Here is a 72,089-nt window from a genome sequence, read left to right on the forward strand (position 1 = left end):
TGGCCCGTCAACTGGACACTATGCTTTTGGGCCCACTTGCTAAAGGCCCATTTAGTAATTCGGCCTCATATTAGTTTTGGCCTGTTAAGGGCCCGTTTAACATTTCGGCCCTATATTAATTTCAGCATATTAAAAGCCCGTCATATAGTTGGGCCTAACTACGACCCGGTTTGCATACGGCTTGCTCGCAGCCGATATCTAATTGGGCCAAACAAGAACCGAGACAATTTTGGCCTGTTAAAAGCCCGTTAGCTGTTCGGCACGTTTCAGGCCCAACCTACATCGTGATTGCATGACGGCCCGATAATGTACCGTAATTTTACGGTTTGCCCGGTTTACTGCGAAGATAGGATATATATATATATATACAGTAAAATAACTGCAGCATCGTGAATAAGAAAAAACCTAGACTATACAATAAAGAAATTACAGCATATTACATCCACTGAGCATCAAAGTTCACCACTATGATAATAAAGCACAAGCAGACAGCAGATTACATACACTGGGCATCAAAGATCGCCACCAGTGCAAATAAACACGCCGACAAAATAATATACAAAACTGACAGCACTTTAATAGAGTTCAAGAAAGGTTAGCCCTGCTAGGGAGCTGCAGCGTAAGCAGCTGGGCAAGATGATGAGATTGCGCTTGTTCAACACTTATATCTTCCTCACTCTGAAAGATAAACAAGCAGACAGATGACAGGTTTTGCACATAAAAGCATCAGTGCTGACAATTCATCACATTTGTTACTGACGTATAAAGTGACACAGTTTAAAATTGCATTAACACAATATGGTATTGTTCATGTCAAGACATGGTAGGAAATGACATTGTGAAGGAGTTGGCAGCTTCACGACACCACTGGATTACAGATCAAGAACTCATAAGTATCAATGGTTAGTGTGCTGTCAATTTATCCCATTTCAGATTGGCAAATAAAGAGACGGTTTAAATAATAGTAGAATGATATGACATTATTCATAGTTAAGACATTGCAGAATATGACATTGTGCTGTAGTGGGTAGGTTCACCACACCACTGGATTACGGATGAAGAACAGAAGCATACATGCAGTGCAAAAGAAGATCACTTGCTCTGTATAGTTTAATTTACATGGTATGAAGAAGGAACTTGGTTGTACAACTGAAAACTTAAATTGAGAAAGGACAAACATTTGTTTATGAACTACATAATAAACTTTAAACATGCAATTTGATGCAAACACCAAAAATAAATAGCTGTTGCAGTCATGCCTAACCAAATATATACAACAAAGTTTGAAGGCTTGAGATGGACAAACTTACAATATTGGTGAAGACAGGCTCTATAAAGGCCTTGTCCATGCTGATGGGGGGGCAATTCAAGAAGTTTACCACAGAATCTTCTTCATAAGCATTGCCTTTTATTCTACATTTTGTTAAGAGTAAATATAGATGTGATAATATACGAAAAAATGGAGAATATTTAAGATAAGATGAAGAGTGATGCTACATAACCAAGTAGCTGTAAGTGTAAGTGCAGCGATACAGGCAAAAGGCACAACCAAGAGCAATGCACAGCTAAACTTCTTCAGTACCAACCTTATGGTAAGAGTAAATATAGATCTGATGTGTAGAAAATGGAGGGCAAAGGAAAATAAGCTGCAGAGTGATGGTACATGAACAACTACCTGTCATTATAAGTACACTGATAAAGGACAGCATGTACTTACAAGAACAATGCAGAGCTAAAAAAACATTGGCATTGGATATATTCTACACTAACGTAACCATTCATACAGATCAGATAATTTGGAGCGAACAATTGATAAGCAAGCTATCATGCATACTGCTGTCACATAATGAACCAGGTATGTATGCAAGTACAGTGATACAGGACAACAAGTACTAACAAGAGCAAAGAAGCGAGCAGCATATTTGCGATATCTGTGGTTCTTTTGAAATCGGAATTCTTCTTCGAGAAGATTTCCTACAAAAAAGATCCGTAAGGCACATGCGGAAAAGTAGAAGTTCAAATTGTCATGTGATTTCATAGACGGTACCTCATCCTAGGAACGAGACTAGTGCATAACAAGGTTTTTCCATTCAATGTCTTCTAAATTTAGCACAGGAGACTTCACCGGAAATTCGTTTATAGACTTGCCATCAAAGTGTGATTTCCTTAGGTAACACCGATACTGTTGCAATGCTTGCTTGAAAAGCATAAGCAAGCTTTGCTCGTAATGACTATCCAGATTGACCCTCGCCTAGTTACAACAATGTAATGTAAATCATTGATGTGTTCAATCAGCAGAAAACAGGAAAATAATAACCATGAATAATAGCACTTACACGTAAGTTGGACAGGAAGATGTGAAAATGGTGTTTGTCTTCACAATAATCTTCCCATGATGGGAATATATGCATGTAGTCCCTAACAACATTGAAAGCATTGTCTTTTAAACTGGGAATGAATGAAATGGGGTTCCAATCTGCAGGAATTGGCCGTCTCTGCAGTTGGGATAGGTCTTCGGCCGGTGGACTTGCTGTACTTTTTGCTAGAGTGGGATTTTTCTGTGGTACAGCTGGTGCTATGGCAAATGAAATCGGTATACCTTTTGCTGGAGTGCAGGTCCTGTGTGGTGGGGCTAGTGGTGTGGCCAGTGAAGTATGGGTACAGTCTGCTGGAGTCAGTCCTAAGTTTTGTGTCACTGGTTGTACAGCCAATATAAGTGGGGTGTTGTCTGGTTTCTCCGGCACCACCATGTTTTTCAAGGACTTTGCTGGTGCTCCTTCAGGTTCGGCAATCACCCTCTCCCTTTTTGATGTCTGATGCACAAGAACAACATTTGAGTGGAAAAACATGGTATGATCGCAGATGGAATATGTATTGATAATGGATGGGCATGGCATCTCGACATATATGATGAGCAAACTAAGAAGATGGCAGTGCAACAAAGTAGAAGAAATGCAAGACAACATATGCAAGATACCCGCAATCAATAAAACATTGCCAAATTAGAACAGGCACCTTGATGGGTAAATAGGACAGGCCATCTGCCTTTGACTCCTCGAGGTTAGAATAGTCATTAGGATCATATTCTGAACAAGAATCAACAGGTGGGGAGCGTATGAGTTTCATTGCATCCAGAATGGCACTCAATGCCTTGGTGCCAATTTTGTAAGTCATTGCAGTGTTTAGCTTCAAGAGTGGACTGCTGCTAGTGCGACACAAAGCAGCTACATAGATCATAGTGTAGATATAACAGGGAAAACCGTAAGCATTAGAGTAAAATCAGCAAAGTGGAACTTGCTAGGATATATGTGCTAGTATTGCCGGTACAGATAGAAAGGCTTCGGATACCAGCTCTCTTCAAGTGAAGGTGCGGTACTGTTAATATCAGTGTAACTCTCAAAGGCGACACAGCTCCCCGCATTTCCTTGCTATTCTTATAGGATTCAAGTGGGCAGGCCACTACAAATCCTATTCCTATGTTTACAAGATCCTACGAATCAAAGAGGCTAAATGTGTCCATCACAACCGACCGTATAGACCTCTACACTGCAAATGTCCCTGCTCATCTTCAGTACAAGGAACATACTGTACTACTATCATACTCCCTCCATTCCAAAATATAAGTCTTGGTAGAGATTTCCACTATGGATCACATACAGATGTATCCAGATACATTTTAGAGTGTAGATTCACTCATTTTGCTCCATATATAGTCCATGGTGGAATCTATACAAAGACTTGTATTTAGGAACGGAGAGAGTACATATTAAAGAAGAACGGAAGAGGAACATGGTAAAGAAGAGCAAGCAGATTTTGGATAATAAAATGTTGGTTGCGTAGTGCCCACACATGATGAACCAGAGCGCATTAAGAATGCAACTCCCAGCTGTCTCTCGACCATTTCAGGCGGTTGGATGAAGATCCTACGTCTCCTAACCCATCTTCTTCCTCGTCTCTGATTCTTCCCATACAGAACACCGCACGGGCCGCCGGCCGGACCACCGGCCCCCACCGCCTGTGTTCCTTCGCCACCCCCACCCCCACCCCCGCCCCAACCCCCAACCTCGTCGAGTTTTCTTTGTTCGGCGAGGCCCCACAACCACCCGAGCCCCTTCATTCGCACCGGCAAACTCCGGCTAGGTCTGAAAATTTAAGTCTACTGTGATTTAACTAGTGTGGAATATAAAAGGGGAAAACCATAAGCATTGGGAGTATAGTGTTGAGCGTGCCATGGCGGATCTGAAGGTGCAAACCGGACAAAGGCAACTTCGCAACCAAGACAAGAAATCAGAGTAAAGCAGTGGCGATCTATTTTCTTGCTGCGACAAATAAGTCGAGAAGATACGAAAGAGTATCGCCTCTGGTGCGGCGCCATGTACGCATCTGCTCAGAATTTGACGATGTTGCGGTAGCGATGGCTGTCGGCAGCGTGGAACCAGATCTAGGAGGGTAGACGGTGGCGGTGGGGCACGGTGGACGAGACGGTCGTAGGAGCGGCACCGGCAAGGTGGACGATGGCGGGGATGAAGCGAGAGGACGGGATGCAAGGCTCCCGGTCCGAAGCCGTGGATGAGAGAGGTCGATCTCTTGCAATGGACAGCGGCGTCGGGGTATCAGCTCCGGCATGGTGGAGGAGGACGGCGGTGGATGGGGTGTTGGACGGCGGCGGACGGAGGAGGGTGGGGTGGGGAGGGTGTTTTGGCGCCCACGGAGTACGAATGGGGAAAAGGGAGGTAGAGAGGAAGGGAGGAATCATGTATTCAGGGTGCGCTTGTCTCAAATGCGAGGAAATTTACAAACTTAGCCCCCGTTTCAAATTTCTACTACATCACAGAACATTAGTCGGTTGGGGATAGGACGGTAATCTCGCATACAGCAACATTAGTTTGCTTTTGGCGCCCACCATGTATGAATATGAATCGGGGAGGGAGTCTATTTGGCCGAGGACACACTGTGTTTTGGCGCCCACCATGTATGAATCGAGGTGAGAGGCGGTTACGTCACGTTTGGGTGAAATTACAAACCTACCCCTATCGAAACCTATAGAAATCCCGCAGATAGGCTTTGCGTGGCAGGGATAGGCAGTAGTAATTTCCATCTCGCGGATTTTGGTTTTGGGCGGTTACTGTGACTTTCCCCGCTTCGTTCAAATTTTGCAGAGTGCACGTTTACGCTCATGCCAACTCAATTCGAATCCCGTTTGTATTCTATTTTTTCAGGCGGGATCCATTTTCAATTGGAATTACATTCTATATACATCATTTTTTATTTATACTTTCAAAAGCACAACAAAGAATTCTGCTCCTTTATATGTATAATATGACTTACAAATACAACGATCTCGAAATCTTAAGGTTGAATTCGAATTTTTTTAACCAAATTATGTTCTACTAAAATGTATGGATCAGTAATATCTACATATTAAATAACATAGATGTGCGTGAATTCATATGAGTATGCATGTTTGATAGATCAATTTTGGTTCGAGTATGGATTACATGTATCATCATCTCGAATTCAAATATTTGAATCCCTTTTTTGTTTACTCCTTTCACGCCCATCTCTCTCGCATGCATGCTCCTTCAGGTAGCTATCACTCTCTTTTCTCCAGCTCACCCGCACGCTCACTTCATGTTTCTCCTATCCTCGCAAACATGGTCTCTCGACGTCTCCCTTGAGAAGTGTCACACTCTCCCTATCATTATACATTACACGGTTTTCATTATCTCTCACGTCTCTACTGTTCTCTGGTATCACTCGGTACCTAAGCTTTCTTTTTCACCGCCACACACATAGTCTCCATTCGTCTTTAACTTTGTCTTTCTCTCTATGGGATTCTCTCACACACCCTATATGTCTCTACAACTAAAATTACTCTCTATCTCTCTCATGTAGACACAACATTTGTTGAGGTCTCCTTTTCGTCTCCATCCCAGCCTGACATTATTCATGTGTTTACCGATCAGACAACCCCGACTACCGTCTCCTCTCTCTCTCTCTCTCACACACAACTCCTGCTTCCACTCCGCTTCCCGACTACCGTCTCTCTCTCTCACACACAAAACTCTCGCTTTCGCACCCCGACTCGTATTTCTCTCACAAACATTTATCGGCTAGCTAGCCTCTAGATAGGTTTATACACCCGCACACTCATGCTTCCACCAACGCATACATGTTTCTCTCCCACTCCTTGTATCTATGTAGCTTTTTCTTCCCTTCTTGAGACACGCCGTCTCGATCATGCACACACACACTATCGCCTTATTTTAAGCTGATACCTATCGCACACACACTCCTTGTGTCTTTGTCACACATGCACTCCGTCCTCCTCCACTCTCCCTCTCTCTCACACACACATGGGCTTTTTGCAACAACTAGCAAGATGCCCATGCGTTGCACGGAACATCAAGATGCATTTGTATGAGTAGTTTATCTTGTGGGGGAAAAGGATGAACGAGGGAAGGCCTTATTTGCAAATGTGGAGAGGGGTGTGGGTATCTTTTTGCAAAATTGCCATAGTTTCCTTCCTATCCATCAGATATAGATCGGACGGCCTATATTGCAGGATGGCAGACACACGATCATCACCGACAATGCTTTTTATAAGAGTAGGGATAAAAATAGAGTTGGTGATGATGGTGGGCCTGCCATCCTGCAATGTAGGTCGTCCGATTTATATCTGACGGATAGGAAGGAAAATATGGCAATTTACCCGCACTCTTCACCACATTTGCAGATAAGGCCTTCCCTCGTTCATCCTTTTCTCCCACAAGATCTTGATGTTCCGTGCAACGCACGGGCATCTTGCTAGTAAGAGTAGAAATTAGACATATACCACTTCTCGAATCTTGAAACCAACAACATTCCTCCCTTATCTCATCAAAACCGCCAAAGGAATATATTTTGAGTGAAACATAACATATTTTTAGTGATATACGTATTTCAAAACTAGACTTTTTTTCTATCAAATCGGTGAATATGTATTAATCTACTTTGATCGTGTGGCAACGCATTGGCACATTGCTAGTAGTTATTATAATTTTTTGGACACCAGACAAACGGTGGAGTACATATACGAAGAGAAGAGGCGCACGCACGCAGTCGGCCTCTCGCTGTCTCGCACACATGAGTGTTACGTAAAGGCGACGTTAACAAATAAACCCTAAAACCCTAGGTGCACGATTGCTGCATTCGCGGGTACCGGGTACGTGGTGGAGCACCTTTGTAGGAATAGTCAGCTCGCGTGATAATTTGATCCGTAGGAGTTGATGGTCGGGACCACAGGTGAACGACTTGGAGCGCGGTGGCTCGCCAGTTGCCACAGATCGAGTAGCCACGTTTAAAATATCGTTTTTTAGCGGGGTTAAGAGTTCCGATTTTCAATGGCACGTTATAAGTAGTAAGTAGTTTTTAGAACGATTGGTATGGAGCGAAAATGGAATTCATAGTACTACGTACCTCCTTGGCGTATGGTTGTATGGGTTTATGTTGCGAGATGTTGAACCTGGTAGTTCTAGGGCAAATACTATGGTTTAGATTTAGATGCTGGTTTTCAGTAATGAAAATCGGAAGGGGAAACCCTTCTTTGATTAAAAAAACTACTACCTCCATTCTGGTTTACTAGTCGCCATCATACTTTGGGTCAAAGTTTGTCCACGAATTTTACTTGTAAAATGTGAATGGAAAACGAGATTTTGTTATACCCAAATCAAAAAGGACTGGAGGGAGTGATTGCTCTGACACGGACGCGACCTCTCATAGCGCAGGCATTGAACCGGCGCGCCGGCCAAGAGGGCCGCACTCGCTGCAGGCCCGGCTGAGCACGCCTCCTCGCCGCGTGCAACCAGCTTAAGACTGCCCCGCCTGCCTTCATTGAATCCGCACGTGTGCCGGCAACACGTCCTTCCGCGAGCCGGCAGGCATTTTAGAACACAAAAAATGACTAAAATATAATTAATTTATGCATGGTCTTGACTTGTTGTGCTCGCACTGGTAGCAGGAACTAGTAGAGGTTTTTCTTTATTTATAACTCTCCTCACATTTTTTTGGCTTTGAAGTGAATCATGGTTGTGGACATTATGTATGAATGTGCAGATATCTGTGAACATGAGTTTGATGTGGAAGTTGAACTTGGAATGTCGGGCTTGCGCGTGAACTATACCATGTCCAACGCTTCGTCTGTTATTGTTTGGAAAGTAATTGCTGTTATTACATGACCCGAAAAAAAACATTTTGTGCCACATCAGTAGATGCACAGACATCACAACAGGCATGCTGACTGGATAAACATTTGAACCTAGCTATTATGAAGGAAATTTTGTATTGACAACAGTTTTAGATAGCAGGAGACGCCTAGCCTGCTCTGCCTCTGCTAGCTTATTTCTGGCTTCTTCCATCTCTTCTTTGGCTTGGGTGAAGAGAGCATCTGATTGCTCTTTTCGCTTCTTCAGGAACTCAGCTACATTCTCAAGGGCTGCTGCACGCTTTCTTTCAGCCTTTACTAATGCCACGAGGACACGAACAGCTGACGACTCCACCTGGCTTGTGTGTAATCCAGCATCATCTGGGAATTTGCACCTTGTGTCTAATCTAGCATCATTAGGGAACTACCACCTTGTGTGTAATCCAGCGTCATTTTGGAAACATGATCTTGAGGTTGACCATACTTCCCACCTCGTAGGAACTGCATCCTGACCTGAAGTTACTTCTTTTTTAGATCAATACTCAGAGCAACCTAGATCCATTTAGTAGAAGCCAGATAAGCAGAACTCGGAGAAGTGAATTAAAAAGGAAAAGAAATATAAAAACAGACTACAAGGTGAGAACACCCACTTCCTACATCAAGCTAAAAACGAAAGCATTAGGACGATTAAGACTCTTCTTATTGCACATCGAAGAACACCACGCTTAAGAGAAACAGAAACTATAACATATACACATCGAAGAACACGAGGCTAAATGAAAGTAATTGAAAGGGTGTTACTTACCAAAGCTCGTTTTATAGGTTCGGCGCAGCTCCTCTTTAACTTGCCGCGCTCCTTGAAGATGTCCCGAATATCCCGTGTTTTGTCTTCATTGCTCCTCTGCATGTTCGCACTCGTGGTTTTAAAATCTCAACATGGCAAGAAAAATATACTACTAGTAATACTCGCGCATCTTGTGGGCAACATCAAAGCACTCGTCTGCCATGTTAGAGCATCTCCAACAAAATCGCAACGCACGGCGCTTTAAAAAGCGTTTACAGTGGTGAGTTCGAGAAGTAGATACTAGAGAGTAGAGGATAGTTCTCAGCATAGATAGATAAAAAAAAGATAATTCAACTACTCCTCGTTGTCCGAATCCTCCTTGGTGATGTCCTCCTCCGACGTCTGACTATAGGCGTGAAGATACCGATCGTCGTCAGATTCCCTGGGCGACGCTGCTCCTAGCCTCATGTTGAATTGAGCGTCTGCTTTTCGCCTACGCTTGTCCTCGCGATAGGCGGCTCGCTCCGCCCTCCTCTTATCCCTCTCCGCCCTCCTTTGCGTGTAGAACTCGATCTCGTTGATGATGTCCTACGGGAAGTGTTGGCGCCACAGCTCCATGGCTTCCTCGTCCATCTCGGCCGAGACGGTGCTCCCGCCTCCGGTTGCCGCGATGATTCTCGTCGGTGCTAAGCCGTGGCAGAGGCGCGAGCTCCTACGCCCGCTCCCGCGTCGGCACGTTGCGGAAGTTCAATGTTCTACGAGGCCACCGGAGGCTCCATGCCGCCGCGTCGTACGCGCGGGCAGCCTCGTTGGCGGTGTCGAAATTGCCGAGGCCGAGGCGCATCCCGTGGAACCGGATCTCGGCGGAGAAGCCACCGGAGGGGCGCGCACGGACGCCGTGGTATCCCCAAGTTTCCCGGCAACGCGGGGGCATGGTGGCGCGATGGCGACGAGGCGAAAAAGAGCGGGGAGAGAGCGGTGGCGAGGCACAGAGCGGGGAGAGAGCGGTGGCAAGGCACAGAGCGGTGGAAGGGCGTTTGATTTTATAAAGCGCGCCGGACGCCACGCGCCAAAACTAGCACACGCCCGGCCGCTTTTTCCCGTGCATGTGCGATCCTTTCCTGACGTCTCTGCTATCTCTACTCTCTTCCCTGTTGTTATATTTATTTTATATTTAATACTTAATATTTATCTCTACTTCCTTTACTGTCTACTTTTTTTCTCTATACTTTTTTTCTTGCAATATAGGCCGTCCGATTTATATCTGACAGATAGGAAGGAAACAAATGGGAATTTTGTAAAAAGATACCCATACCCCTCTCCAGATTTGCAAATAAGGCCTTCCCTCATTCATCCTTTTCTCTCACAAGATAAACTACTCATACAAATGCATCTTGATGCGTGCAATGCATGGGCATCTTGCTAGTTCTAAAAACCTTTCCATCATTTGCCACACTACTGGTGGCAGATGAAAAACCTACCCAAGCACAGCGCGATACAGGAGCGACGCACAGTTACAAGCTGATATTCTGTTGGACATAGGAGGCTATAACCAATTACTTTTACGGGAACAATAGCACCTAGGAAATTTGAAGGGTAGGTATGAATAAAATTGGAACTGCACATGTACTGCTAAGTGATTCAATACACACATTACCAATCGAGGAGGAGAATGATGGTCGCGGCGGCCTCTGTGAGTCATGGTCGGCAATGGGAGTCAGTTCATTGTCCACGACGGTGGTACTTTTGCGCTTGGGTTGGCTTCCGGGAAGCAGATCCGAGACCGTGGAAGACGATTTCTGGGAAGAGGCTCCGTGTACGACGACGACGGTGGACCGGCTCCAGTGTGGCGTACGAGGTCATCGATGAGGCAGATGTGCTGCGGTGGATGATTGCGCCGATGTAAAGTGGAGGAGCACGAAGGCTGCGGTGCCGTGGAGAATTCTATTTTGCGGTGGGGATAGAAAATGGGGAGTATTCAGGTGTACTACTCTGGGTGCCGGGCTGGGGTTGGCTGGGTAGGGTGAACCTGAAGTTACGAAAATAGTCCCCTACCAAGCGTCATCCGTAGGCCTGTTCCGAAGGCTATGATGGTAACTTCCCACTGCTCGAATCAGGGTCGCTGGAGATTTTCCCGCAGACCTCAAAATTTTGTGACACTGAACTCCCTGTGTGGCGTGTTGAGTGATTCGGCTAAGCAACTAGCGAGTAGTAGTAGTAAACTCTGCATATTAGGTTTGACCAAAGTCAAACTTCCTAAAGTTTAACCAAGTTTATAGAAAAATATAAACATTTACCATAACAACTATGTATGATGTGAAAGTACATTCAATAATGAATCTAATGGTATTTATTTGTTATTGTATATGTTAATATTTTTGTTATAAGCTTTCTGAGAGTTTACAAAACTTGACTTTGACCAATGCTAATACGCGGACTTAAATAAAAACGGAGGGAGTACACATTTGTTTTCTTAGTTTGTAGTGAACTAATCATTTGTTGAAATTGTGAAATAAATATATTAGGCTATTGACTTCGAATGTAATGCTCTATACAATTCAATAGTTACAACATTATCGAATCCCAAGATGTATACAAGGTCTATAGTACTTCACAACATGCTCAAACTCACATAATCCCAGTCAAATGAGAATCTAAATGCATTTCATAGTTATTACTTTGTAGGATGCAACAAAAACAACCATAACTCTACATCAGCCATTATAGAAGCAACATTTTGACATATCCCTATGTGTGAATGAAACGTGCAGAGAGAGCTTTTGAAGATGGAGCAGATAGGGCGGGAAAGATTGTATGTATGTGGACGAGAGAGTAGGAGACAAACCTAACGAGACAGGGAGAGAGAGAAAGAGAGAGGAAGAAGTTAGGTCTGTGAGAAAGATGGAGACATGTAATATACGTGAGATGCGTGTGCATCCGGATTCTGTATACGTGGAAGGAGAAGAGACAACATGTTTGATGAGAGAGTTGGAAAAACTTGGACGAGAGGGGAAGGATCTCATGGGTTGAGGGATTGCCAATTTTGTGCGGGGGAGAGAGGGATTGCTAATTTTGTGCAAGAGATAGAGATGGTAGGGGGAGGAGTCAGTCAGCCGTCGTCACATCACCCTGCTTCCAAATGACCCCGCATTCCCTAGCGCGGTGTGGTCGCCGTCTTGGATCTACTCGATGCCCTCTTTGAAGATTGAGGTGTTGTGCATGTTGGGTGCAAAGAAGCACAAGCGAGAGTGGTCGCCGTATAAGCTTGGATGGGGATGAATTGTGTGCTCGGGGGAGTGTGTGTGTGTGTGTTGTGCTGCCTGTGTGTGTGTTGTGCTGCTTGTGTGTGTGTGTGTGTGTGTGAGAGAGAGAGAGAGAGAGATTGATAGAAAACAAACCTAAGGAGAGAAATGGGTATTCACGAAGAGGTTGTGCGGGCCTTGAAGAGGGCAGGGGCCGGGTGAGGGTGTCAAAATGTGCGCGTTGATGCATGTGTTTCATGCGATCGTGCGAGGGACGGACGAATTGAGAGAGATGGTTGTTGTGTTACGGATGCTCCTCTCTCTCTGTCTATCTCTGTCTCTCTCTCTCACACACACAGACACACACAAGTAAACTAGAAGACCGTTCTCTCATGTATACACAACGTATCGGTATCTGTCTATGTCTCACTCATGCATGATCATTTGCACATTCACACCTCTCTATGTCTGTATCACACGCACACCGTCTCCACATTGCCCTTCCGCCACAACACACATATGGACACATACACATGTTCTCTCTTAGTCGCACACACAAAATAAGTATTAAAAAAACTAGGGCGCACATAAAACGTCCAAATCCAAATAAACACGAACTGGAGCTAAATCTATACCTACTATTAAAGGGAATAGGTATTCTTGGTTTGGTTACGCTTTATTTTGTCCCGTTTTAACTATTTTTAGGTACGCTACTTTTTAATTGGAAACCTAGACTTTTTTTGTTGTTGAGGGAAATTGAAAACCGAGACAATCTACTTGTATAAGAAAGGAAAAACTATGTGAAGCGGCGGCTGGCACATATCTCTATTTTTTATATGTCGGCAGCATGCTGGGACAAGACTTGCCTGCGTCGACTGGCTGGGCTGCTCCTGGCTCATGCTTTAGCATAGAGCAAGCCAAAAGAATTGGTGCTCAAGCGGGAGCCAAACTTGCAACACAGCACAAACACCCAAATCTTTTTTACCTGATCCACCATACTAATCGATGGTAGAGCCTGCCTAAAAAATGTGGGCCAAGTCAAACTGGGCCTGCTTCAAAAAGTTGATCGATGGATTTACTGCCCCATTAAATAGTACCATCTCACCATTTTATACAGAATTTTACATATTTATATATGTACACGAGTTGTGTTGAAGAGTGAAGACAAACAAGACACCTCAAGAATAAGAACTAAAAAGATGAAGTGTGTGTGTGTGTCTCATCCATCAAGTGGGCATCAAACGAAGGAGAAATCAATACCTAGGAATTAAATATCTAAACAGGTGACCGTGCACGGTATAGATTCCTGCAAGACAAATAGCAATGACACAAGTGTTTGGACTAATAAAGCAATGGAATAATACTTGGTAAGAGGGCACGACACGAGAGTGGATTTGGGAGAGGTGAGAGGGGCTAAAACACACTTAGCAAGATTTCTTCATGACTCAGTGCGAAATCTGAAAATTGCACAAACTTCCAAAAAATGCCTTGGTATGTAGGATTTGAAAATTAGGCCTTTTAAATAACATAGCACTCATACAAAAAATCATGCATTTATGCTAGCGTGTGTCTCGCTGGCACCGTTGGGTGGCACCATTCGGATATTGTTATGCCACGTTGCTGCGATGGACATGTTGATTATCTCTCCCGTTGCAACGCACGGGCATATGTGCTAGTTCAAATATATGGAAATATTGCAGCGTCAAGAACATTCCCAGGAAAAAAAGTTGAGTAATATTCGAGGATTGTTTTCACACACACAAAAAGGTTCGGTGGATGTCCTTCGAGCGCGACACGATAACGCATCATTCGATCGACCGTGCGGCCATGGTTCACGCGCTTGCACAGGATTCTGTATCATGGCTGTGGTACTAACTTCAAAAAAAACTAATAAAAGCGTTGCCTAAGTCTAATGTTTACGTGTACTAGTACGGTTTTCTTTTAAGTTTGACCAACCTTATACAAAACTAAAGTAAGCTCCCACATGCGCACTCATCAATATGTCGCCGTCGCCTTTGCGCATGCCGGCTCCCGCCTGCTCCGGCCAACAATTTGTCGCCCATCACCACTGTGTCACCGCCATCCCTGTGCCATGAAGCCGAAGGCTCGCTCGCTCACGTCGTCTACAGTACCTCCTCGCCATGCCACCGCGCTGCCAAGCATGCGAGCAGCTGGTGGAGCCGCGTCTATGCACGCAGCGTACGAAGAGGAGGACGAGCATGTGCTCCAGCACGCCGACGAGGAGGAACTAGCATGTCATTGTTGTCTCCGCCCGCGCGGAGGAGGCGCGTGTGGTGGCTGTCGCGGCGGAAGCCGGTCACGTGTGCGTCGAGCCCGCAAACCGGGTGCGAACGCGGAATCTACCTTCAAGACCTTGAATGCCACGTGGATCCTGCAATCTGAAGGAGCAATTTGGGTCAGTGTGAGCCGTTTGATGCAACATGGATGGCTAGAAGGGCTTCTTACACCTCTTCTGTCTTCTTCTTCCTTCGCTCCGTCGAACTTCTTTCACAAATCGACTGGCCCAAATTATACTACTAGTATGAACGTATTAAGTACAGTAGGAACACGAAGATACGAGCAGTAGTACCAACTGCAAGAAGAACAGTAGTAAGACATAGTACTAGTACTATTGTACGTACTAAAGAGTTCAAATAACGAGAAAGAACATAAACATAGTTCTGCTGGGGCCTCAGCACAACACACCCTTGAAAATAAACTAAGCAACTAGTCCGCTTGACACTGCAGTAGAACCAGCATGAGCGACAGCACTGCCACCTACTCGGAGTCCGAGTCCACGTCCTCGACTTCGTCCTCGTCCCTCTTCCTCTTCCTCTTCGCTGACGCTTCTTTGGTTGAACCGGACACTGGGCTCTGCTTCTTCATCCAACCCTTTTAGATATTTAAACAAAGGTAGGCATCCATTGCTGCGTACAGGATGTGATCTTCATCTAATGTCTTCGACTCCCATGCATGACGAAACTCGTGATGAGGTTTCTTTAGTTTAGCGTATGAAGGATCAATCATGGCTGCTGCCAGGGTCAGCATTGAAGGTTGAGAGGAGGACACTAGGCTTGCCTTCTGGAGATTGAAGGGCTGGCCTACAATGAGACCTATCTGACGCAGGACATCCCTGTCGTTCTTAAAGCCTAGAGTAACGAATTTCACTCTTTTGTCCTTGAGGAAGTTCTTAAAATCCTGGCACTCAACGTCGGCATGGCATATGTGGTAGACCAAGAAAACGTTATGTATGCAAACCTAGATCACGGCGGGCTTCTTCCTCTCTTCGTTCTTTAGATCCTTCTCTCGTCCCAGGACTGTGGTGTACTCAACATCTAGCCCAGCGACCCACTCATCCGTTGAACTGTTGAACATGCGTAGGAAGTGAGCAAGCCATGCTTTCACCGTCGCGGATCCACGTGTGTAGATGACGATGAACTAATTGCCAGTGATGGCTCTAACCTGGTACTCAGTGGCGACCATGGAGATTTGGGAGGCCATGGATTTTGCAGGAGGGTTAGGAGAAGTTGAACTGTTGTACCCCGCAAAAACTGGGAGCGAACTAATGTGAAAGGATAGGACGACTGGGAGCGAACTGTTGTGAGGTAGAAGACGGGGACGAGTAGGGCGTGCAAATGGCGTGGGGTTGCTGGCTTGCCCGGTGGATAAACGGTTGCAAGCCCCCAAAGAGTTCTCAAGGACTATGCGGGACCCACTAGATGTCATGTCTACTAGACCCATATCGTAGGCCTGACGGTATAGCTTCTGCCTGTTCACATGCCATGCCGACGCGTGGATGTAACTTCACTTAATTCCGTCAACCGTCGTGCCTCCCACGACCTTCGCCTCCCTCGCGTGGTCGCGCCCTTTGAGACTTCGACCGGCTATAAATGAGCAAATTCTTTTGCCTACTCTGCATGCATGATACTCTCTCTGGTCCTTTTTACTCCCATCAACCGTTTGCAAAGTGTTTGACCAAATTTATACTTTTTTTTGAACACCACATTATATTAATTAACCAGCCACACCAGTATACTCATTCGATACAATATTCACCACACAGGGCGGTATGTTATTTACAAGAATACCATCTAATCTATTGGCAAAGCTATACTTAGCGATTAAGTGTGCCACCTTATTGGCCGAACGGCTAATCTTTGAAAATTGAAGATTGTTGATCAACTTCGAGATGCTCAACGCTTTCATCTTCAGGTCACGCATAACAGACCTGTCGTAGTCCCCCGATGCAAGAGACGCTACCACAAAAGCGCAATCAGTCTCTAAAATTACAGGATTATGAAGAGAAATACCTATGTAGAGACTGGCAATGCAAGCCCTAAGCTCCGCTTACTCCACGCTTTGATAGGCATCAATGAAATCCCATGACCAAATTTATACTAAAAATCTCAATATCTACAATACTGATTATAATGAGTATAAGAACTACATTTTATAATGAGTGTAAAAATATTGATTTGACATTGTGAATGTTGATACTACATTTTTCTATAAGTCTGGTGAAAGTAGAGGTACATTGACTTTAGAAAAAACTTAAATGCACAATGCAAACTAGTTCCTCCGTCCAGGTGCGTGAAATGTCCTATCTTGTCATCACAACAAGGTTAGCTATTAGAGTACCACTACCTCCCTTCTAGTTTAAAGGGCTCGATTCAAAAATTTCACCTACTCTTAGCAAGATAGTAGAGGCGGTGGAATAGTTTTTGAAGTCTGCAAAAGTACTCAACTAATGTTGTCGTTCTTCACAAAAAAACGTGTTTACCAATGCATGCATGAACACTAGTTACTCTAACCCCCCTCTCTTCTTTAATTCTTTGCCACATCAGCATGTTTGCTATTCCCGTGTGCATGATACCAGCTAAGATACCACCATTATGGCCAGCCTTAATCATCGCATGCAATAATTTAGTGCACCTTGAAATATGAACATGTGTGGGGCGTGTATGTTTTTAATGACTTGAGACTATACATAGCCCGGCATGCAAGATGACTTATTATGCACCGTTCCCCATACTTGCAGGAAGCCCGTTCGTCTCCAAATCTTTTCCTCTCAATGTGTGGAAACAATCTAGAAACAATATGCCTGCCAAACTCTCCTTCTCCCTCCGGCGGTCCCACCACTCCACCCCGTGTGAAAAAAATCTGCATGCATGACTCTCCTCCCCCACGCTCGTCCAATCCGTTGTGACCAGCAATATTTCCACCCCTTCGCTCCCCCGTAATTTACTCCAACAAATATGCCCATGTAGCTTTTACTTAACTTCAGGTGCATTGGGTCACTGACATATGGGCCCAACGGGGGACTGGCCCACATGTCAGTGACGCAACTGGACCTGCAGTTAAGTCAGTGCAGCTCAGTCCATATCTTACGTAGGTGTGCCATTGCTCGCTATAAATACTACCGCCTCCCACGACATCTCTATCTCCTCCCCCTCATGTTCACGTTCATCGCTATCTCCTCCCCCTCCCTCTCACGTCGACCACCATGGCATCGCCCCTCCCACGGAGCCCCTCGCTGCACCGCGCGAACGGTCACGTGTCGCTGTTACGTTCCTCGTTGCCACTAATCGAGGAGGACGTGTCGGTGTTCCGCTCCTCGTTGCTACGTGATGCGTCGCTGTTCCATTCCTCGCCGCCACTAGTCGAGGAGGACGCGTTGGTGTTCCGCTCCTCGCTGCGGACGCGACGTGTTGCCGTTCCGTTCCTTGCCGCCACTAGTCGAGGTGGACGCGTCGGTGTTCCCAATCTCGCCAGCATGCGCGTCGGAGGACGCGTTGGCTCCCCGCTACGAGGAGATCGCCGCGCCGCCCGCCGAGCCGCCAGCCTTGAGGAGCTTTGGAAAGAAATGGATGTCGCCTTGTAGGAGGCTTTGCCTCCAACAGAGCGGGCCAAAATAGAGGCGGAGAAGAAGGCCGACAAAGAGAAGCGCACCGCAGAACAAGCTGCATGGGAGGCCTATGTTGCGTCCGAGAGAGTCAGGCAATTGGTTCTTTGGTAGAAGGCTCGTGTGAGGGCCGTGAGGGTGGCGGAGGACGCCCGTGTCGACGCCCTGAGTGCAGTCGGGCCCAAGCGCCCCATCAATGCTTGGCGGTATGTGGACCGGGTGCACGCTTCTAGTGAGGAGGAGTACCTGTTGGCGCCGGATCACCACACCGGTGAGATCGCACTCGCCCGCCGGCAAGCCGCCAATCAGCACCTCGCGAGTTGTGAGGCTGAGGAAGAGGCGTTGTGTCAGCGCGCTGGGTAACAGCCGCGCACCAGGGCACTCGTGGCGCGTCGCAAGCGCTCCTGCGAGCGTCGTGGCTTTTAGGAGGAGTATAATTTTTGTTTCTTAAGGCGATCTCATTAGTTTTGGGACGCAAATGATAAATCCCGAACGTTCAGAAATTTTTAGCTTCCTTAATTAAGTATGTAAAAGGGAAAGTTTGGAAACCTTGTGTATGTGTACGCATTTTGCAAGTACGTGCATATAGCACAAACTTTACTATATACTATCGGACTACACGTCTCTCTCGATATATGCTTGCAGACTGTGCTACTCCCTCTGTCCAGGTCAATAAGTCATCTTTGGTTGTGCACCGTGACCAAGAAGGAGGGAATACTTGTACACCTAGACGGAGGGAGTACTACTATTACTTATGTATGTGCAAATGCACGTTTTAACATTACGATGCGGTTTTTTTAAAAGTAGAAAAACAGCACTAGTCAAGCTTGTGAAACGATTCAATGCAAAACAAATGCAAAAATGCTCGTTTGATTGTTTACTTTTAGCTTCCTTCTCTGTGGTTATTTCTCTGTCGTACTTTGTATGGAGTATCTCACTGGTTCGAAAGGCATGCAAATTCCCAAACAGCTTCCTACACCCTGTATCGAATTTTTTGCCTAACAAGTTGTGCCGTGCAATTGGAATTCCAACTTGAGTACTACTACTAGTAGGAGTACCAGGGGCCAGTTCTTTTAGGCTTCTAGATTAGTAATCCCATAACTACTACCTCCGTCCTGGTTTATTGGTCCCCATTGTAATCTGTGTCAAATTTTGATCATAAATTTAACTAATGAAATGTTAGTGCATGTCACATGCACTACTCCATCCGTCTAGGTGAGTAAGTCATCTTAGGCTTGCACCGTGACCAAGGAGGAGATGAAAACGAGAAACATTAATGTTTATTTGCTAATTAATAGTATTGCATGCAATGAACTAACCATTGCATGTCGTGTTTGATATCTCAAGTCATTAAAAGCATGCACACTCTTTATCTCTTATTGATTGATATGTCAAGAAACAAGAAACAAGGTAGAAGTTAATGCACTGCGCCTAAGTGTTTTGGGATTATTTGGTTTTCGTAAGATGACTTACACACCTAGACGGGGGGAGTAACATTTTATCAGTTAAATATTTGGTCAAAATTTAGCACAAATTACAATGGTGAGGAATAAACCAGGACGGAGTAGTAGTTTAGAAGCCCAAATAAATGAGTGAGGCGCCTTATTGTTACTCTCCACCGTGACTAGTCTTCTGGGAAAAGCTGGGGAAGCCACCAAAAGAACTGGCCCAAGGAGTAGTAGCTAGGGATCGAGTGTGCGAGGTGAACCGGAGAAAGTAAATGCAGAGAGATGAAATGCAAAAAAGACGGAGGGATGTGATGGTTGCTTGTCCGTTTATTTTACCAGGCCACTTATTACTGGGAGTGGTTGGGTTTTGTGATATGACAGCTTTACTGCCGCGCCACGAGCGGGGTGAGAGGTGAGTCTCCCGTGCAGCGCCGCCCTCTACACTTGTACTACACCGGTCGTGGTTTATTAGTCCCCCATTGAATTTGACCGAAGATTTAACTAACAAAATTTTAGTGCATGTCAACAAAAACTATATCATTCGATTCGTATTTGAACATAGTTTTGAATGATATAATTTTAGCTGACATGCATTAGCATTTATCGTACTATATATAATATTAGTTCAATTTTTGGTCATACTAATCTATAGTAATAAGGTGCCCGTGCGTTGCACCGAAGAGTGAAATGCATTGATCGGGGAGTTGTTTATTTTGACAAAGGATGTGGGGGTCATCTCATGTGTAACGGGTATCGATGGGTTTCTTCGGATATTATTTCATCTCTAGAGCTCACAAACATCCGGGTGAAATAGATAAAAAGCTATCTTTTGCAAACAAAAGCGTTCAACTGTTTAACCTGCATCCAAAACTTGTGAAGAAATAAAACTTATTATGCTTTGCAAGAAATGATCTTTAAGAATTAGTTTTTGAGTATCGATTGTTATACATGTTGGCTACAGATGACATGGCACTTTCTTATAGTCAACAGTTGGCTATACTATTAAGTAATATTAACCATGCCCTTATACACCTAGACGGAGGGATTAAATCAGGATGACTTGCAAGGGGGCAGAGCAGATGTAAGAAATGGTTCATCGTAAGTCTTTCACCAGTACTGTAGTAAAAATTCATACATGGAAGATTCTAGACTAAACCATAAATGGATACACTTTTATTCATGCGCGATACTCCAATAGAGCAAGATCATGCATGGAAGTCTCCACATGCTTAGACAGCAGATTACATTGAGCGAAGACTAATGATCAACATTTAACTTGATAATGCGTATGTCCAGGTGAACCTCCTTGGAGTCCCCGTGCACCGTGTCGGTGGGTAAAGGATGCCATGGTTTTCCAAGTCCACATTGGCGGGATAGTCCCAGCTCCCCAGAGTCCAAGTCCGTTCGATGAGGCAGGTGTCGCCGCCCATGTGACCCGGAGGGGTAGTAACACTGACCACGAACCCGTACATCGGCCTTGTGTCAGTGTCAGCGTCAGCAGCGTCGCCCCTGATGCACATTACAGAGATGGAGCGGTGGCCTGCATGGCCTCGCCGGTGCTCACGATCAAGAGGAAGGTGCTGCCGTCCTCCTCCGAGACTAGCAGGTGGTGGTGATCCTCGAGTGACTCCGGCATGGTGAACGGGTAGCACATCTCGTACTTGATGGTCTCCGCCAACGGCCAGCAGTGACCGCTGCACGCATCTGTGAGGTGATGCACCATGTCCGCCGGCGAGCCACAAAACAGCATCGGGCACTCATAGTAGTGGATGAAGGGCTCCTTGGAGGCATCGACCAGGCCGTCCATGAAACGGGAGTGGCTGTAGGGTACATTGCGCCAGTTGAATATATGAGCAAGTTACTACGAGATTTAATCTTAATAAGCACAAAATAAATCATGACGGCTATAATAGAGATGAAACTAATCATGTGGACTAGCATAGTAGTAGGATACAGAGTAGAAACATGAATTCTACCACGATTTCGAATAGGAAGGACAGAAACACATACGGTGCAACGGGAGCAGCACCGTTGGCGTTGAGGTTGTCGCCCATGTCGTTGAGGAAGAGATTGTCGAGGTCGAGGAAGAAGTCGTTGTCGGTGAAGTCATGGCTGCCAGCAGTCGCGAGAGTGCGCTCCCCAAATTTCAACAGCGCCCGCCGAATGTAGCGCAGGAGGGAGTGGTTGTAGGGGACGTTGCAGCCGACGAATGGAGCGCAGGAGTAGTACACGAAGCAGTAGATGGTGTCCTTACTAGTACTCCCTAGTCTCTATCTATCTATATCTACTCTTATAGAAAACTGAGTTGGTGATGATGGTATGCCTGCCATCTTGTAATATAGACCGTCCGATCTATATCAGACGGATAGAAAGCCAACCATGACAATTTTACAAAAGATACCCGCACCTCTCTCCACATTTACAGATAAGGCCTTGCCTCATTCATCCTTATCTCCCACAACCTCGTGCTCCTCCCTATGTCTCTATCTCTACTAATCTTCATTGTTTTTTATAACACATCAAATAGTGTTGCACCGTCCGCTGCACGCCCGGCTGAACACGCCTCCTCGCCTCCATCATCACCAACTGAGTCTTTTATAGGAGTAGGAGTAGAGAAAAACCAAGTTGGTGATGATTGTGTGTCATGCAATGCATGGGCATCTTGCAATTTTTTTGCATATAAGTCCAAACACCACGTAGACAGGATCTTTGAGCACGGTTCATAGTCGTTCCACGCTCGGGCATTGAAGTTTGTAACTATTTTAGATTAGAATATACTACTCCTCCGGTGCTAGTAGTAGAGCAGAGTCCTACTCTACTCAAGCAAGTTAGGGCATAGTACTGTAGTAGGTACTATAGGGAGTACCAGTACTATGATCACTCAAGCAAGTTGTCTGGCATCGACATGACCCTATACTGCTGGTATGTGTCTCGTAAGTCAAGCGGCGTGCTGTAGTCATCATCACCTGTTGATACGTCCATTTTGCATCATGCTTCTATATCAATATTTATTGCATTATGGGCTGTTATTACACATTATATCTCAATACTTATGGCTATTCTCTCTTATTTTACAAGGTTTCTCATGAAGAGGGGGGATGCCGGCAGCTGGAATTCTGGCTGGAAAAGGAGCAAAAGTTGGAAACCTATTTTGCACAACTCCAAAAGACCTGAGACTCCACGAAACAACTTTTTGGATTTACTAAGAAATTATGAGCAAAAGAAATAGGCCAGGGGGCCCACATCCTATCCAGGAGACAGGGGGCGCCCCCTCCCCCCCTCATAGGGCGCGGCCCCCTATCTCCTGGGCCCCCTGGTGGGCCTCCGGCATCCATCTTCTGCTATATGAAGGGTTTTGTCCTGGAAAAATTCGTGGGCAAGCTTACGTGACGAAACTCCGCCGCCACGAGGCGGAACCTTGGCGGAATCAATCTAGGGCTCTAGCGGAGCTGTTCTGCCGACGACACTTCCCTCCGGGAGGGGGAAATCATCACCAACATCATCACCAACGATCCTCTCATCGAGAGGGGGTCAATCTCCATCAACATCTTCACCAGCACCATCTCATCTCAAAACCCTAGTTCATCTCTTGTATCCAATCTTGTATCAAAACCACAAATTGGTACCTGTGGGTTGCTAGTAGTGTTGATTACTCCTTGTAGTTGATACTAATTGGTTTACTTGGTGGAAGATGATATGTTCAGATCCTTCATGCATATTATTATCCCTCTGATTATGAACATGAATATGCTTTGTGAGTAGTTACGTTTGTTCCTGAGGACATGGGAGAAGTCTTGCTATTAGTAGTCATGTGAGTTTGGTATTCGTTCAATATTTTGATGAGATGTATGTTGTCTCTCCTATAGTGGTGTTATGTGAACGTCGACTACATGACACTTCACCATTATTTGGGCCTAGAGGAAGGCAAAGGGAAGTAATAAGTAGATGATGGGTTGCTAGAGTGACAGAAGCTTAAACCCTAGTTTATGCGTTGCTTCGTTAGGCGTTGATATGGACCCATATGTTTAATGTTGTGGTTAGGTTTACCTTAATACTCCTTTTTGTAGTTGCGGATGCTTGCAATAGGGGTTAATCATAAGTGGGATGCTTGTCCAAGTTAGGGCAGTACCCAAGTGCCGGTCCACCCACATATCAAATTATCAAAGTACCGAACGCGAATCATATGAGCGTGATGAAAACTAGCTTGACGATAATTCCCAATGTGTCCTCGGGAGCTCCTTCCTCATTATTAGAATTTGTCCAGGCTTATCCTTTGTTACATAAAGGATTGGGCCACCTTCCTTCACTTTATTTACTTTATTTAGTTTTTGCTTGTTACTACTTATCTTATCACAAAACTATCTATCACCTACTATTTCAGTGCTTGCAGAGACAACCTTACTGAAAGCCGCTTATCATTTCCTTCTGCTCCTCGTTGGGTTCGACACTCTTACTTATCGAACGGACTACGATAGATCCCCTACACTTGTGGGTCATCAAGACTCTTTTCTGGTGCCTTTGCCGGGGAGCGTAGCGCTCTTGGTGAGTGGAGCTTGGTAAGGAAACATTTATATAGTGTGCTGAAATTTTATGTTACTTGTCACTATGGAAACTAATCCTTTGAGGGGCTTGTTTGGGGTATCTTCACCCCAACCAGAAGAGGAAAGAGATGCTCCTCAACCTACTGAACCTTATGAAAATATTCACTTTGAGATTCCTTCGGGTATGATAGAAAAACTGCTAGCTAATCCTTTTGTAGGAGACGGAACATTGCATCCCGACTTACACCTTATCTTTGTGGATGAAGTTTGTGGATTATTTAAGCTTGCAGGTATTCCCTATGTTGTTGTCGACAGGAAGGTCTTCCCTTTATCTTTGAAGGGGGATGCAATGACATGGTATAGGCTATGTGATGATATGAGATTTTGGAATTATAAGCGACTGAAGTTGGAATTTCACCAGAAGTTCTACCCTATGCATCTTGTTCATCGTGATCGTATTCACATATATAATTTCCGGCCTCGCGAAGGAGAAAGCATCGCTCAAGCTTGGGGGAGCATTAAGTCAATGTTATATTCATGCCCCAATCATGAGCTCTCTCGGGAAATGATTATTCAGAATTTTTATGCTCGGCTTTCTCTTGATAATCGCAACTTGCTCGATACTTCCTGTGTTGGTTCCTATATGCTGAAGACTATTGATTTCAAATGGGACTTATTGGAAAGAATTGAACGCAACTCTGAAGATTGGGGTTCCGACGATGGTAAGGAGTCAGGTATGACACCTAAGTTCGATTGTGTTAAATCTTTTATGGATACCGATGCTTTCTGTGGATTTAGCTCTAAGTATGGACTTGACTCTGAGATACTAGCTACTTTTTGTGAAACCTTTGCTACCCACATTGATCTCCCTAAAGATAAGTAGTTTAAATATAATCCTCCCATTGAAGTGAAAGTAGTTGCACCTATTACAGTCGAAGAGAAGACTATTACATATAGTGATCCTATTATTCCTACTGCTTATGTTGAAAAACCTCCTTTTCCTGTTAGGATAGAAGATCATGTTAAAGCTTCAATTGTTGTTCGTAAGAGTAATACTAGGACCTATACACCTCCTGAGCAAATTAATGTTGAACCTGGTATTGCTATGATTAAAGATCTCTTGGATGAGGACTTAGATGGGCATGTTATCTCTTTCTTGGGTGAAACTGTTAATATTGCTAGACTCGATACTAACACACGTAGACCTGTTGTAGGCACGCCTGTTATTTCTGTTAAAATATGAGATCATTGTTATCATGGTTTATGTGATATGGGTGCTATTGTTAATGCGATACCTTATGATCTTTATAAAGAAATTATGCACGATATTGCACCTGTTGAATTAGAAGACATTGATGTTACTATTAAGCTTGCCAATAGGGACATCATTAAAATTATTGGGATTGTTAGAGATGTTGAAGTCTTGTGTGGGAAGATTAAATACCCTCCTGATTTTCTTGTTCTTGGTTCCCCACAAGATGATTTTTGTCCCATTATTTTTGGTAGACCCTTCTTGAATACTGCTAGTGCTAAGATTGATTGTAAGAGGAAGGTTGTCACTGTTGGCATAGACGATACATCTCATGAGTTTAATTTTGCCAAATTTAGTTGACAACATCGTGAAAAGGAACCATCTAGTAAGGATAAATTATTGGTCTTGCTTCCATTGCTGTTCCTCCAACTTGTCCGTTAGAACAATATTTGCTAGACCATGAAAACGATATGTTTATGAAGGAAAGGGAAGAAATAGATGAAGTGTTCATTAAACAAGAACCTATGCTGAAACATAATCTTCTCACACCCAAGGGTGATCCCGTGTTTGAACTCAAACCATTACCTGATAATCTTAAGTATGCTTATCTTGATGAAAAAGAAATATATCCTGTCATTATCAGTGCTAACCTTTCAGAGAAAGAAGAAGAAAGATTATTGAAAACTCTGAAGAAGCACCGAGCTGCTATTGGATATACCCTGGATGATCTTAAGGGCATTAGTCCCACATTATGTCAACACAAAATTTCAGTGGAGAAAGATGTCAAACCAGTTAGAGATCCTCAAAGACGATTAAATCCCAAAATGAAAGAAGTGGTAAGAAAGGAGATACTAAAACTCCTTGAGGCAGGTATTATTTATCCCGTTGCTGATAGTGAATGGGTAAGCCTTGTCCATTGTATTCCTAAAAAGGGAGGTATACCGTTGTTCCTAATGATAAAGATGAATTGATCCCTCAAAGAATTATTACAGGCTATAGGATGGTAATTGATTTCAGTAAGTTAAATAAAGCTACTAAGAAAGATCATTACCCTTTACCTTTTATTGATCAAATGCTAGAAAGGCTATACAAACACACACATTTTTTCTTTCTAGATGGTTATTCTGGCTTCTCTCAGATACCTGTATCAGCGGGGGATCAATCTAAAACTACTTTTACTTGCCCTTTTGGTACTTTTGCTTATAGACGTATGCCTTTTGGTTTGTGTAATGCACCTGCTACCTTTCAAAGATGGATGATGGCTATATTTTATGATTTTTGTGAAAAGATTTGTGAGTTATTCATGGATGACTTCTCCGTCTATGGATCCTCTTTTGATGATTGTTTGAGCAACCTTGATCGAGTTTTGCAGAGATGCGAAGACACTAGTCTCGTCTTGAATTGGAAAAAGTGTCACTTTATGGTTAATGAAGGCATTGTCTTGGGGCACAAGATCTCTGAGAGAGGTATTGAAGTTGATAAAGCCAAAGTTGATGCTATTGAAAAGATGCCATGTCCCAAGGATATAAAAGGTATAAGAAGTTTCCTTGGTCATGCCGGTTTTTATTGGAGGTTCATTAAGGACTTTTCTAAAATCTCTAGGCCTCTGACTAATTTATTGCAAAAAGATATTCCTTTTGTCTTTGATGATGATTGTGTAGAAGCATTTGAAACACTTAAGAAAGCTTTGATCACAGCACCTATTGTTCAGCCACCTGATTGGAATTTGCCTTTTGAAATTATGTGTGATGCTAGTGATTATGTTGTAGGTGCTGTTCTAAGGCAAAGAGTCGATAAGAAATTGAATGTTATCCATTATGCTAGTAAGACTCTTGATTCTGCCCAGAGAAATTATGCTACTACTAAAAAAGAGTTCTTAGCAGTTGTGTTTGCATGTGATAAGTTTAGACCTTATATTGTTGATTCCAAAGTTACTATTCACACTGATCATGCTGCTATTAAATATCTTATGGAAAAGAAATATGTTAAGCCTAGACTCATTAGATGGGTTCTCTTGCTCCAAGAATTTTACTTGCATATTGTTGATAGAAAAGGAGCTGAGAACCCCGTTGCAGACAACTTGTCTAGGCTAGAAAATGTTCTTGATGACCCACTGCCTATTAATGATAGTTTTTCTGATGAACAATTAGCGGTCGTCAGTGCTTCTCGTACTGCTCCTTGGTATGCTGACTATGATAATTACATTGTTGCTAAATATATACCGCCTAGTTTCACATACCAGCAAAAGAAAAAGTTCTTTTATGATTTAATACATTACTTCTGATCCACACCTTTATAAAGAAGGAGTAGATGTTATTATTAGACGTTGTGTGCCTAAGCATGAACAAGAACAAATCCTACACAAGTGTCACTCTGAATTCTATGGAGGACACCACGTTGGAGATAGAACTGCACACAAGGTACTACAATCTGGTTTTTATTGGCCTACTCTTTTCAAAGATGCTCGTAAGTTTGTCGTATCTTGTGATGAATGTCAAAGAATAGGTAACATCAGTAGACGTCAAGAAATGCCTATGAATTATTCTCTTGTTATTGAACCGTTTGATGTTTGGGGCTTTGATTATATGGGACCTTTTCCTGCCTCCAATGGTTATACACATATTTTAGTTGCTGTTGATTATGTTACTAAGTGGGTAGAAGCTATTCCAACTAGTAGTGCTGATCATAACACTTCTATTAAAATGCTTAAAGAAGTTATTTTCCGAGGTTTGGAGTCCCTAGATATCTTATGACTGATGGTGGTTCACGGTTTATTCATGGTGCTTTCCGTAAGATGCTTGCTAAGTATGATGTCAATCATAGAATTGCATCTCCTTATCACCCGCAGTCTAGTGGTCAAGTAGAGTTGAGCAATAGAGAGCTCAAATTAATTTTGCAAAAGACTGTGAATAGATCTAGAAAGAATTGGTCCAAAAAACTTGATGATGCATTATGGGCCTATAGAACTGCATACAAAAATCCTATGGGTATGTCTCCATATAAGATGGTTTATGGAAAAGCATGTCATTTACCTCTTGAACTTGAACATAAAGCATATTGGGCTATTAAAGAGCTTAATTATGACTTCAAACTTGCCGGTGAGAAAAGGTTATTTGATATTAGCTCACTTGATGAATGGAGAACCCAAGCATATGAGAATGCTAAGCTTTTCAAAGAAAAAGTCAAATGCTGGCATGATAAAAGGATACAAAAGCGTGAGTTTAACGTAGGAGATTATGTGTTATTGTTCAACTCCCGTTTAAGATTTTTTGCAGGAAAACTTCTCTCAAAATGGGAAGGTCCCTACGTTATCGAGGAGGTCTATCATTCTGGTGCTATAAAAATCAACAACTTTGAAGGCACAAATCCGAGTGTGGTAAACGGTCAAAGAATTAAACATTATATTTCAGGTAATCCTATCAATGTGAAACTAATATTATTGAAACCATAACCCCTGAGGAATACATAAGAGACACTTTCCAGAATGTTCCAGACTCTGAAAAGGCACAGGTACGTGGTACGGTAAGTAAACCGACTCCAAAACAACTCTAATGGCAATTTTCATCAGTTTTGGATTATTTAAGGATTTTAGGAAGAAAGAAGTAGTCTGAAAGGGACACGAGGCTCCCACGAGAGAGGTGGGCGCCCCCCCCTGTAGGGTGCGCCCCCCTGTCTCGTGGGCACCTCATGTGCCTCCCGGACTCCGTTTTCTTGTATGTTACGTATTTTGGTCGGTAAAAATTCATTATATATACTCCCGAAGGTTTTGACAACTGTATCACGCAAATATCCTCTATTTTCGTTTCGAGTTGTTTCTGTTTCAGATCTAGAGCATCATGTCGTCTTCAAGCACTCCCAAGGACAAGTTTTTCGAGAGGGTTATCAACCCCTATCTTGCAGAGGTGCTGCATCACCCTCAAACCATTGAGATGTGTGAGGGGGTGTTGCACATCCGCGATGTGGAAGGACCAAGGCGTACCGGGAGCGTAGAGAAAAAGCTCAAAGCCATGGAACAAGAAGTTTTCAAGTGTCAAGGGATGGTGGAGTGTGGACTCAACGCCAACCTGATGATGATCACGGAGTTCACCAACAACCACAAGCTGGATGCCAAAGTCATTGGGGAGACCATCTTCAAGCTTCAAGAGAAAATCGAGCACCTCCAAGCCCAGATTTATGACCTGCAAAACCAGAACTGTGAGTATTAATATAGATTCAAGCGAATGAGTTTGGCTGCAGATTTAAGGATTCCGGAGACTCGATCATCCTTTTATGATGGAGAGCCTATGCCTTGGAAGACGGACGACAAGCCTACTTCATCAACAACTCCTACTTCGCCACCTCTGAAGAAATAATCACATGGGTATGGGCACTCCCCTTGGAAACTGCTAATCTTGGGGGAGGTGCCCCGGTATCGTATCACCATCACACTCCTATCTTTACCGCTTTATTTAGTTCGATCCTTTTAGTAGTATCTTGATCTATTAGTTCGAAGTTTTGTTATCAAGTAGTTTTGAGTTTTTGCTTTGTGATCTCTTTATGTAAGCAAGTCTGTGTGCTATCTATAATAAAGATTAGTGTTGAGTCAAGGGCTTTGCTATGTTGCTATGATCTTGAGAAAGTAGAAAGAACAAAAAGAGTTCATATTGATCTTATGGATAGTGATAACTTCACACATAGAAAGTATGAGGCATAAAAATTGTTGAGAGTTGATGAACGTAGCCTTGGTCATCGTTGCAATTAATAGGAAGTGATAAGGAAAGAGGGGTTCACATATAAATATATTATCTTGGACATCTTTTATAATTGTGAAGCACTCATTAAGGATGACATGCTAAAAGAGTTGACGTTGGACAAGGAAGACAACGTAATGGTTTATGTTTTCCGACATCTCAGTTATAGTATATTGTCATTGACCTTCCAAACATGTTGATCTTGCCTTTCCCCCTCTTGCTAGCCAAATTCCTTGCACCAAGTAGAAATATTACTTGTGCTTCCGAATATCCTCAAACCCAGTTTTGCCATGAGAGTCCACCATACCTACCTATGGATTGAGTAAGATCCTTCAAGTAAGTTTTCATCGGTGCAAGCAATAAAAATTGCTCTCTAAATATGCATGACTTATTAGTGCAGAGAAAATAAGCTTTGTACGAACTTGTTGTGGAAGTAATAAAAGCAACGGATTGCATAATAAAGGTCCACATACAAGGGGCAATATAAAGCGATGTTCTTTTGCACTAAGATTTCATGTATCCAACCCTAAAAGCGCATGACAACCTCTACTTCCCTCTGCGAAGGGCCTATCTTTTACTTTATGTTCTTACTTTATGCTTGAGTCAAGGTGATCTTCACCTTTCCCTTTTTCATTTTATCCTTTGGCAAGCTACTCGTGTTTGAAAGATCATGATACATATATCCAATTGGATGTAAGTTGGCATAGGCTATTATTGTTGACATCACCTAAAGGTGAATATGTTGGGAGGCAACACAATAAGCCCCTATCTTTCTCAGTGTCCGGCTGAAACTTTATAACCACAAGTATTGCATGAGTATTAAAAATTATAGGGGACTACGAGATGGTTGAGTATGTGAGCCTTCTGAAAGGCTCTATTATTGACTCTTTCTGATGTTACGATAAATTGCAATTACTTCAATGACTGAGATTATAGTTTGTTAGTTCCCAATGAAGTTTTTGAACCATACTTGACATTGTGAATTGCTTATCACTTGAACATAGGGAATCATATGACAAAATCCATATATGTTGTTGTTATTAGAATTATCATGATGCCCTCATGTCCGTATTTTCTTTTTATCGACACCTCTATCTCTAAACATGTGGACATATTTTTTGATTTCGGCTTCCACTTCAGGGCAAGCGAGGTCTAAGCTTGGGGGAGTTGATACGTCCATTTTGCATCATGCTTTTATATCAATATTTATTGCATTATGGGTTGTTATTACACATTATATCTCAATACTTATGGCCATTCTCTCTTATTTTACAACGTTTATCATGAAGAGGGGGGATGCCGGCAGCTGGAATTCTGGCTGGAAAAGGAGCAAACGTTGGAAACCTATTCCGCACAACTCCAAAAGACCTGAGACTCCACGAAACAACTTTTTGGATTTATTAAGAAATTATGAGCAAAAGAAATAGGCTAGGGGGCCCACACCCTGTCCAGGAGACAGGGGCGCCCCTCTAGGGCGCGGCCCCCTATCTCCTGGGCCCCCTGGTGGGCCTCCAGCATCCATATTCTGCTATATGAAGGGTTTTGTCCTGAAAAAATTCGTGGGCAAGCTTACGGGATGAAACTCTGCCGCCACGAGGCGGAACCTTGGCGGAATCAATCTAGGGCTTCGGCAGAGCTGTTCTGCCGGGGACACTTCCCTCCGGGAGGGTAGAATCATCACCAACGATCCTCTCATCGAGAGGGGGTCAATCTCCATCAACATCTTCACCAGCACCATCTCATCTCAAAACCCTAGTTCATCTCTTGTATCCAATCTTGTATCAAAACCACAAATTGGTACCTGTGGGTTGCTAGTAGTGTTGATTACTCCTTGTAGTTGATACTAATTGGTTTACTTGGTGGAAGATCATATGTTTAGATACTTCATGCATATTATTATCCCTCTGATTATGAACATGAATATGATTTGTGAGTAGTTACGTTTGTTCCTGAGGACATGGGAGAAGTCTTGCTATTACTAGTCATGTGAGTTTGGTATTCGTTCGATATTTTGATGAGGTGTATGTTGTCTCTCCTCTAGTGGTGTTATGTGAACGTCGACTACATGACACTTCACCATTATTTGGGCCTAGAGGAAGGCATAGGGAAGTAATAAGTAGATGATGGGTTGCTAGAGTGATAGAAGCTTAAACCCTAGTTTATGCGTTGCTTCGTTAGGGGTTGATATGGACCCATATGTTTAATGTTGTGGTTAGGTTTACCTTAATACTCCTTTTTGTAGTTGCGGATGCTTGCAATAGGGGTTAATCATAAGTGGGGTGCCTGTCCATGTTAGGGCAGTACCCAAGTGCCGGTCCACCCACATATCAAATTATCAAAGTACCGAACGTGAATCTTATGAACGTGATGAAAACTAGCTTGACGATAATTCCCAATGTGTCCTTGGGAGCTCCTTCCTCATTATTAGAATTTGTCCAGGATTATTCTTTGCTAAATAAAGGATTGGGCCACCATGCTGCACTTTATTTACTTTATTTACTTTTTGCTTGTTACTATTTATCTTATCACAAAACTATCTATCACCTACTATTTCAGTGCTTGCAGAGAAAACCTTACTGAAAACCGCTTATCATTTACTTCTGCTCCTCGTTGGGTTCGACACTCTTACTTATCGAAAGGACTACGATAGATCCCCTACACTTGTGGGTCATCACCTGTCCACTTCCCGCAGCACATATTCGCTTCTCCATCTTTGTCCGCACATAATCTCGTACAATCTTCCATCCCCGCTAAGCCGCCTCCCCCCCTCGTCCCAAACCCAAGCACTAACAATGGCAGAACCGAGCAGCGTCCGCCGAATGAGTGGCTGGAATTCGCTCCCCAGAGAGGTAATCAAGGTCATTGTTTCGCGTGTGGACAATCTCAGTACCATGTCGCGCGCCGCGTGCTCGTTGGGGCTGTACCGTTTACTCAAAACCCTCAGGCCGGAGCTTTTTAAGCCAGCTCCTTGCTTGCTGATGTCGCCTGATCTTCAGAAATGGCGTGTCACGCAGCATAATGATCGTAGGGTGGCGAGCATCAACCCCCTTGACTGTGATCCGATCCCCATCAGCCTCAAATACATTAACGGTATGTACTGGGTCGGCATGAACATGTCTTGGATGGTGCTTGTCGATGGTCGCGGCAGCTGGATGCTCGTGGAGGTCTAAACCCATTGATTGATCCCCCTTCCTTCGATTAACACTGCACTGCTTTGGCACCGCGGCCTAGAATACTTGGAATCTTACAGTAGCCAACATGATACCAAGTTTGATTTGCTCAAGGTTGTAATCTTCCAAGTGCCCACAAGATCTGTGAATTATAAAGACTTTAGGCTAATTGTGTTCTTCAACCGTGGTCTCGCCTATCTGACAGGTCATTGCAGTAAGTGGATAAATATGCACGTCCATCGCAGGATCATACATCCTCCATGGTTCTCTGATGCCATTGAACACAAGGGCTTCATTTACGTTGTCGACTCCTTCTATGGCTGGATGTATTGCTGGTCTACTCCAGTCATCGCTACAAATGGATGTTACAGTAGTATGTTACTTTCCTATGATATCATGATGGCTTGCTTATATTACTGTCAACATTTACTGAAAAAATATTTATGCTCATAACATGTTGTTCTTAAGATTGACTAAATCAAGAGCCCTTTTTTATTTGACTCCAACTTGATATGATGTTGTAGGCCGCCTGGTGTCCCTACCCTTCCTAATCCCAGAACCTTTCAAAGAAAAGTGGCATGGCAGTTGCAGGTGGTTCCTGGCTCGATCAGACGATGGTGAAAGTTTGATGATCGTTCGCACGTATCGGACGTGTTGTTTCGCCGAATACAATAACAGTCACTGCAAGGTCTTTGAGCAGGATCCTAGCTTCTCCGGGCCTTCAGGAATTTTTGATTGGAGGCTGGTAAGTAGCCTTGGTACATGCTCTCTGTTTGTCGGACTGAATTATCCGATTAACCAGGAGATAACCGACGGCAAGGATCATGATGGCAGCGCGGTTTCGTTCATCAGGCAAAACTGTGTGTACACAGCGTACCATGCGTCTCTGCATGCACCATACCCTGATATGTGCCGCCACGCTCTGCGGCCCAAAGTATGAGAGAGTGTTGCAAGTATCATACTTCGACCTGCTGGCTGGAGTTTCCCCCGTCAGGCACCCATCTGGTTCAAGCCGTCAACCAAACTCCACAGCTTAATAAATAGTAACGTCTAACTAAGCCAGTTAGTTAGATGCGTACACTTGTGTAGTAGGATCTTTATTTAGTTTGATGCATACACTTGTTCTTTTTTGGTAGCCCTTTTGTAATGATGGCTGATCTTTGGTTTGGAAGAGAGAGTTGTGTCTTCACTCTTCTGGCCTGCTTACTGCTTCGGTTGCACCCCCAGCCCTGGTTGCTGCTGCTACTGCTTTCAATGTACAATCAATAGTATATTTCGTCTGTTGGTTGAATAAATGTGTTGTTAGAACGAGAAACACAATGTTTTGGAAGTCATTGCACGGTTGATCCTTTAGTGCCCCGTACCGTACGTAGCTCATACTATTTTTTGTACGGAACACATTTTCCACTTGTTGATAACATGCACTCCACTGATGAAGGCCCAATAGAGAAGCCCATAATTAACTAGAAGGGAGGCTCTCACATGAATCCGGCCTAGGTACATGCTCATGGTCCCCTAAACATAAATAAGTAAATAAATAAATAAAGCTAAATGCTCATGCACCAGTTCTTTGGGGAAATAGGTAGCCCAGTATTTCTTTTTGAAGAATACCCAAGCTAGGCCTATTTGTTTTCTCCGAATTACTGGGCTGCAAATCTTTCAAGACGAGGAGGGATGCATTCCGTCCTGGCCAAAGAGCATGGTCAATGTCTGTTAAAAGTAATATTAAAAGGGGTTAAAAATTCCAAAAAAATTATAGCAAATGGGATATTAGTTTCTTTTTTTGTTTTTGTTCTTCACTGATATCTTATACGTATTTCATTGGATTTAACATGACATAGTACTAATTTATTTTTAAATTTGTTTTAGTATGGCTATTAATTTTTGGATTAAGAATAATTCGTTCCCCAACAAAAATTTGCGAATTTTCAAAATTTCCCACATATTTAGTTAATTTTTTGACCCTGGTACTAACCAGAAAATGGCCAGCAATTCTAAAAATGGAAAACGGGCTGCAATAAATTCCATATGAATTAGAAAATGAGTAAAAAATATAAAAATAATAGTAAATGGGCTATACACGCCACATATTTCGAGGCTGACTTGTTTACGCAAGGCTTTGTCAGTGAACACACGATTCTAGCAGTAGTGACTGTTGGATGTCCATCCAACGGCCGATGTGCTTCTTCAATCTCTGATCTTCCTACTCCAGCCGCCTAAACTAGCGCCGGCGGGACTTCCTTCTCCCTCCTCTTGTGGCCTGTTGTGATGCCACTCAGGCTTCCCCGGCCCACCCTACTCCCTTCGCTGGCCTGGCCGCATGCAATAAACTGCCTCCTTATTACGCAAAAAAAATGATTCCTCCCACTGGCATCTGGGGCGCACCAGTTGGGAGGCTGACCTGTGGGCCTACTAAGTTGACGCGTACGCAGGGCTTGTCAACTTAGTCAACAAACAATTCTAGCAGCAGTAACCATTGGATTTGAATCGAACGGTCCGGCTGCTTCTTCAATCGCTGCTCTTCTTGCACCAGCCGCCCAAACCAGCGCCGGGAAGAGCGCTTGCTCCTGCCTCCAGTGACCGGTTGTGCTGCCGTTGAGGCCTCATCGCCCCGTACTACTCCCATCACTAGCCAGGCCCTGTGGCGGCGGCAGCCTCACACCGCAGCCGAACTAGTGAACCCTCGTACTCCTGTCCGCATGGGCATCCACTGCCGTGTCTTCCCCGGCTCCGCGTCATCCCCTTCCTAGGCCTCGCCGTCGTCCACCGCCTTGGTGCTCTCGGCACGGCGTGGTCAATGTGGTCAATGACATTCCATCGGAAGAGTATTGTACGTGGAGAGGCTGACAGCTGGGTCCATGGCCATAGCCCAGTATTTTTGTGATTTGCCAAGTAAGTCGCTTTGTCAGGCCCGTTGGGCTGCAAATCTTTCAAGACGAGGAGAGCTTTCATTCAGCTGGCCGAGAAAATGGCCCATCAGTAATGAGAAATGGGTTGTACATTTTTAAAACACATCAAACCAGCAATTAGTTTCAAATATCTTTTTTTTCATTTCGAGATTTTAAATTACATTAATTTTTATGCATGGAGAAATTGTTGGATTTTATATTGATATACATTTATTTTTTATATCAGTTTGAATATGAGTCGAAATTTCGGGATTAAAAACAGTTCCGACCGCAACGAAATATGCAAAATTTTGTATAATTTTTTAACCGTAGCCACAATATGGGTTGTAATGCTAACAAAAAGAATATGGGCTCCAAAAAAACCTTAAGAATTAGCAAATGGGCTGTAAAATATTAGAAATAATGGCAGATGGGCTATATGCTATTTTCCAGAGATTTGAAGCTTTCCTAAAAAAAGGTTGACACACAAGCAGTGACTGTTGGATGCCCATCAAACGGCCGTCGTGCTTCTTCAATCTCTGCTCTTCCTGCTCTAGCCGCTCAAACAAGCGCCAGCGGGGCTGCCTGCTCCCTCCTCCTCGCGGCCGGCTGTGCTGTCGCGCAGGCCTCACCGCCCCATCATACTCCCATCGCTGGCCTAGCCATCCCTCTACTCACCCACACCTGCTGTTATTCTCCGGCGACGACAGACGAACCAGTAAACCCTCGTACAGTCATACTCCCCTCCGCATGGGAAACAACTGCCGAGTCTTCCCTGCCTCCGTGTCATTCCCTTCCTAGGCCTCGCCGTCGTCCACCGCCCTGGTGGTCTTGGCGCGGCCTGGTCAACATGGTCAACGACCGACATGCATTTGAAGTGGACTGTACGTGGAGAGGCCGACAGCTGGGTCCATGGTCGCACGCAAGGAAATGCCTCCTTATTACGCGCAAAATAATGATTCCTCCACCTAACATCAGGGACCCAACGAAAGGGCCTCTGTATTTCACGAAAAAACGTTACCGCCGCTGACAGCTCGGACCCACCGGCTATATCTTCACACGCAAGGAAGTGCCTCCTTATTACGCACACAAAAATGAATACTCCCCCTGTTAGCTGGGACCCAGTATAGTGGCAGGCTGACTTGTGGGCCTACTAAGTTGACGGGGACGGAGGGCTTTGTCAACTTAGTCAATATGCACGATTCTAGCTCCAGTGAGATGTCCATCCAACGGCCGTAGTGCTTCTTCAACCTCTGGTCTTCTTGCTCCAGCCGCCCACACCAGCGCCGGTCGTGCCTCGTGCTCCTGCCTCCCGTGGCCGGCTGCGATGCGGCGGAGGCCTCACTGCCACCTACTACTCCCACCGCTGGCCAGGCCATCCCTCTACTCACCCACACCCCTGCTATTCTGCGGCGACGACAGCCTCACACCGCAGCGAACCAGTGAACCCTCGTACTCCTCTACGCGTGGGCATCCACTACCGTGTCTTCCCCGGCTCTGTGTCGTCCCCTTCCTAGGCCTCGCCGTCGTCCACCACCCTGGTGCTCTCGGCGCGGCATGGTCAACGTGGTCAAGGAACGGCTTCCATCGGACATGGACTGTACGTGGAGAGGCTGACAGCTGGGTCCACGGCCGCAGCAAGGAAGTGCCTCCTTATTATGTGCAAAATAATTATTTCTCCACCTGACAGCGGTGACCCACCGGACGGGCCATCGTATTTCGTGAAAAAAACGTTTCCCCCTGACTGCTGGGACCCACCAGCTACATCTTCGCACGCAAGGAAGTGCGTCCGGGCAAAAAAGAATGATTCGCCCCCCTGACTGCTGGGACCCACCAGCTACATCTTCGCTGGCAAGGAAGTGCCTGACAGTCGGGACCCACCTGGTCGAAGCGTACGTAGCATTGTCATTCTGGCCGTGAACTTGTACGTACATATATACTGGTGGATGTAGAGGCGCGCACGTGTCGTAGTAGAGGCGCGCACGTGGCATGTACACGTACGTACAGCGGCCAGGGTGCAAGAAAGAAAATACGGCCACGTATGTGTACATACGGGCGGGGTCTCGAACGCCTACTCATGCATACATACGGCGAGGGCTCGTGTTCATGGGGAGGCAACAGAATGCGTCGTGTTCATGGGGAGGCAACGGAATGCATCATGTTCATCGGGAGGCAACAGAATGCGTGGGAGCGAACCGGTTGGGTCGGAACGGAATGCGTGGTCATGTTCATCGGGAGGGCTTGGACGGAATAGGCGATGGAAACTAGGCCTGGCGTACCGCACAATGAAGGAAACGGACCTCCTACATTCGGAACAGGGTCCTATTCATCGGGAGGGGTCTGGCGTACCGCAAAACGGAGGAAACGGACCTCCTATGGTCGAAACGGGGGTCCTGTTGATCGTGAGGGGTGTGGCGTACCGCAAAACAGACGAAACGGACTTGTGTTGGAGCGCTACGGTCGAAGCGGGGGTCCTGTTCATCGGGAGGGGTGTGGCGTACCGCAAAACAGGACTCCGCGGGATACTGTTCATCTCCACCGTCAACCTCCTCCAGCCTCCACGGGCTACTGTTCATCCACCGTCGACCTCCTCCAGCCTCCACCTGCGACTGTTCATCCACGGGCTCCTGTTCATCTAGCCTCCACTGCACGCTACTCCACCGGCTACTGTTCAACCACCCCTCTCCACGGGCTCCTGTTCAACCACCCCTCCATGGGCTACTATTCATCCACCCCTCCACCATCTACTGTTCATCCAGCCCTCCACGGGGTCGTCCTGTTCATCCAGCCCTCCACACCACGAGGTCCGGTTCATCCAGAGGCAACGCCACCGCTCACTGTTCATCCAACCCCCCCCCCCAACGCTCACTGTTCATCCAGGGAGGCAGCATCCATCGGCTTCAGTTAGCAGTAGTAGCGAAGGAATCGCTCGATCGGGTTCAGTTAACAGCCATCGATCGATCGCTTGGGTTCAGTAATGCGTAGCCTGTAGTACAATCGCTCGGGTTCAGTTAGAGCCCAACGCCTCGCTCGGGTTCAGTTAGAGCCAACGCCTCGCACACACACGCGTACGTGTACGAGAGAAAAACGCGCATTGCTTGGCCCCCGACCTCCCACCGTAACCGGGAACTCCCTCAAATTTTCCTCGCCCTTGCTTCTACCACGGTTTTTTCCGTCATGGACGGCCCAAAGAATGTCATGCAGCTAAGTCTCCGGCCCGCCCAGGATGAAAAGCCCATTTTCTGTCATGATTTTTTGTCATAGAAGTAGGAGCCCACCACATCTATGATGATACCAGGTTTTGTCACAATTATCGTCATAGAAGTGGCATATGTATGACAGAAAAAAAATTCGTTCGGCCCAAAATGTCACGGATGTGTCTTTTTTGTAGTGCTTCCAGTGGCACTGTATCTCTCAGTGGAATATCAGCCATCTCTGCATGGCACTTCTTCAACTGGGAAACATGAAACACATCGTGAACTCCTGACAATTCTTCGGGCAATTCCAACTTGTAAGCAACTTCTCCCATACGTTCCAAAACTGTGTATGGTCCCACAAAACGTGGTGCTAATTTTCCCTTAACTTCAAAACACTTAACTCCTCGAAGTGGGGACACCCGAAGATAAACTATGTCTCCGACTTCGTAAACTGTCTCCTTGCATTTAGAATCCACATAGCTCTTTTGCTTGGACTGGGCTACCTTGAGTCTATCGCGAACCAGGTTAACCTTCTCTTCAGACTCTTTAATCAAATCTGGTCCAAACAACTGACGGTCTCCAACTTCATCCCACAGCAACGGTGTCCTGCACCTCCTTCCGTACAAAGCTTCGAAAGGGGCCATCTTCAGACTTGCTTGATAGTTGTTGTTGTAAGAGAGCTCTGCATATGGCAAATTGTCGTCCCAACTAGATCCATAATCTAGTTGATAAGCTCTCAACATGTCTTCCAGAATCTGATTGACTCTCTCGGTCTGTCCATCTGTCTGTGGATGAAAGGATGTACTGAACTCTAGCCTGGTACCCAAAGTTTCATGCAACTGATTCCAGAACTTTAAGGTAAACTGGGTTCCTCTATCTGATACAATGGCCCTCAGAACTCCATGCAGACATACGATCCTGGTCATGTATATCTTTGCCAACTTAGCACTGGTGTAAGTGGTCTTCACTGGGATGAAATGAGCTACCTTCGTCAAACGATCGACTACAACCCATATTGAGTCATAGCCTGAACGAGTCTTGGGTAATCCCGTGATAAAATCCATACCTAGCTTATCCCACTTCCATTCGGGTATCAGCAATGGCTGTAGCAATCCTGCTGGCTTCTGATGCTCTGCCTTTACTCTCTGACATACATCACAAACTGCTACATACTCTGCAACATCCTTCTTCATTCCGATCCACCAGAAACTATCCTTCAAATCCAGATACTTCTTGGTATTTCCTGGGTGAATCAAATAAGGCGAATCATGGGCCTCCTGTAGAATCAACTTCCTGATCTCTTGATCATTGGACACATATACGCGGTCCTCAAACCATAAGGTATCATGCTCAAACTCACGAAATCCCTTAGCTTTTCCTTTGCTCATCCTTTCCTTTATCTCGGCAATCTCCTTGTCCGTCTTCTGAGCTTCTCTGATCTTATCCATCAAAGTAGACTGGATCTCCAATGCTACTACATAGCCTCTCAGAACTATTTCCAAACATAGCTCGTGAAGGTCCTCTGCTAACTCCTTGGGTAACTCTCCGGTCATGAGTGTGTTGACATGGCTCTTACGACTCAACGCATCGGCTACTACATTAGCCTTTCCGAGATGATAATGCAACCTCATATCATAATCCTTAATGAGCTCCAACCATCTCCTTTGCATGAGATTCAACTCCTTCTGCGTGAAGATATAATTCAAATTCTTGTGATCTGTGTACACCTCACAATGGTTTCCGATGAGAAAATGTCTCCATGTCTGCAAAGCATGCACTACGAGTGCTAACTCCAAATGATGTGTAGCATAATTCAACTCATGGGGTTTAAGCTGTCGTGAGGCATATGAAACAACTCTTTCTTCCAGCATAAGCACTGCTCTAAGTCCTCGACGGGAAGCGTCGCCTGATAATCCTTGCGTTGATCTGGACGAATCAACACTGGTGTTGTAACCAAACGTTTCTTCAACTCCTGGAAACTAGCCTCACATTCCTCAGTCCATTTGAACTTGGTGTCCTTCTTCAACAACTTTGTCATGGGCTTTGCAATATTCGAGAAATTCTCAATGAATCTCCGGTAGTATCCTGCGAGTCCAAGAAAAAGTCTTAGGTATGTCCTGCTCTCGAATCTTCAATTGGTGGTATCCTGATCACAGATCGATCTTGGAAAATACTTTAGAACCTTGCAACTGGTCAAACAGATCATTGATCATCGGTAGTGGGTACTTGTTCTTGATTGTTACTTCATTCAATCCTCGATAATCAACAACCATCCTCAACAATCCATCCTTCTTCTCCACTAGAAGCACTGGTGATCCCCAAGGTGATGAACTTTGGCAAATATAGCCTTTATCCAGTAACTCCTTAATCTGTTTCTTAATTTCCTCCAAATCCTTTGCGGGCATCCTGTACGGTCTCTTAGATATTGGCCCTGTGCCTGGCAAAAGCTCAATCAAAAACTCAATGTCTCTATCCGATGGCATGCCTGGCAGCTCTTCTGGAAATACATCAGGGAAATCCTTCACCACTGGTACTTCCTCCTGTACAACTCCTGATATGGAATTCACTTGAGTCCTCTTCGACACATGTCGGGATACATACTTAATTCTCCTTCCTTCTGGGTTGGTGAGCATAATCGACTTACGGGCGCAATCGATGTTTCCTCCATATATCGATAGCCAATCCATACCCAAAATCACATCCAAGCCTTGCGACTCCAAAATTATCAGGTCTGAGGGGAATACATGCCTACCTATGGTCAATGGCATCTGAAAACATCCTTGGCTTGCCATATACTCCGCTCCTAGAGAGCTTACTAACGTAGGTGCTCTAAGAACTTTGGTGGGCAGTTTATACTTATCCGCAAATCCCCTTGATATGTATGAATGTGATGCACTAGTATTAAAAAGAACGATTGCACTAAATGACTTAACCAAAAACTTACCTATTACTGCATCTGGCTGTGCTTCAACCTCCTCCATGTTAACGTGGTTCACTTGTCCCCTGTTGAAAGGATTGGGCTTCTTCCCAGAGCTTCCATTGCCATTTCCATTCTTTGCTTCAGGACATTCATTGGCATAATGTCCAGTCTTCTCGCACTTGTAGCAAGTAATATGACTTAGATCCTTCTTGGCGGGTGTTACTGGGTTGGGACGATTCTGTCTGTTGCTTCCTCCATTACCATTCCCATTCTTAGGGCCACTATGGTTGTGCGAACTTCCTCCATTGTGGTTGTGACATCCATGATTATGTTGAAAAGGTCCTCCCGAGTTCGGGGTAAAACGAGGCCTCTCCTGGGCTCCAGAATTGTACTTCCCTTGTCCATACTTCCTCTTGCGGTTGTCAATCTGCTGCTGCTTCCCTTCAATCATGAGAGCTCTATCTACCAACTCCTGGTAGTTGTTGAAGGTTGTCACCATCAACTGCATGCTCAGCTCATCATTCAGTCCTTCCAAAAACTTCTCCTGCTTAGCTGCATCCGTAGCAACGTCATTTGGGGCATAACGTGCTAACTTACTAAAATCATCCACATACTGGCCTACTGTGCGTCCTCCCTGGTGCAAGTTGCGAAACTCATGCTTCTTCATGGCCATAGCTCCTGCTGAAACATGGGCAGTATGGAAAGCCTGCTGAAACTGGTCCCATGTGACAATGTCGATGGGGTAAGTGGCTATGAAATTCTCCCACCATGATGCTGCGGGTCCATCAAGCTGATGTGCGGCAGAATGCACTCTCTCCGCATCTGTGCATCCTACAGTGGTCAACTCCCTTCCAATTTTGCAGAGCCAATCATATGCAACAATCGGCTCGGTGCTACTGGAGAACACCGGCGGATTCTGCCTCAAGAAACGGGCTAAGTGATCCACATGTGGTGGTGGCGGTGGGTTGTTGTTGTTGTTGTTCCCCTGATTCTGATTCTGGACAAGTATCTACATCAGTGCATTCTGCTGCTGGATCAACTGAGTGAGCTCCGGTGGGAAAGCAAATCCATTGTCGCGTCTCAGAGGCATCTGATGGGTTTAGAAAAGATGAGAAAATAGGATAGAATGAGATCTAGAGGGAAAACACTACTGTCGGAGTAATAGGCCACGGGTAGGCTGGCCTGAGACCCAGGACATTTCAAGACATTAGGGCAGGCCGCGCCCCTCAAGCTGAGTCCCAGACGGCAACTCCGAGATAAGCCGACTCCAAGATGGCGACCTCCAGAGGGGCCGACTATAGAGAGTCGGCCCATGACTCCTCCCTCATCTCGAAGTACGATGCGGGGTACGGTCACGGCGTGGCCGTTCCCCCCTGCTATGAAGGGTCGGCATGGCTACAGTGAGCCGTATCGCTGGAAGATCTCCGGCGAGGCGCGGCACTGTTGCCATGCCTGCCCTGACCTCAGCCACAGTGCGCCACGCACTGTGCCCACGACGCCAACCTGTATGGCCCGAAGACGGCGGGGCCGCCTGTCAGTGGGTGGGCCGAAGGCGGCCTGGGCACCCCGAAGACGGACCTGTGGGAGTCGGGCCCCCTAGAGCCGGCCGACTCCTCCCCAGGGCCCCACGAGCCATTAACCAGATAGGATGGGGAATGGCGACAGTGATCGCCCGATAGACGGCGGCACTGTTACCACGACCCCATGACCAAGCCTGCATCATCAAGAGTGCCGCTACAGTATCAAGCCTGTCCGCAGGACCCGCCAGTCGGCGGGCCCCAGAAGCCGGCGGGAAGGACAGCGGCCTGAGAGACAGACGGCTAGGACCCATGCCCAGCCGGATTACTATTGTACCCCCGGGGGGTAGGCCTATATAAACCCCCCGGGGCACCCATGCAAAGGGTTTGGACCTAGATAGAGATAGACCAGATAGCATAGGAAGGAGAGAGCTAGCCTTGCCCTCTCCTGCCTCCCGAAACAGCTCCAGGAGCACCATTGTAGTCACTTTGCCTTAGTGATCATGCGGAGACCCCGCAGAGCAGCAGTAGGGGTGTTATCTCCTAGGAGAGCCCTGAAGCTGGGTAAGTTCCGCCGGCGTGCATGTCTTCGCCTCATCCCGCTTCCAGGCACCGGCGACGTTCTACTCGCTCCCACCATGATAAGCCATCCTTTGGCATATGTCATATCCAACCCCCGACATTTGGTGCCCACCGTGGGGCGAGGTGCACCATCGTCCGGAGATCTGCTCTGGACGGGAACCCTGTTCCTCCCCGACGAGCACAGCCAGCCCGGCACGCCGGATGGCGTCTGTGCCGACGCGCTGCACGGCGCTGAGATCGCCTGTGCGGCCAGCTGCCTCGCCTATCTTGTTGGCGAGGTTCGCCTCTCTGATGAGCCTATGTCCGATGCAGGCACAAGTGCCCCCGAGAGCCTCCTCGCGGGCCTCCTCGACCAACTCCACGTCGCCGGCGAGCCTGCCATGGACCTAGAGTCCATAGGGTCCACCGACCCGATGCTGGTCGACTCCGACATCGCGTTGCTCGACGCGTTCCCCACCAACGTGGTGGTCTATGACGAGCCGCTCTCTTACACAGGGAGCGGCGGAAGCACCATCACTGAGGTCCTCGTCCTTGAGCACGGCGAGCGCTCCGGCGAAGGAGCGCACGACCCGCTTGACGCGGCCCTGCGAGACCTGGCAGCGCCGATTCCGGAAGACGCCGACGCCAGGATGCTGGAGGCGCTCTGCCTTCAGCTCGTCGAAGGCGCGAAGAAGCTGGCAAGCATGAGGCGCTTGTCAGAAGCCTACCAACGCGACATGGATCACGCCGTAGGCGGCTCGCCGGCTCCAACCGGGCCTAGCCGCCTAGGCGCGGTCTGACAACGTGGCGCAGCAATCGCCAACCTCTTCGGGGCTAATCGCCCTGTGTATGCCACGCCCGCAGAGAATATCCGTGCCACCCAGGCGGCGGCAGACGAGCTCGACAACTTCGAAGGCGAAGAGCGCTGCGTAATGATGGAGCGAGTTCAACAGCTCCTCGACGCGGCCGCCGCGCAGAATGATGTCGGCTGCCGCACCGAGGCGCCGCAGCGCCAAAACAACGACCCACCGCCTCGCCGAGACCAGGGTGCGACGTCTCGAACGCCGACTGGCGGGGCCCGTGGGAAGAAGGACAAGGAGTCGGCTGTCAGCCACAGTCGGACTCACATCACCATCGAGCGCGACCAAGACGGCCTCCCCAAAGCGGTGGAACGGCGGGATGACTACCTGCCTCCCCCTCTTCGCAGGGAAAGGCGAGTCTCCCCGCCGCCCGTGGAACATCCGACTCTCGGCGACCGCCTTGGCCGCCGAGAGGGAGTCGGAGAGAACGACGCCCGCCACCGGATCGACCAACTCCACCGATCCCTGGCGCTGGAAGAAGAAGACGAGTTGGGTCCCCCTGCTTTGGACCCCGCATCCGAGATGAGCCCTTCCCCAAAGGGTTCACTCTCCCACGAGACACGCCCAAATATACCGGCACCGTGAAGCCGGAAGATTGGCTGATCGACTACTCTACAGCCGTCAACATAGCGAACGGCAACAAGCGTGTTGCCGTAAGATACGTCCCGCTCATGCTTCAGGGCTCGGCCCGGACGTGGTTAAACAGTCTGAAGCCTCGCAGCATCAACAGCTGGGTCGACTTCACCGAGGCTTTCGTCCGCAACTTCACCAGCACGTACAAGCGACCTCCCAAGCCACGCCAACTCTCCTTGTGCGTGCAAGGCCCTGACGAGTCTACTCGCGACTACCTCACGCGCTGGGGTGAACTCCGGAACTCCTGCGAGGGTGTGCACGAGGTGCAGGCCATCGAGTACTTTACTGCTGGGTGCAGAGAAGGCACCCTCCTCAAGCACAAGCTCCTCTGCGACGAGCCGGGGACCCTCGATGAGCTGCTGATCACAGCGGACAAGTACGCCATGGCCGAATCCTCCATGAAGGCGGAGATTCGGGTCAGCACAACTGGCAAAGTCGCCCCTCAGGCTCCAAGAACTCCGGCTGGAGACACCAGTCGGCGGCAATAGCAGAATGACCAGAAGCGCAAAGCCCCGCAGCCGACTTCCAACAGTCGGCAAGTGGCAACAGCAGAAGACCAGCAGTTGGAGGGACCACCTCCGGCGAAGCGACAGAAGGGCGGCAAGTCCAACTGGCTGCCGGCTTTCTCCTATGAACAGACTCTAGACGGTCCCTGCAAGTTCCACAGCGGCGCGAAGCCGTCAAATCACACCACCAGGAAATGCCACTGGCTGGCCAGAATCGCCAAGGGGGACGGCCTGCCCCCTCCCCCTCCTGCTGGGCCGCCTCCTCCACAGCCGCCCCAGCAGCCGGCCGTCAGGCCAGTCGGCGCGATACAAGACGAGTTCCCGGATGAGCATGGAGCCTATGTGTTGTTCACCAGTGTAGCCGATGACCGATGCAGCAGGCGCCAGCAGCAGCAAGAAGTGAACGCGGTTGCATCAAGTCCCCCAGAGTTCATGCATTGGTCCGAAAAGCCTATCAGTTGGAGCAGAGCTAATCACCCAGAGGTGATGCCGAGTCCAGGCTCCTACGCCTTGGTCTTAGGCGCCACACTCGCCACTGATAGGCGGGCCGCTCGCTTCTCGCGAGTACTGATAGACGGAGGCAGCAGTATCAACATCCTGTACAAGGATACAATAGAGAAATTAGGAATCAAGCGAAGACAGCTTCAGAGCAGCCGGACTGTGTTCCACGAAATCGTCCCTGGCCTTTCCTGCTCCCCAATCGGCAAGATCCTAATAGATGTCCTCTTCGGAGACAAGGATCATTTCCGCCGAGAGCCAATTTGGTTTGAGGTGGTGGACCTTGAAAGCCCATATCATGCATTGCTTGGCCGACCCGCCTTGGCCAAGTTCATGGCGGTCCCCCACTATGCCTACCTCAAGATGAAGATGCCGAGTTCCAAGGGAATCCTAACCGTGTCCGGTGACTACAGGAAGTCGTCCGCTTGTGCGGCCGAAAGTAGTCGGCTGGCCGAGTCCTTGGTGATCGCGGCTAAGAAACGGCTTCTTGCTCGGGTCGTGGCGATGGCCGGCAAGCAGCCCGAGTTATCGCCCGACCCCAAGGAGTCAGAAGCAGAAGGATCATTCAAGCCGGCCAAAGAAACAAAGAAGAAACCGTTGGACCCAGAGCACCCGGAGAGATACGATGTCATGGGCACAGGCCTTGACAGCAAATAGGAAGGCGAGCTCATCGACTTCCTCCGTGAGAATCGCGACATCTTCGCATGGTCCCCCAAGGACATGCCTGGTGTCCCGACGGAATTCGCCGAGCACAAATTACACGTCCGATCTGATATGAAGCCCGTCAGGCAGCCCTTGCGCCGCCTGTCAGAAGAAAAAAGAAGAGTTGTTGGAGAAGAAATAGCCTGGCTCCTGGCAGCCGGCTTCATCATGGAAGTGTTTTTTCCAGAGTGGCTGGCAAACCCAGTACTGGTGCTGAAGAAGAACAAGCAGTGGCGGATGTGCATTGATTACACGAGCCTCAACAAAGCTTGCCCCAAGGACCCATTTGCTCTGCCGAGAATCGATCAGGTGATAGACTCCACAGCCGGATGCGAGCTGTTGAGTTTCCTAGACGCATATTCAGGATATCACCAGATCAAGCTGAACCCGGCTGACAGACTGAAGACCGCCTTCATCACGCCGTTTGGAGCCTTCTGCTACCTGACCATGACGTTCGGCTTAAGAAACGCCGGCGCCACCTTTCAGCGTTGCATGCAGAAGTGCCTCCTGAAGCAACTCGGCAGAAATGCCCACGTCTATGTGGATGATGTAGTGCTGAAGACGGAGAAGCGTGGAACCTTGCTGGAGGACCTCAAGGAAACATTTGAGAATCTGCGCCGATTCCAGATCAAGCTCAACCTAGAGAAGTGCGTTTTTGGAGTACCAGCCGGCCAGCTCCTCGGTTTCCTGGTCTCCGAACGCGCCATAGAGTGCAATCCTGTGAAGATCAAGGCCATCGAGAGGATGGAAGCACCCAGACGACTGTTAGATGTGCAGAAGTTCACCGGTTGTTTGGCATCCATCAGCCGATTCATCAGTCAACTGGGCGAGAAGGCTCTCCCCTTGTATCAGCTCATGAAGAAGACGACCTTCTTTGAGTGGACTCCCAAGGCGGACGAGGCTTTTCTTCAGCTAAAGAAGATGTTGACTACTCCCCCTGTGCTGGCGGCTCCGACTCCCAAAGAGCCCATGCTCCTATACATTGCCGCCACTAGCCGAGTAGTTAGCACAGTCATTGTAGTCGAGCGCAAGGAGGAAGGCAAGGCGCTACCTGTCCAGAGACCGGTATATTACTTGAGCGAGGTGTTGTCGGCCTCCAAGCAGAACTACCCCCATTACCAGAAGATGTGCTACGGCGTGCATTTTGCCGCCAAGAAATTGAAGCCTTACTTCCAGGAGCATCCAATCACTATGGTCTGCACAGCTCCACTGGTCGAGATCATCGGAAGCCGAGATGCTTCTGGCCGAGTGGCCAAATGGGCCATCGACCTGGCCCCCTACACCATCTACTACGAGCCCCGCACCGCCATCAAGTCGCAAGCACTGGCCGACTTCCTCGTCGACTGGGCCGAGACCCAGTATCTGCCGCCAGCGTCCGACTCCACCCATTGGCGGATGCACTTCGATGGCTCCAAGATGCGCACCGGCTTGGGAGCCAGCGTCGTCCTCACTTACCCCAAGGGCGACAAGCTCAGATATGCGTTGCAGATCCACTTCGCCGCCTCCAACAACGTGGCCGAGTACGAGGCGCTCATCCACGGGCTCCGGCTTGCCAAAGAACTCGGCATTCACCAGATCATGTGCTATGGCGACTCTGACTTGGTGGTCCAGCAATCATCTGGCGATTGGGATGCCAAGGACGCAAATATGGCGAGCTATCGTTTCCTCGTCCAGCAACTCAGCCGAAACTTCGAGGGGTATGAGTTCCTCCACGTGCCAAGGAACGACAACGACCAAGCAGACGCCTTGGCACGAATCGGCTCCACCCGCCAGGCAATACCATCTGGTGTCGCCCTCCGGTGCCTCCTCAAGCCTTCTATCAAGCCATCACCAGAATCAGATTCAATCTTTGTGCCGGCTCCGCCTGAGGAAGACGGATCCGACTCCAAGAAACACACAGTCGAAGCCGGCCCGGGGACTTCAGAACCGGCCCGGGGACTGCAGTGGCAAGATCGAAGACTCCAGAGCTCGGCCCGGGGACTGCCCCAGTCGGCCCCGAGACTTTGTCAAATCAGCAAGCGGCTGCGGACTCCAACCCGCCGCCCCCCAGCCCGGACGCCCTTGTCCAAGTCGCACTAGTGGCAGTTGAAGAACTAGCAGCACCTTCATGGGCTCAGCCCATCCTCAGGTTCTTAGTAAACAAAGAGCTGCCAACGGATGAAATCTTGGCTCGGCAAGTGCAACGCCGAGCAGCAGCCTACACCATAGTCAACAGAGAACTGGTCAGGCGCAGCATTACCGGCGTCTTCCAACGCTGCGTCGAGGCAGAACAAGGTCAAGCAATCCTCAGAGACATCCATGAAGGCGAGTGTGGTCACCACGCGGCCTCCAGGGCACTCGTCGCCAAAGCCTTCCAGCACGGTTTCTTCTGGCCAACCGCCCTGGAAGAGGCCAAAGAGTTAGTCCAAAAGTGCAAGGGGTGCCAGATTTTCTGTTCCAAGCCACTTCAACCAGCTTCCGCACTCAAGACTATCCCCATCGCCTGGCCCTTTGCAGTCTGGGGGCTGAACATGGTGGGACCATTCAAGACGGCACGAGGTGGCTTGACTCACCTACTTGTCGTAGTGGACAAGTTCACCAAGTGGGTGGAGGTGAAACCCATCAAGAAGTTGAATGGTCCGACTGCAGTGACCTTCATCGCTGACATCACAACTCGGTACGGCATCCCACACAGCATCATCACCGACAATGGCACGAATTTCGCCAAAGGCGCCTTGGCCCGTTTCTGCGCGATGCAGGGCATCCGACTGGACTTAGCGTCCGTTGCCCATCCACAGTCAAACGGTCAGGTGGAGCGAGCAAACGGCCTCATCTTATCCGGCATCAAGCCTCGACTCGTCATACCACTAGAGCGGTCTGCCAGCTGTTGGCTTGAGGAGCTGCCAGCCGTCCTTTGGAGTCTGCGCACGACTCCAAACAAGTCAACCGGCTTCACACCCTTCTTCCTCGTCTATGGTGCCGAAGCCGTCATCCCAATGGACATAGAGTTCGACTCCCCGCGAGTCACCATGTACACCGAGGAAGAAGCAGAAGAAGCACGTCAAGACGGCGTCGATCTGCTGGAAGAGGGCCGGCTGTTGGCACTCAGCTGGTCCAACATCTACCAGCAGAGTCTGCGTCGATACTACAACAGGAAGGTCAGGCCGAGATCTTTCCAAGAAGGCGACCTTGTGCTCCGGCTGATCCAGCGAACAGCCAGCCAGCACAAGCTGTCGGCACCTTGGGAAGGCCCCTTTATCATCAGCAAGGTGCTAGGGAACGAAGCCTACTATCTGATCGACGCTCAGAAGCCCCGAGCGCGCAAGAGGGACGACTCCGGCAAAGAGACAGAGCGCCCGTGGAATGCAAATCTTCTTCAAAGATTTTATAGTTGATGCAGTATGTATCGCACTACTCCTTTGTATTAAAGTACTAAGACCTTAGGCCCCCCGAGACGAGCTCGGGGACTGCCCTTTTTGTTATCTGTATGATAAGAATTGTGCCTTCGAGTACATTACTTTTATTACAAGCCGCTTGGCACCGGGCTAGACTAGTCGGCCCGGGGACTCACCGCCTTGCGCTATGAGGAGCTTCCCGCAGTCAGACAAGTAGTGCGCGGTGCCCAATCCGCCTCCTGGCAAAGCCGCAGCTCGCAGAGCGATTGTGAGGCAGGCAGGAGTGAGGAAGAACGGGCACCCACATGAAAAATGGCTAAGGACCTAAAGCACGAACATAGTGTAAGACGGCCTCCAGCATTTCTGAAGCAGAAAGCCGACTCATGAGTAGTTGGCTCGCCGTCTTTATTAGCCTCTATCAAGGACGGCCGACTCATGGGTAGTCGGCCTGTCGCTTTCTATCCGACTTGCTAAAGAAACTCTAAACGGCCAAGTACTTGCCTTCCTGGAGTAGCCAAGCACTTGACCCAGCGACAGTCCGCAGAGCGGCTGTCCGACTGGCAAGGCAGCGACTAAAGGAAGGCGGCAAAAGGAAAAGCCTAAAGAGCATTAAGCAAGGAAAGACGGAAATCGGATAAATATTTACATAGGCCCTTGGCCGAATCTTCGAATAGAAGTTCAAGATACACCCCGCGGGTGGAATTGTTCGAGTCTAACAAAGCTTTCAAAAGATTACTAAGACAGACAAGCAGAGGCGGAAAAAGCAGCCTAGGAGGCGGCATCTGGGATCGGAGGATCGGAGGAGACGGCGGTGTCAGGCGCCGGGGCAGTCGGCTGGGCGGTCTCGGTTTGATCGCCTCCGGCGGCGGTCGCTTTCTCTCGACGCGGCTTGTTGCTGGAGGCGCGGTCGAGCTGAAGCTGGCACCTCCGCCTCGTCTTCGGCCTCCGCCTCGTCCTCCTCCTCGGTGCTGGAGTCGATCACCTCCACCGAGTCCTCGCCATACTCCGGGTTCATCCCGAACCACTCTGGCGGCACTTCCTCACCGCCTTCAGCCCGCTCGGGCACGAAGACACCGGTGTCCGTGTACTCGGCGATGGCCGCCGCACGCTCGATAAGGACGCCCTCCACGGCCTCCAGCTCGGCCTGGGCTTCTGACCGGAACATGGCCAGACGGTCCAGGTCCAGCCCTGGATACCACGCCTTGACAAACTCCAAGGCCCGGCGCGCTCCGGCCCGAGCCGAGGAGCCCTTCCAAGCCTCAAGACGGCCGGCAGCGACTTCCAGCCAGTCGGCGGTCCGACTAGCGGTGCGCAGAGCCGGCATCTCCGGCCACAAAGCGGCAACCGCCTGGGCACCGGCACGCTGAAGCCGGCGCATCTGCCGGTGGGCCGGACGAAGACGGGCTTCAATGCTCAGGAGCTGCTCATCGATGGTTCGGGGGGCGTTGGCGGCGATCACCTCACCACCTGGCCTTCGCACCTCACGAGCAGCCTCGATGGCCAGAGGGACTGCCTGCGACTGACCAGGGAAGAAGTCTGCCAAGACCAAAAAGAAGCAAGTCGAAAAATCAGAAGTCGGCCTGACACAGAGTCGGAAGCCCGAAGAAACGAAAGAAACGTACCATCAACGATATCCTCGATCTCGTGGAAGCCGGAGGTCAGCATCGCCTCCCTGTCAGTCCAAGAGGAGCGCTCACTGTCGAACTTGGCCAGGAGAGCGGCCTCCTTCTTCTCGGCCTCGTCCTGCGCCTTCTTGAGCAGCTCCTTCTGCTCGGCCAGCTGCGCCGCCAGCAGGTCGCGCTTCGTGGCGAGCTTGCCACACTCCTCCTCCTTGGCACGCCAGGCGGTATTGGCCTCGCCTAGCTGCTCCTGAAGAACGGCGTTGGCTTCTGAGGAGCGAAAGAAGAGACAAATAAGTCGTCAGCAAATAAGATCGCCGGGAAGATCCGGCCCGACTGCTCAGCAGTCGACCCGAATCTCGGGGACTACAGCCCGCGGGTGCGCCAGCACGCCCCCGCAAAGAAGAAGAACTTACTCCGGCTTTCCAACAAGTCGGCAGCCTGCTTGCTCAACTCCTCAACATTGCGGTTGAAGGCAGTGGCGCGGAGGTTGTGATACTCCTGCAATAAGTCATTGAAGACAAAGTTAGTATTTGGAACTCGCCAGAGGGAGTTCCGAACCGCCTGCTCAGCAGCCGGCCCGGAACTCGGGGACTACACCCAGTGGGTGCGCTGGCGCGCCCCCACAGAGAAAAACAAGAATCAAAAAAAAAGAGAAGGAAATGTACTCGAACGGCCGTCCGCGCTGCCAGATGCGCCCTGGTGCAGGTTTGAAGGGCGTCGCCTTCAGCGCGCAGCTTCGCCTGAACGTCCAGAAGCGCTTGATTTAGCGGCCCGGTGCCGCCTCCGCGCACCCACCCAGTGGGCGCGGAGCTTGTGGCCTCGGCGTCTAAGGTTGCCGAGCTGGCGGCGCCGGTCTCACGAGGCCGCGGCGCCGAGGTCGCCCTCTCAAGACGGCGGCGCACCGGCGAGGCGACTTGGAGAAGCAGCCGCGCCTCGGCCTCGTCCGTGACCGGCGGCTCCGACGGACCCACCGGCTGTTTGTCGTGCGGTCTCCCAGACAGCGGTGGAGGCGGAGGTGGCGGCACGAGAGTGTCCGACATGGAGGCCTCGCCGCTCTCCTTCTCCACGACGGGGTTCTCGATGTCGGCCTCCCCGGTCTGCCCCGTGAACTCCGGAGGCGGCGGTGCAGACGACAGTGGGGGGACGAGCATCGCTGATCGGCGACGCGCGGCCTCCTCGGCACGCCGTCTCGCTGCAAGGGCGGCTTCGGCTTCCTCCAGCTTCTTCTGGGCGGAGGCGGCCGCCTTGTCGGCCTCCGCCTTCTCCAGACGTTCGGCCTCCTCCTCCTCGCGCTTCTCCCGCGCATTTCACTCCGTCGCCTCTCGGAGCTCGGTGGCGGGGTCGGCCCGCCGAGTATTGGCGGACGTCTCTGCCGACCCCACGACGGAGGGGACGGCGACTCTCTCAAGGGAAAGAGGGGCCCTGAAGAAGAATGGAGGGAGTATAAAGAAGACTCGGACAAGATTCGACAAAGGAAAATAAAAAAGCATAAAGACTTACGCAGAGACTAGCGGCGGCCTTCTCACTTCCCTTCGGAAGCGGTTGGCCTTCGCGGCCGCCTCCTCCCGTCTGGTCGCGGCGGCCGCCCCCTTGAACTTCTTCAATTTACCGCCGGGCGCACTCGGCCCGGCGTGACGCCTCTTCGCGCCGCCTTGGCCGGCCAGGCAGGCGGAGGAGCCGGCGCCCGACGAGCCGATCCTTAGCTGGTGGCGCGGAGCGACTTCGCCTTCGGCGTCGTCGTCAGGCCAGTCGGCAAAGGTGGCCGAGGGCCTGAAGTCGCCTTCTGCTCCTCTTCCCCTGCCTTCGGCGTTGGCTTCCATCGCCGCCGCCCCCAAGTCAGGGTCGTCGACGTCGCTGTCTGCACGATCAGGAACATACTCGCGGGGCTGTCTCGTGGCACCGGCTGCAGGCTGCATAAGGGGATTCTAGCTCAGAAGAAACCGACAAGAGTCAGAAGCCGGAGTCGGCCGCAAAGAAGACAAAACAATAGAGGGACGCGACTTACCACTGGTGGGGGGTTGTCGCGTGAGTACGGCTCCTTTCCGAACTGCCAGTCCTTCCCGAACTCGCAGTTCGCGATATAATTCACCACGTTTGCCACCTCCGCGCGGGGCATCTCCTTGGTGCACATCTGACTCGGGTCTCGGAGGCCGCTCATCTGACAGATCAGGTGAGGCCGACCTTGGAGCGGGAGAACTCGGCGCGCCACGAAGGCGGTCAGCAAGTCGGCCCCGACGAGACCCTCCGACTGCGTCAAGACCCGGAGTCGCGCTACGGCGGCGGCTCCGGTGGGAGTCAGCATCTTGACTTGGTGAGACCAGCTGGGGAGCCTCCCAGTTAGGGGGACGATGCTGTAAGGCGGCAGGTTAACCCAGTCGCCGTCGGAGGCGAGGTTCTTCACGTAGAAATATGAGCGCTGCCACATCTTCACTGACTTGATCAGTGTGATGGGAGGAAAGGGGTTGTCGGCCGTCGAGCTCCGCATTGCGATGAAGGTGCCGCACTGAGCCGGCACGCCGGCGATGTGCGTGCCGAGCTTAGAAGAGAAGAATTCTCCCCACAGCTCGATGGTGGGGAGAACGCCGAGGAAACCTTTCGCACAGAGTGGCGAAGGCGGAGAGCAACACCACCATGTTCAGAGTGAGGTGGTGCGGTTGAAGGCTGTGGAACTCCAAGAACAATCGGAAGAAACCGCTCGCCGGCAGCCCCAGGCCGCGCATGAGGTGCAAGCGGAAGATGACCCGCTCGCCCTCCTCTGGCGCCGGCCGGATCTCTCCCTCCGGCGCGGCGCGGGCGCGCACGAGGTCCGCGCTGGGAAGACAGCGTGTCCAACGGAGGAACTCGATGTGTTACTCTTCTACCTCCGAGCCGTCCCACACGCCGGAGCGCACGGCGGGGGCCGCGGCGGAGGAGGAGCTCATCGTCGCGGTGTGGAGTGCTCTCGCTCAGCGGCGGAGACAGGAAGAAGAGAAAGCAAGATGAGGCGGGAGAGCGGGGAAGAAGGACGCGCGTGCTGTGCCGCTCCGCTCCCTCCCGCCTACTTATAGCCCTATGGGCTGAGAAGCCGAGGGGGCGGGCGTGGGATTAACTGCGCACGATGCCCCACGCCGCCCCACGATTTAACCCATGAAGTTACTGCGTGTAGTAACAACATGGGGAAACCAACCATCCACGGCCACAACGGATCCGCTCATACGCCGAGGTACGGTAGTGGCGGGCCCCGCCTGACGGCCCGTCCCGTGGCGCGCGTGGGTAGGCAGACTGTCCTCTCCACGTGGCGCCACGCGATAGGACCGCCCTGATGGCTGCGGGGAAGCGTATCAGGCACGCCGCCTGGTTTCCCGCCGCGACTTTCGAGCGCGGCTCTTCGCTAAACATCCGACTCTCGACAGTCGGCCCAGGGGAAGACGGCAGCCGAGTTCCAGAGTCCGCTCCAAGAAGGATGAAACTGTTGAAGCCCCACAATGCAGCGTCAGCAAGGCTTCACCAGCTTCGTGGACTATTGTCGGAGTAATGGGCCACGGGTAGGCTGACCCGAGACCCAGGACATTTCAAGACATCGGGGCAGGCCGCGCCCCTCAAGCCGAGTCCCAGACGGCGACTCCGAGATAAGCCGACTCCAAGCTGGCGACCTCCAGAGGGGCCGACTATAGAGAGTCGGCCCATGACTCCTCCCTCATCTCGAAGTACGATGCGGGGTACGGTCACGGCGTGGCTGTTCCCCCCTGCTACGAAGGGCCGTATCGCTGGAAGATCTCCGGCGAGGCGCGGCATTGTTGCCATGCCTGCCCTGACCTCAGCCACAGTGCGCCAGCACTGTGCCCACGACGCCGGCCTATACGGCCCGAAGACGGCGGGGCCGCCTGTCAGTGGGTGGGCCGAAGGCGGCCTGGGCACCCCGAAGACGGACCTGTGGGAGTCGGCCCCCCTGGAGCCGGCCGACTCCTCCCCAGGACCCCACGAGCCATTAACCAGATTGGATGGGGAATGGCGACAGTGATCGCCCGATAGACGGCGGCACTGTTACCACGACCCAATGACCAAGCCTGCGTCATCAAGAGTGCCGCTACAGTATCAAGCCTGTCCACGGGACCTGCCAGTCAGCGTGCCCCAAAAGCCGGTGGCCTGAGAGACAGACGGCTGGGACCCACGCCCAGCCGGATTACTATTGTACCCCCAGGGGGTAGGCCTATATAAACCCCCCGGGGCACCCATGCAAAGGGTTCGAACCTAGATAGAGATAGACCAGATAGCATAGGAAGGAGAGAGCTAGCCTTGCCCTCTCCTGCCTCCTGAAATAGCTCCAGGAGCATCATTGTAGTCACTTTGCCTTAGTGATCATGCGGAGACCCCGCAGAGCAGCAGTAGGGGTGTTATCTCCTCGGAGAGCCCTGAAGCTGGGTAAGTTCCGCCGGCGTGCATGTCTTTGCCTCATCCCGCTTCCAGGCACCGGCGACGTTCTACTCGCTCCCACCATGATAAGCCATCCTTTGGCATATGTCGTATCCAACCCCCGACAACTACCCATATGCACATGAGATAAACACAAACATATCACTTCAATCAATTTCAAACAAGGGCATACATCGGTCTAACTATCGTTACAGAAGTGCTCGGACTATACTATATACATGGGGAACTACTACTGATATGGTGGTCGACTAGAAAAATTGATCGGTCGAAAACTCCATGATATCTGCTCTAGCTTCATCAACATAGTCATCATCACTATCATCAGGGTCCGAGTTGGTGTCGTCGATGATGATTAGTTCTCCGGGCAAGTGGAATTGTCGTCATCTCCTCCTGGTGCGGGGTCTCCCATGAATATTCCTAGCTTCTTCTTCAGATCGTCATTCTTCTCCACGAGTATCGTCATTTCCTCCTCATATCCATCGCATGTAGTCTTGAGTTCTTCTTCTAGCTCCATGATCCTGGTCATTGCCTTCTTCAGGTCTATCATGCCCACGCACATCTGGTTCTCCTGGCGACAAATGTGCTGGTTTAACTCCTGGATGAAAGCTGCAATAGATCTATCCTTCCTGGTGCTGATCATCTCCCATTGCTCATATCGGCGCCCACAAATCTGGTAGATAGTATCCTTGAGATCCTTGTGATAAACTTCTCCAATGTGTCCCATGGTGATGTGGGCTGCCATGCTCTTTCCTAAACTCCAGGTTGGCGCATCAAAGGAAAACTCTATGGGCTCAGTGACTGGCATGAACGTTCTTCCTAGAACTTGAACTCGAATCATCTAATGCTTCTCTTCTGGTAAAGTGGCGATGTAGGTCCCAGTGAAGCTCGGTAGTCCGATATTCAGGTATCTAGTGACTTCCTTTAAGTGGCGTCCCAAAGGTGTATCTTCATCCGGTTGCACGAACTTGTTCCTTGCATCTGCCATCCTAAAGAGTAGAAAAGGGAAAGGAGTCAGAAATGAGAAGAGAGTAGTGATCTAGGGCTTTAGTTTAGTGGTCGTGTCCTACAGTCAGCATGTGCTCTGATACCATCTTGTAGCGACCAGACCTCAAATAGTCTGATCTCTGTGCATTATTGTCATCCCTAGATTGATAATGCTGACACTCATAGTACTTCAAGGATTTATAATAGAGTAGCAATCACACACTTATTACATCGAATGTCTCAAAAGAGAACTTATTACAATAAATATGGCTTAAGGCCATCTAAATACGATAACAGCGGAAGGCTTGGAAGATAAAGTGAGTCCATCAACTCCAACGGCATCACTGAGTGAAAGATCACGACCTAAGGCACATTACTCATTGTCTGAAAAGTCTGCAACATGAACGTTGCAGCCCGAAACGGGTCAACACATGGAATATGATGGCAATGTAACTAAGGAGGGCAATGGTTCGGGTTCGAATCGGGTTGGACAATATCAAATCCATATCCATATCCATGAAGACGGCCTTTGCCCGCCCATGAAAAAATCCATGGGTGAAAAATTGTGTCCATGTCCAAACCCGATGGATATCCATACCCACTGGATATCCATTGGGTCCTCTCAAGACATATAAATAAGACATAACACAATGTTAACATAAGCTCTTCCATTCTTCACCTCGTGTCAAGCTAGGCTTCACTTATTGTAAACATCAACTTATGGTAAATCAACGTCCACTAACAACCTAATATCATTTAGTATTTATCTAAAAGATGAGAATGACAAGTCATTTAATGAGGAAATGAAACAAGGGAAGGGGCGCTGGAGTATCTTACTTGGGATGGCATGTCAAATAATAAAAGTTACAGTGGGGATGGTGCAATTTATTTTGCATGTTTTACATAAAAACATGTAAAATTGCAGTGGGACATGTGACTGTGGGGTAGGGATAGAATTTTTTTGCCCATTAATGCATATTGTCTGGTCGGGTTTGGGTATACCCATGGGTACAAGATTATATCCATGCCCTACCCACGAGCAATCGGGTCGGGTTTGGGTGGCGCCCATGGGCATAAAAGCATATCCAAACCCTATCCATTCGGGTCGGATATCCATGGATATCCATGTCTGTGGATAAAATTGTCATCCTTAAATGTAACACAAGAGAGTAATGAACAGAATAATGCTATCACTACATGCATATATGGCTGGTGAAAAGCTCTATGGTTACAATTTTGCATAAAGCCAATTTTTTCCTACAACAAAGGAATAAATTTTATTTAACTATCATGGTGGTTGTTAAACATTGAGAAGGTTCACCCAACTCAATCCCAATTAAGCATCATCATTAAACCCAATCAAATTATATTAAGAGTGATGAGATCCACATGATAATCCAAGAACTAGATACTCAAAATGTCCATAACCGGGGACACGGCTAACCATGATTAGTTTGTACACTCTGCAGAGGTTTGCACACTTTTCCCCACAAGACTTGAATTCATCCGTGGTTGGAGAAACGAGACACGGTCTTTCTGAAACAATAACTCTTTACTCTAGGTGGACAGTTACACCTACTTTCCCCTACATCTGCTAGTCCACCACTGAAAGAGGTCTTGCAACTTACTTAACTATGCCAGAGCCCATAATAGCTTGTGGCTGCACACGAAAGTTTCTAGCATGAATAATCTTATGATCCCTTTGAGCCTGGGTGGCGCTCCATAGGAGAATCACACGGTACCCCGGGATTTCCAAACAAACAGGCAACATTGGGTTCCCTAGGTGCCTCAATCCACCCAGATGTGTATTAAAGTAGCCACCTTAAGTTAACCATTAAATAACAATACTTACATCTGTCATGGATACACTCACCCAATCCACGTCTACAAGCGTAGCATAGCAATATAAGCAACGTAGAAGTAACTCCCAAAGGTTTGATAACAAACAGGACAATAGGTACTACCTCATCTACTTCCCAAAACCCACATGTTAATCAGATCCTAACCATGCAATTGTTTGAGGATTGATCTAACGCAATAAAACTAGGTAGTAAAGAGGTATGATCAAAGTGTTACTTGCCTTGCTGATGATCCGTGAAACCTAGGGACTCATAGGAGCACACTTTGCACTCCGAGTACTCTATCGCAAACAAACAAGCATACAATAAGCACTCAACTCGAAGCACGGGTGCAAATCAAATAAGAGATCTAACCAGAAAGTTCAACTTAAGAACTCCGGTTTACAAAAAAAATCAAATCAAACGAAGCAACGAAACTCAAACTGCAAAAGAAACAAGCTCCATTTACTAATCTAGACTTAAGTCAAATTTTATAGTAGCAAAAACTTGTTTAAGTTGGTTAAACAAAAAGAGGACTTTGAGACGAAACTCTATGCGCTTGAATCGCCTGATTTTGATAAATGAGCGAAAAGATAAACTAAAACAAAAATCACGGCAGAAATCTCGATCGAAAATAATCGTGAAAAATCCCTGGAAAAAGAAAAACTGACGAACAGGTTATCGAACAAACATTCGCTGTCTGCGGCTAAACGGTGAAAATCGTTCGTTAAAACAAACGAACGATCATGCGTTCGCTAAATAACTAAAACTGAAAAAAATAAAACCGAACTATATAAAAAACCGCAGTTTCTAAAAAATCGACGGTTTTCTAAGGAAAATCGTGGCTACCTCGCGGGTCGGGTTCTGCGGCGGGGCGCTTCGGCGACGGGACGGCGGTCGACGGCGTCGGGCGACGAGGCGGTGGCGACGGTGACGGTCGGTGGCGGCGACGGGCGGCGGGTGGCGCGTCGGGCTCCGGCGGCGGGGCTTGCGCGGTGGCGGCGATGAACTCGCGCGGCGGCGGCGGCGGGTGGCTAGGGTTCGGGGCGGCGGCGACTTGGGCTGTCGGGCCTCGGCTTATAAAGCCGCCCGGGCGCAGTGTCCAAATCGGACACGGCCCGGTAAGTCGGTTGCGTTTTTTTAAATAATTCCGCGCAAAAAGACAAATAAAAGAAATACTAAACGGACTCAAAAAATCCTGAAATAAATTATCCCCGTCCTCTAAAAATATATCAGACAAAGTGAACATTTATTTGGGCCTCTAGTGCAATTTCGGAAAACACATATTTTTCCTAATTCAAATAAAATAGCAATAAAACTCTGAATAAAAATCTTATTTGATTTTAATATTAAATCTCCAATATTTTTTTATTTTTGGGAAGTCATTTTATCCCCTCTCTTTTATTTTAATAAAAGAAATATTCGAAGAGAAAATAATTAAAATCAAACGATCTTCTTTTCAAAATTTAAGAAAACTCAAATATGAAAATAACGAAATCTCCAACTCTCTCCGTGGGTCCTTGAGTTGCGTAGAATTTCTAGGATCAAGCCAAAATGCAATAAAATATGATATGCAATGATGATCTAATGTATAACATTCTAAATTAAAAATTTGGGATGTTACAACAAGTTATGTATTCTGTGTTAAGATCTTATCGAGAAAGCATGGCCTCCGGCCAGGCTGGTGCCTTGAGGGTCCCGGTATAGTTCATTTCAGAGATTATATGGACTACCTCAGGAAGTTTTTCAACAACAATCCTGCTCTTTTTTGTGACCTGCATGCTGCAGCTAGATGGGTAGATTAATTCCTCTTGCCTTCACAAAACCAAACAGTGACGCCTGATTGATTGCTTTGCTAACTACTAACGCCTTTGTGTCGTCAAGTGTCCCAAGATGGAGAATAAGTATACTGGGAGTGGCGATGTTTAGGAGGAAAACCTGAGCCTCAAGATCAAGAAAGAAGCAAAAAAATCAAGAATGAAGGAAAAGCAAAGGGAGAACTTGATGTCGTTGCTGCTGGCTTATTGTTACATGCCTGCCTCTAACAATGGTGTGGCGTCGTCTTCTTAATTTCTGATTTTATGTTGTTTGATCTGTACTATCTGTTGTTTTCAGTGCATTGTTGTTGAAGCAAAGTTAAGTCCAAGCTATCAGCAACTAACACAGTATTGTCAAGCTTAGCAATAATATCAGGCTATGCGCCTTACGTATGATGGCCAACAATGGGCCTGAATCTGATGCCACAACCGGTGCCATGTTGGTAGGTTCACCATGAAGCAGTGTAGCTTACATAAATTGTGGTAAACATGATTTGGCATTAACTTGTTGCTTTTCACTGATTACAAAAATAATCTTTTGAAGGGTACTTCACACGAAGCGAAAAAGGCACACACGTATTTGTATTCAAAAGACTATAGAACACCCGCAAAAAAGGACTACAGAACATTTGCGAAGTTTCAAGTTTGTTATTATATTCAAAAGTGTACGCTAGGCTTTCTTGGCCATCTAGAGAATCGCTTTGTTTATGGGAATACTGTTAACAGTGATGTGGATGCCTTGGACAAGTCTATAAGGTATGATCAGAATTATCATCTTTCTTCTTCGTGTTGCATGTATATTGTTTGGTCACAAGTTTGATTTCATTGTATACTATGATGCTAGGGTGTTAAACGGTGATGAAGCTGCTGTGGAGAGTGGGAAGAACAAGAAAAGGAAGGCTATCAAGGGTCGTACGAAGAAGAAAACACCTTGGGAAAAGGTGATCAACACTTCCTCCCACAACGAAATCGACTTCGTGGCAGCTGCGGAACCCCTGTCCCAGGTAAAAAGGAACAGAAATTTTTTTTGTCACTGACAATCGTATTGACTATCAGTTTCAAAACCTTATGATTTGTTCATGCCTTATGCAGTTGGTCCATAAAGCCATGCATCAACGTCAAAGTCTTTTTTACCAACGGCGGTATGTGACGGTAAAGGATCTACCTTTCATTCGCATCAAGATCCATGCATTTTGGACTCATTTGCATGTTGTATTCTATGTATAGCTCACATCGTATAGCAAATTTAAGGCATATCATTGGGTCCCATCACATGTTTTGGGGCGGAGTAAAGGGCGCATCATGCATACATGGCTCTGAGTTGGGCAGTACTGAAACTGGGTAGTACTGAAACTGGTTGAAATATGAAATTGAAATTGATCTGAGATTGAAATATGAAACTAAAAGGCATAATATGAGACTGAAACATGAAATTGAAATTGAAATTTTTAGACCAGACCAGTACCACGCCCATTCCAATAAATGTGAGACCAAACTATAAAATTTAAATGCAACAATTATATATAATGCAAAAAAAGATCATGCATTTGAAAATTAGTTCCGTATTTCAAAGAATGCTGACGAACTTGAAAAAAAGTTCATAATTTTAGAAAGTTCATGGATTTGAAAAAAGTTCACAAATTTAAAGTTCACATAAAAAAATTAAACAGACAGAAAAGAAAATCCCTGAGAAAAACCGCACAAACAAACAACCCAGCAGAAAAAAAGGAACCCAGAAGCTGCTAGAAGCTTCCCAAAACTGGAAAATATGTGTATATATATATATGACAAATGTTTTCTACAAGCAGTGGTAGTTACCACCACTTGCGTTTTGTATGTTGTATGTAGTATCTGTCGAAACCGAGAGTATGTACGTGTAATATGTAGTATATAATAATAATTAGGTAAGTATATATACTAATTTTTAGGTAGTATGTATCATTTTTTGAGTATGCTCTTTTTTACATACAAATATGTACGTATTGCACAAATATAAAAAAAACTATGGACTCATATGCAATTTTTTCATGTGACTTGCTTTGAAATATCTTAGATATATTAAATGAACATATTTAAAATAATAAAATAGTATATATAGTACCACATGGTAGTATATGAGACATGTGGGGTAACTATCACTGGGTGGTAGGATGGATTTTCCCATATATATATACACTACTACTACTGTTTTATTACATGGGCTGTCCTGTTAGTACCAGCGAGGGTGTGCGCCATATACCAAATTGTCTATAAGTGGCGCCTTGAGCGCCGAATAGGAATGGGCGTGGAAATTGTCCACCTACTGACCTCTGGGTACGTACAGAGTTTATCGAGCCTTTACTTGAAAAAAAAGAGAAGGGAAAAAAATAAGAGAGAGTTCATCCAGCCCAAGCTGTTGTGACAGTGAGTGAGGGCTTTTATAGAGATAAGAAGGCTTACTCTAGCATATCCGGTAAGCGCCCATTCCAGAACGTTTATGTTATCTCAAAAACGACTTTTGCAGGACGGCGGACGCTGAAACAAAATAGATCCTTCAAACATATACCACATATTAAAATTCACGGTTCACGCCACTTAAATCACCACCGGACTTCATACTTAAAACATAGTTCGGACTTAAACAACAACGTACTCCCTCCGTCCCATAATGTAAGACGTGACACTAGTGTTAAAAAACGTCTTACATTATGGGATGGAGGGAGTAGTTCATAATTAAACAACTTCCACATTAGCATAAAACGGAAATTAAACTAGATCTACTCGTCACTGGACTCGTCATAATCGGACTTGCCGACGCTAAGGTGGTGCTCCATCACAGAGTTGGAGAGCATGAAGGCGAGTTGGTACTCCTCCCTCAACGTCGCCACCCACGCCGCTGCGACTTCGTCTCCGGGGCGGCCGCCTCCTTCGCCTCGAACCACGCGACCTCCACCGCCCGGAGACGCTTCAGTGTGGGGGAGAAGAGGTGGTCCTACTGATCGAACTGGGAATACGCCCATGCTCCGGCGCCACGGGCGCCGCACGTGTGCGCCTGATCCTTGCGCCACTCCTTCACTGGCCGGCAGAGGGAGGAGCTCTTGGCCTCTGCTTCGTTGCGGCGCCTGCGAGGCGGCTCGCCGCCTAGCCCGCCGCCGCCGCCGAGCCCCCTCGGCCACCCGGACCGCCACCCGCGCACGACATCTTCTCTCGCTTCCGGCTGATCTACTCGCCGGAAAATGCTGCCGAAGCTCGCTCGATTTGTCGCCAGAGTAGAAGAAAAGCGGCGAAAGAGGATAAGGGAAAAGGCGGACGAATACCCTAAAACGACCTGACACTGGCATATATAGCGGATTCGGGGACGACTTACTGGTCTCCCGTAAAAGATTTAGAGGGTGCTTGGATACAAGGGACTATTTTTAGTCTGACTAAAAATAGTCTCTTTTAGAGGCTAAAGTTCCAAGCACCCCTGACTAAAGAGAGGCTAGGACTAGTCTTGAGGCTAAAATCTTTTAGTCATGAGAAACCTACTAAAATATGTATTAGCTCTCTCTCTCCTCATTTAATTCCTCTCCTTAGTTCTGGATTGGAGGGTTTGGAGGATAATAAATGCTCAATAACTAGATTTTAATCTCTTTAGTATTTGGATCCAAGCATGGGTGAGACTAGCAAGTTTTAGTCCCACTACTTTAGTCATGGGACTAAAACGTATCCAAGCATGCTCTTACGGGCCGGGGCTCGGGCCCTTTTTTGGTTACCGTTCCGTAAATTCACGGAGAAAAACGGTCCGGTGAGGTTTTACGGAATTTGCTGGAGTTGCTCTTTCGTTTCGTTCGGAGCGCTGAAGACTCTCGATGGGGCCCTTTCGTTTCGTTCGGAGCGCTGAAGGACCACACTGATTTCGTATGTAGTATTAACAGCACAAACTTATCGATCAAATTAAGGGGCGCAAAAGTAATGTCAACTTGGTTGTCTGCGTCAGTTTTCAAGGAAAAAGGAGGAACATGGTTGTCCACACTCATCACTCCCGCTTCTTCCTGAAGCGGAATTTTGTGGTCACCGTCACGCACGAAATCAAGCATATCAGACGGTGATGGGATTAAGGGACCGATGGTCCTGCTCCTAACCTTGCCCGCTGCTGAACGGATTTACTCCTGATGATTAATCGTAGCACCTCACCTTATGGTATCATTCAGCATAATTCTTCATTCATGTCACAGGCACGATTTCCCCGCGACGATTCGCCAGCCGTGCGGTGTGACCACAAAACGTCGCTTGCACACACTTCAGCCAAGTCACTATACTGTGGCGCCGTACCGGTCTTGATTAGTGCTGCGTGCGTGCGGAAGGTTGGCTCGGGCAGCATCCACGTATCGTTTTTTTTTTCTTGCGTAAAGATTCCACTATAACCCGTTGGACACGTTCAAACGAATTTTAAGTTCCGAAAGTTACAACCCAACTTTTCTTTTTCTGAACATAAGAGCATCCACTATAAGCATCTACGTACCACGTTTCCTGAATTTGTATGGATATAAGATGCCGGATATGAGATACGCGGGTGTGGAGGCGCGGATTTAAAAAGTGCCCGGTCAGTGTACGCGGACGTGTCCGATGGCGTTTGAGGGGTCGGCTTTGCAAAGTCCGGCCGTAGATGCTCTAAGAAAAAGAGAAGCAAACTCTCGTTCGTTTCCAGGGTCCTGTCCAATGGAAAGTATCGGGTGCTCCCTTAGGTACTCCCGGAGCTTCCATGTCAAAAAGCATTTTTTTAATGTTTAAAAAAGAAAAAAAAATAATGTGCACAAGGAATGTGACTACGACCCCTAAAAATTTCAGGTCCAAACTCGAAACACGCGTTGAGAAACAAAAATGTGAAATCTAGCATGAATAGTGTAAAAAAAACAAGATTGATACTATTCACATATGAATTTGTCTTTTTAGCTTCTCAATGCGCATTTCGAGTTCGGGCTTGAAATTTTTTAAAGTCTCAATGTGCATTTCGAGTTTGGACTTGAATTTCTTTAGAGGAATGGACTATGACCCCTGAAAATTTAGGTCCAAACTCGAAACACGCATTGTACAAAAATGTGAAATCTAGCATGAATGGTGCAAAAAAAAAAGACAAAAGCAAGAGTGATAACATCTGGATTTGTCTTTTTCGCTTCTCAATGTGCATTTCGAGTTTGGACCTGAAATTTTTTAGAGGTTGTAGTGACACTCTTGTGAACATTCACATTTTTTCTATATTCTTTTGAAACATTTAAAACTGTTTTATTGACATTAGAGCACCAGCACCCGATACTTTCCACATGGTCCCGAACCCCCAACCTCCACCCATCACGTACGCTGCTCGCTGGGTCAAAAAGGGCAGGAAAAAAAGAAGGCGGCCGTCCATGCATGCACAGGCCATGATTGAGCGAGGGCCTCATGATGTGCAAACCCCCAAACCACACTCGATGTCATGGACCACGGCGGATTCCGCCGGAAAGAAAACTGTCTCCTAGACGAACTTTCATCCACGCGGACCGCCGTTGCCGCTCCGGCTGATGATCACCACCACCCGTCCACCACCGCATCATTGTTTTCCGGAGAACATTTCCACACCCGAACATGGGGGAACGGAGCCGGCCCCTGGCGTCCGGCGGAGGCGTGCCATGGAGGAAGATGGTGCGGCAGGTGTGGCCTCCACGCCGGCCCGGCCCGAGCCATGTTGCTGATGACGGCCTGGATGGCGTGGTTGCAGGTGCGACGATGCCAATGTGATCCGCCAACAGGAACCAACAAGGCTGTCGTCCTCGTGAGCGTGTCTGCCATTACGCGCAGGGTCAGTGTTATTGAGGACGTGTTATGGATATAGTTTAGTTTAGTGCGACATGGGAATGTATGTGCGTACCTTGCTCAATCTATGCAGCGATGGCTACTGCTATATACTGTAGAATACGTTGTGGCTGCTTTCGAAAAGAAGTACGTACTTTATGGTCTGGGAGGAGTCATGTGAGAAAAAGATATCTATGGACAGGATGAATTCACTGATCAACTTTTCTCCAAGATTTTTATAGCTGATAAAGCTCCGACGGCCAGCAAGACCCTCCAGCGTGGGTCCAAGGTTTTTTTTTTATGGCGTGGAACTACTTTGGTTGTTTCTTTGTCCAGGATATATTCCTGAAGCTGAGGACGTAACTTATCGAAGCACTCATGTCTGGAATCTGGAATACAGCATGCGGCCTTTTCTCATCCACAAATTTCCTCTTTTCTGAATTTTTTAGAGAGAAACTTCCGCTCAATTCAAAATCAATCATGGTAATATACAGAACACTAAAGATAATCAAAATTACTACCAGGTCCATGAACCATGGAGCGACGATTACAAGCATTGAGCGAGCCAAAGGCCCGCCGCCGTAATGCCCCCCTCCCGGTCGCAACCGGACAAATTTGTTGTAGCATACAGTCGGGAGGTCGTCGTGCTAAGGACATTTCCAACACGGACACTCAAAACGCACACAAAAAGTACGAACCGACATGTCTGACCGCAATTTCCATCCTACGCGGTACCCCATCAGGTCGCAAACGCATCTGGTTGTCCGAATCCCTAAAACCGGACGCAAATAAGGGGCTTTGAGGGCGTCCGGACCGCAGCCACGTCCGCGTCCAACACCCTGGACACATCCAAAAATCTCTCCAAGAAAAAACAATTGTCACACATTCATGTCGGTCAGTGCTGCTCCAGAGCGGACGTGACTCCACGGCGTTGATGCCGGTCAGTGCGACATGACCGGATAGCAGGCGGTGCCGCTTAAATGCCAACTTCGTTCGCCTGGCCGCTCCTATTTAAGCACGACTCTAGCTCCGTCCACACCGCACCATTCCTCTTCGCTCACAGCCTCTCTAATCCTTCCCACTCCGACACCGCCAACATCACACGGCACCATGCCGTAGCCATGATTCTCCATGCCGGCAGGCTGCGGCGCCAAATCCCCTTTCGGGCCCGTATCTTGGCACCATCGCCGTCGCTCTGCGGGGCCCTCCACCTCCATGATGATCGGCTACTCCGAGAAGAAGGAGATCATCATCTCCTCTAACGACGAGGAGGAGTAGCTGACGTCGCAGCCGCCGCGCCTCCTCGCGGGGGCTGCGGTCATAGACGATTAGTAAGAGCTACAAATGGAGCTCATGATTGAGTGGTTGCTTTGGGTGTCGGTGTCAAAACCGGCGGATCTCGGGTAGGGGGTCCCGAACTGTGCGTCTAAGGTCGATGGTAACAGGAGATAGGGGACACGATGTTTACCCAGGTTCGGGCCCTCTCTATGGAGCTAATACCCTACTTCCTGCTTGATTAGTCTTGATGAATATGAGTATTACAAGAGTTGATCTACCACGAGATTGTAATGGCTAAACCCTAGAAGTCTAGCTTGTATGATTGTCATAATGATCTATCGACTAGCCTGGCCTTGGCTTATATAATGCACCAGAGGCCTAGCATAACAAGAGTCCTAGCCGAATACGTTGGTGGAGAGGAGTCCTTGTCTTGATCACCAAGTCTTATGGAATACTCCTTGTATGCGGCATAGGCTGCCCGAAGTGGCCCATGAGTGAACCGCCATGGGGGTCCTCGGCCCGATCCACCTGGTCGGGAGACAATGTGGTGAGTACCCCCTAGTCCAGGACACCATCAGTAGCCCCCTGAACCGGTCTTCAAGTTGGGGACGCTCCTCGATCCTTCTGAACAGTTCTTCATCTTCGGTCGTCGGTCTTGAAAACTGATTCAACAAATCTTCTCGTCTTCGATCTTGAGGATCGCCGAAGTGAATCCGAAAGGTTTACACATCGGGTATCCGAGGAGCCCCTTTAAGTTCTCAGTCTTTATTAATGCCTTAGGATTATTTTTTACGCCACACCTCGGGTTTGAAGTTGTTCCCGCGCGGCGGTGTCCTCTTGCATCCGAGCTCCAACGCCGGACTGCATTCGAGATATCTTTTGCAGCCGAACACCAACCCCGGACTATATCCGAGCTCCAACGCCGGACCATATCCGAGGTGTCATAGATCACCTTGGCTTGAAAAAGTTTGAAGGAGGTTATCCGAGTTTAACGCTGAAAAGTTCTCTATGGAATGAGCCATTCGAATCCGGGCTTTATGCCGGACCACTTCCGAGCTCCAACAATGGTCAGCGTCTGAGGTGTCGTAAACTACCTCGGACGTTTAAAAGATTGAACGAATTCAGCCAAGCTTAATGCCGGAAATGCCCTCTATGGAGCCAGCCACTAGCGCTCGAGCTTTATGCCAGACTGCTTCCAAGGTGGTGCACCACCCCGACCGCGGACTGATTTTTGTGAATATTTTTGATTGGTGCAATTTACTCTCTATCGAGATATATAGCCAGTATATGTATATCCAGTAGCCCTCAAGGTGTGTGTCGGTCTAAACCCGAGGTGCACCTGAAGGAAAACATAAAACTGCTGATCCTGGTAGCCCGTGAGACTCAGGTCGATTTGCAAAATCGGCCCGAGGATCAACTCCTAGCTCGGCAGCATACGTGGGAATAGAAACGTAGTGTAATATATTAGAGATAATAGTGATCGGCGAACGGGCCCTTGAGAGAGGGTCTTGAGAAGTTGCCGCAATATATTAGCTTGACGCCAGATAGGTCCAGATGGTACCTATTGTTGTCCGAAGACGCGTTTGCCCATAGTTCGGTCAAGCCGAACACTAAGCACTTTGAATTTTCTGCATTGAATAGGCAATGCAGTAGCCCCTGAGACATTGGTCGGGTGGCAACACCAGATCAGAGGATCGATGTGCCCCTTTAATATTTATAAATAATGAGTGCGAAGCCCAGTAGCCCCCGAGCCTTAATGTGGGCACGGGTGGCCGAATTAAGCATCGATATCCGTGTGACAGAAAAATTTGTTCTGTTTAACACAAACTTCTCGAAAAGAGAATAAAGATCTCTTAAAGGAGCTAGAGCCAGCAAAAGCTGGGCTTGCCAAGTTTGGCCCCAAGGGGCTTAATAGATAGGAAATCGATGCCACTTGGGATTTAGGAGAGCTTTATGTAAGTTGCTCGCTTGGTCTTTAAAAGATGAGCTGCAATAAATTGACTTTACTCGCAATTTATGATCCTATGTATCCAAGTATTTTACATCATTAATGCTCGGATCTGCATTGTACAAAACTTTATTGACCGACCATCGGCTTCCACCTCCTCGGTCAGCAGCCGGGGAATGTTTGTCCTTCTTTATAAAGCCTTCATGAGAGCAAAGATTTACGACAAAGAAGGCAATCCGGTCATACGGTTTTATAAACAAAGGTACTCAAAGAGATATGTTATATTACTTAATGTAAGAAACATCTTCCAAGGAAAATAGTCCCGCTATCGGTTCCTTTCTTTGAGTCGTCATGCTTATCATGATCATGAAACCTCGCCTCTGATCAACGTGGGAGGAAAATATTGAGGATTTAGTTCGGGGAAAGTTCCCGAATTCTATGGTATTAATGAACCGAAATTTTCACTTCCGTCGTTGCCGACCAATGTGATCCTTTAAGATTGCTAGCTTTCGGCTTCACCCAGTCTGAGGTACTAACTCGGATGACCCGGTAGTAACAATCACAAAGGTGCTCCCTTTACCGCCTAGCCGAACAATCGAGAACGTAGGGGTAAGCACAGGAGCCAGGCAACCCAGCTTGGCAAAAATCTTAAGTCAAATTGATGCATATTTATGGCTTTATAACGATGATTACCGAAGGCGCCCCTTGGATATTAAATACAAATGTCGATGATATGTTTATTTTGACTCCGTTGCGACCGTTTACCAGTTGAAAGTGGCCCATCGTCGACTTCTACCCTTTTGTAGATACTACGCAAGGTGTTTCCGCAATAACAAGACAACCCTTAGCCGACGTCTCGGTGCCCGAAGGCGGTTGTGTTAGCGGAAACGAGGCAATCGGATATGCGGGCTTTATAACTTTCACTTAGTCATAGGAGCTTTAAACTCGGGAAGCTAGCTACGAGCCCCCGGTTAGTGTTCGGTGACAGCCGAGGTCAAGTCGTAAACACTTCGGCCAATGTTATGAATGGCCCGTCATTTAACATAGTCATCGGATCACTGACCAGTTTACGCTTATTGTGACAGTCAGTTTTCGGCTTTCTCCACTGAGGTGCTTAACCATGCGAGCTGGAAGCACAATCGCAGTGGCTCTCCCTTTGCACACCTAGCCGAACAAAGCGGAATGTAGGAGTCAAGCATAGGAGCCGGGCAACCCAACTATTGACCGAAGACACAATTTCAAATCGATGCATATATAGCAATATCCGAGAATGTTTTTGCCGAATCTCTAAAGGTGTCCAGCGTTGCACTGCGAGACTTATGCTGGAAACACAAAAATAGTTTAAAAGTGCCATAAGCTTGGAAAACCAAAAAAGTCAGTAAAAACTTGACATCCGAACAAGATCAAGTGTTCGGTGCCAATCCAAAAATTGGAAAAAAATTGTGCTTCTGTCGTGCTTTAACATGACACGTCCGATCTCAATACTTCACGC

Source organism: Triticum aestivum, chromosome 6B (genome assembly GCF_018294505.1).
Source record: "Triticum aestivum cultivar Chinese Spring chromosome 6B, IWGSC CS RefSeq v2.1, whole genome shotgun sequence".
Lineage (NCBI taxonomy): Eukaryota > Viridiplantae > Streptophyta > Magnoliopsida > Poales > Poaceae > Triticum > Triticum aestivum.